The sequence below is a fragment of the Mauremys reevesii genome, linkage group 17 (assembly GCF_016161935.1).
Source record: "Mauremys reevesii isolate NIE-2019 linkage group 17, ASM1616193v1, whole genome shotgun sequence".
NCBI classification, from domain to species: Eukaryota; Metazoa; Chordata; order Testudines; family Geoemydidae; genus Mauremys; species Mauremys reevesii.
The window spans coordinates 14367083-14438139 of NC_052639.1; the positions used below are offsets into that span (position 1 = coordinate 14367083).

At 52.0% G+C, this 71057-nt stretch overlaps 5 non-coding genes across 5 annotated transcripts; 2 read left to right on the forward strand and 3 right to left on the reverse strand.

The window, feature by feature from the left end:
- Nucleotides 1-17886: 17886 nt before the first annotated feature.
- TRNAT-UGU lies at nucleotides 17887-17960 on the reverse strand. Its single transcript has one exon. It is a non-coding gene; the product is annotated as a tRNA-Thr (tRNA).
- A 1558-nt stretch (nucleotides 17961-19518) lies between these two features.
- Nucleotides 19519-19600, reverse strand: TRNAS-AGA. The gene has a single exon. It is a non-coding gene; the product is annotated as a tRNA-Ser (tRNA).
- Nucleotides 19601-22234: 2634 nt separating this feature from the next.
- On the forward strand, nucleotides 22235-22306 carry TRNAQ-CUG. The gene has a single exon. It is a non-coding gene; the product is annotated as a tRNA-Gln (tRNA).
- Nucleotides 22307-36298: 13992 nt separating this feature from the next.
- Nucleotides 36299-36371, forward strand: TRNAQ-CUG. Its single transcript has one exon. It is a non-coding gene; the product is annotated as a tRNA-Gln (tRNA).
- Nucleotides 36372-63566: 27195 nt separating this feature from the next.
- Nucleotides 63567-63639, reverse strand: TRNAV-AAC. The gene has a single exon. It is a non-coding gene; the product is annotated as a tRNA-Val (tRNA).
- Nucleotides 63640-71057: the final 7418 nt, after the last annotated feature.

Here is a 71057-nt window from a genome sequence, read left to right on the forward strand (position 1 = left end):
GGCCGATGTACATAGCAGAGGGGCATTGCTGGCATATGATGGCATATATTACATTGGTGGATGTGCAGGTGAATGAACCGGTGATGGTGTGGCTGATCTGGTTAGGTCCTGTGATGGTGTTGCTGGTGTAGATATGTGGGCAGAGTTGGCATCGAGGTTTGTTGCATGGGTTGGTTCCTGAGCTAGAGTTACTATGGTGTGGTGTGCAGTTGCTGGTGAGAATATGCTTCAGGTTGGCAGGTTGTCTGTGAGCGAGGACTGGCCTGCCACCCAAGGCCTGTGAAAGTGTGGGATCATTGTCCAGGATGGGTTGTAGATCCCTGATGATGCGTTGGAGGGGTTTGAGCTGGGGACTGTATGTGATTGCCAGTGGAGTCCTGTTGGTTTCTTTCTTGGGCTTGTCTTGCAGTAGGAGGCTTCTGGGTACACGTCTGGCTCTGCTGATCTGTTTCCTTATTTCCTCGTGTGGGTACTGTAGTCTTGAGAATGCTTGGTGGAGATTTTCACCACGATTTCAACAGCTTCCACCCCTCCATCAACCTCAGCCTGGACCAATCTACACGGGAGGTCCACTTCCTAGACACCACGGTGCAAATAAGTGATGGTCACATTAACACCACCCTATACCGAAAACCTACCGACCGCTATGCCTACCTTCATGCCTCCAGCTTCCATCCCGGACACACCACAAGATCCATTGTCTACAGCCAAGCACTGAGCTACAACCGTATCTGCTCTAACCCGCAGACAGAGACCAACACCTAGAAAATCTCCACCAAGCACCTGGCATTGGCCACTGTCGGTAGACAGATACTGGGATAGATGGACCTTTGGTCTGACCGGCACGGCCTTTCTTATGTTCTTATTTTCTTATTTGACCATGCACTGCGTGGCAAGGAAAAGACGGCATGGAAAGCCTTCCACTTAGTGGCAATACATTTTCTCGGAAACAACAAGGCAGACAACTACAGGTTGTTGGTGGAAAACCTCCACAAGGCTTACAAAAGCCTTGGTTGCAACATGTCACTAAAGAGACATTTTTTGCACTCTCATCTAGATTTTTTTTCCACCCAACTGCGGAGCAGTGAGCGACGAGCATGGCGAGCAATTTCACCAGGACATTGCAACAATGGAGAACCGCTATCAGGGCAAATGGAGCCCATCAATGCTGGCAGACTATTGCTGGACAGTGACAAGAGATGCTCCATTTAATGAATACAAGAGACAAGCCAAGAAGCGCCGAGTAGACACTGAATAGGACTAAACTATGTACAGAATAGCTTTTTGCCTTTTGTTTCCTAATACATTTAAGCTAGATAACCCTTTTGCTGATTTTTAAATTGTTACATAAACAGGAGAGGTGAAATATTATCATGTAAAGCAACCATAAACACACAAAAAGACCTAGGTTTAAAATTGATGATTAAAACTCTGCTATCTACACAATATACATAGACATAAAATGTAAAAAACTTAAATATCTTAGAAACAGAAGCCAATCAGTTGTTTTAATTGTCATATTTGAATTGAGCAAATCAAAATACATTCTAAATAGCACATTTGATCTCTGAAGCAGACGACTTCTGAAAAATTGTAGCCCAGTGTAAGCCAAGCAACCCCCTCCCTTGCTTTGTGCTGGGTGCCCAGCTGTGGGCTCATGTGTGTGTGTGTGTGTGTGTTGGAGGGGGGGGGGTGTTGTGAGCACACTCCAGTCAGGGAAGGGGTGGAGTTGGCCAAAGGGGAAGGTTGAATCTTTAGCAAAGAATTCCTTTCTCCTTTGTGTTAGCTAAGCGTTGCTGTTAAATGTCAGTAGACGAATGCAACATTTGAAACAATCTGACTCTAAACCCACTGCCATCTCTGTTGCTGTAGTTCTCACACCCTCTCCTCTTGTCATGTCACCACAAAGCATGGTGTCTTATTCCCATAGCGTCCTGTAGGTTAGACAGGACTTAAGTTTAGAAGGGGAAAACTGAAGCATAACTTCCCAAACCCCTCATTCCCAGCCCCAACCCAGAGCCCGCATCCCTAGCCGGAGCCCTCACACCCCTGCACCCCAACCCTTTACTCCAGCTCTCAGCCGCTCATCCCCCACCCCACCCCCCACCCAGCACCCCCAGACAGAGCCCTTTCACCCCACCCTCTGCCCTACCTCAGACCCCTCCACACTCCTAACACTTCAGCCTCACCCTGCCACACACCATCCATCTGCAGAATGAAGTTTGGAATGAGCACCAATAGACAGGTGAGGTGTCACACCTCACCTCCGTATTGGTGCACTCAGCAAAATTCATTCCGCACACGGACATAGCAAATTAGAGGAAACACTGCTCCTGACATTCAAACTCTCTCTCAGATCTTGAATTTCATACATTGACTCATCAGAAGAAAGTGCTCTCAAGTGAGCTACAGACCAACAGTGGTTCAGTGGAATTATTCAGCAAGTATTTTAGAAGACCTAGAACATTAGAGGAAATCATCACCTGCTAAGAGACAATTAATGGAGAGAAGCAGCAAGATTAATCCCGTACATTGGATTGGTTGTGACTTCTTTGCCTGATTTGAAAAAAGACCAAAAGGACCTGAGTCTCCTCGCTCACGATAGCCCCCTGCTCGGCCAATCACCACTGAGACTCTGAGGGGCGGGCGGCTGAGGTCTCACCAGATGTCCCAAAGGACGGCCCAGGTCACCATCACAGGGGATCACTCTCAGATCCAGCCCCACCTCTTGGTGAGGACCTCTGCAATGAGAGCAATACCCCTCCCCTGCCGCACTCCACACACATCCCTCTTCGGTAGAGGGAGGGAAGCTGGGAAAAGGGAAAAAAGAAGCAAGAGAAGAGGGGAATGGAGGGAGGAAAGAGGAAAAGAGAAACCAAAAAGGACAAACCCCAATGTCCCCAGGGATTCCAACCATCAAAACCTAGGGAGGAAATCAAATTCTGCCACCTGAAGCCAGTGCTGTCTGTGCCTAGAATGCTGCCTGCGCCAGGTGGATCAGACTGAACAGGTTCCAAACCTCTCTGAGCCTCTTACCTTCTCAAAGGGAAGTTTCTTTTCAGCACAATCCATGGTAGGAAAGGAGAAAACTCCACAGTCTTTCCTCCTCATGCTCACATCCATGAATCTGAATTCTCTCTCAGCCCTCGAGGAGAGACCTCGCGAAGGAGACTTGCGGCAGCAAAGCCGGGAGGTCTCAGAGACAGACCTGGCCCTGCACCTCTGTCCTGCCCGGCTGATGTCGGGGTCTCTCTCTCTCTCTGAGGTCACCCCCTCCCCACCACCTTTGCCCAATAGGCCGCGGTCCTGCAAAAGGCCTTTGTGATGTCACTGCCACACCCACCCCTCCCCTCAAAGCTGATGTCCTGCCCCTGGCCAGACTCGTTGGGTCTTTGAGTTGTTTCCCCTGGATCTGGGGTTGCCAACTTTCTGACCCAACAAAACTGAACACCCTCATCCCGCCCCTTCGCAGAGATCCCGGACCGCTCAATCCATCTCCCTCAGTCGCTCGCTCTCCCCCACGCTCACTCACTCGCTCCTTTTCATCGGGCTGAGGAGGGCTGGGGAGGGTCCCTTTTCAACTGGGTGTTGTTGGGACAGACCTGGGAAGGAGGCTGCCTGCCAAACACCTTTAAGAGGAGCCGTCCCTCCCTGTCAGAAAATCATCTCCCTCCTTCACTTCAGTGATGGCTTCAATTGTTCCTTATCCCGGCAGAGCCGGAGGATTGAAAGCAGCAACATCAAACCCCTGTGCAGCTAGCAGGAATGGACACACACACTCCCTTGTATCTCAACAGATATTTAGTTTTACTCTTGGTAAACTACAAGGCTAAAGGGACGGGCGGTGGCACCACATCTAAGGAATGAAACACAACACAATCATCATCCTTATGCCCATCGGTGCCTCTTTATTCTTCCTTTGTCTCTCTCTGACCACCGTCGCCCTCTGTCGGTTCACTGAGAGTGCCACACTCACTGCTTCCGACACACAAAGACTCACACACACATCTTGCATGCAAAACCTCACCAAGGAGTCAGATGCACCTGCTGGTTCCCTGCACCCCTGTTCTACAGAATCCAATCCCAGGGAAAGCTTGTCAGGCCCACAGCTGGTGGGGAGTCCTGGGCTGGAGGATTTAACCTACAGTGACGGCACTCGCAGGAAAGATGCTGAACGAGTGCAAGTTAAACATTGGGAGCTCCGCTTCCAGTCCCCTCACAGCTCAGTCCATCTCTCCAGGAAAGGGGCACATCTGAATTCCCAGCTGGCTCAGTCTATCTGCATAGTTCTTGTTTACACCCAGTCAGCTCTGAGGCCTGTTTCGCACCCTGGGTTTGAGGAGACCGTCAGAACCGACTCTCTGCAATAGCAAAAGCAGGAGGCCGTGTTATTGCTCCTGTCCCAGCACAGACAGACAACGAGGAAATGGTCTGTGTTGGAGGGTGGGGCTCCTGCCCTTGGCTAAAGACCAGCACCTTCCTTTTCCCTTTGTCACTCGTGAAGCTTTTCTTTCAGCAGCGAGCCCTAGAGCTCAGTTGCTGGAGCGCTGCGTTTGTCACTGACGCTCGGGGAGCTGCACCATCACTGGGCTCTTCTGCCAGCAAGTCCAACGAAAGGACTGATTTCCTCATGTAGCCTGCTCCGGGACCGTCAAAAGGATCTTGTCCCATTCTTCTTCATGGAAGGCCATCTTGTAGCCTGCAACAACATCCATGGTGTGATGGCAGCCCTCAACATCGTTCACAATCCACATGAGTGGAGACTGTTCGTTGATTCATCGAAGACGAGTCTTAAAGATGTTTTACTGCATAATGGCAATGTTTTGCCATCAATTCCACTTGGTCATGCAGTCCATATGAAGGAAACCTATGACAACATGAAACAACAACATGAAACCTCTCTGAGGCTCTTCTCTGCTCCACAGGGACGTCTGTCTTCTCACTCAATTAGCAGTGGGAAGGGAAAACCCCAAGGAGGCTCCTCCTCACGCTCACAGGCGTGACCCTGTATTCTCTCTCACTCCTCAAGGGGAGACCTTGAGAAGGAGACTCCCTGCAGCAAAGCCATTTCCCCCACCCTGCAGCCTCTTTACCTGCCCCTGCTCATAGACTCTCTGTGAGGTCACCGCTTCCCAACCTCCTTTGACCAATCAGCCCAGCTCCTGTAAAAGGCTAGTGTGATGTCACCGCCCTGGACAGCCCCTTTGCATCTTTGAGCTGCTCCTGCTGTGTCACACCCACACCCCCACTCACTCAGTGTTACTTCTGGACACGAAGCAGGCGACACATGAAAACATCAGAGGCTGCTCAATGGCCCATACTTAGTTTTGCAGAGATTTGTAGACGTTAAGGCAAGAAGAGACCTTTGGATCATAGAATCATAGGACTGGAAGGACCCCAAGAGGTCATCGAGTCCAGTCGCCTGCACTCAAGGCAAGACTAAGTATTATATAGATCATCTCTGACAGGGCTTTGTCTAACCTGCTCTTAAAAATCTCCAAGGATGGAGATTCAACAACCTCCTAGGCAATTTATTCCACTGCTTAACCACCCTGACTCTTAGCAAGTTTTTCCTAATGTCTAACCTAAACCTCCCTTGCTGTAATTTAAGCCTCTTGATTCTTGTCCTATCATGAGAGGTTAAGGAGAATAATTTTCTCCCGCCTCCTTGTAACAACCTTTTAGGTACTTGAAAACTGTAATGTCCCCTCTCAGTCTTCTCTTCTCCAGACTTAACAAATCCAATTCTTTCAATCTTCCCTCATAGGTCATGTTTTCTAGACTTTCATCATTCTTGTTGCTCTTCTCTGGACTTTCTCCAATTTCTCTGCATCTTTCCAAAAATGTGATGCCCAGAACTGTACACAAGAATCCAGTGGAGGCCTAATCAGCACAGACCTAGGCTGGGAGACCTACAGAAGGAGACTCTCTGCAGCAAAGCCCGGGGTCTCTGAGATGGCCCCAGCCCTGCAGCCTGTCCTACCTGGCTGTTGTCATGGACGCTCTGTGAGGTCACCGCCTCCCAACCTCCTTTCACCAATCAGCTGAGGTGCTGCACAAGGCCCTTGTGATGTCACCGCCTCACCCACCCCTGCCCTGCAGGGCTAATGTCCTGCCCTGGCCAGCCCCTTTGCATGTTTGAGCTGCTCTCCCTGTGACACCCCAACGCACTTAGGGTTAGTGCTGGGGATCAAGCAGGCAGCACATGGAAACCTCAGAGGCTCTCAATGTGCCACACTCAGTTTTGCTGAGATTTGGAGACTAAGGCCACAAGAGACACTTAGATCATCTCATCTGACCCCTCTGCACAGCCCAGGCCTCCTGTATGGCACTCTAGCAAGTTTTGGACCAAAGCAGACTCCACAAAGGCACCTCATCAAGGGATGGATGGAGAAAGCACCACTTCCCTTGGTGGTCTGGAGAAATTGATGCTGTCGGGGGCAGGGAATTCACCCCAAGGCCACGCTTGGGAGTCTGTATCATAACACGCATGCACAACAGCACTGCACAAAGTTTGTACACGTCACCTTAACTCTGATGGTTCCTAATGTTTAAAGGCCCCCAGGGGTGCAACTTGGAGCTGGGGTACCGCTGAGCCCTCTGTCTCCCCAGCCTGGGCTCCCTCTCACACAGCTGCTGGGAGAAGATGCAGCTCGCTCCCGGCCCTGCACTCACACAAACCTTTGCACAGGCAGGGACACACCCAGCTGCAGGGTATGCTGTCCTCCCTCTCAATGTTTAAATTTGGCGTGGAGAGTGCCTGGACATCTCCCAACCGTCTCCCCTGAATTCCTAGTTTAAAGCTCTTTTGATCAGATGAGCCAGCCTCCCTCCTAGAAGTCTATTTCCTTCCCTACTCAGGTGGAGTCCATCCCGTGAGAAGAGTTCTCTGTCCCCGAAAGCCTCCCAGTGCCCATACGTCCCAAAGCCCTCCTTATAGCACCACTTCCTGAGCCAACTATTTATCATCACAATCCTGTCACCCCTTTGTCGCCCTTCCGTAGGGACAGGTAAAATCCCACTGAAGATCACCTGAGCCTCAATTTCCTTGAGCGTCTTACCCAGCCTGGCATAGTCTCCCTTGATCCTCTCTAGCGAGAATCTAGCCGTGTCATTCGTTCCTACATGAAGGATGATCAATGGGTTCTTACCTGCTCCTTTTAGGATCCTTTTCAACTGCAGGTCCACATCCCGTATTTTAGCGCCCGGTAGACAGCACACCCTTCTGTTCTCCGGATCGGCCCTGGTCACAGGCCTGTCCAACCTTCTCGGTATGGCATCCCCAATCACGTAGACCTGCCTTTGCCTGGTGACAGTGCGGTCTGCTAACCTATCCCCCGTTCCCCCTGATTGCAAGCTCCTTCCATTCCTATCCTCCCTTGTAGTCCCCCTTAAGCCATCCTGCATCCTCCCGGGGCCCAAAGTCGGTGCTGTCACCATCGACTCCTCCCCTCTTTCTATCGGACTAGCCGCTATTCTCTTCTTCCTTGGTCTCCCACCGTCAGCTACCACCTGCTGTACCCCTTCCTCATTCTCCAAACCTTCAAACCTGTTCCTTAGCTCTATTTCTCCCTCACTGGCTCTCCTTTTCCTCGGCCTGCTTCTCACGATCACATGCTTCCACTGCCCATGTTCCCCATCCAGCATTCCCCCCTCACAGGCCTTAGCCCCTGCTTCCCCCTGTACCCCTGAGCATTCCCCTTCAGCCACAGCTTGCCTTTGCTCCATCAGCTGCTCAAGCCCCCTTCTAATCTCTACCAGGGTTTCTACCTGCATCTCTAGACCTACGATCTTTTCTTCCAGCAGCTCTATTAGGCGGCACTTCATGCATACATACCTCTGTTCCGGTGCCCCCACTAGGACCATGTACATTCCGCAGCTGCTGCATGCAATCATCCTCGTTGTATCCTCTGCTGCTTGGCTCATGGCTGCTGTTGTCTCTGCCTCTATCAGCCTTCTCACCTGGGGAACACAGCACCGCACCCCCTGCCCCTTCCGACTCCCCCTGTAAACTAACTCCCACTCAAACTCCCCTGTTAGCAGCCCTGTTCGCCGGCTCCTGTGCCGCTGCCTGGCTGGGCGGCCGCTTTTATAGGCCCCCTCCTCAGCCTAGCTCCGCCACCTACTCAGGGCTCGGCTGCCTGCTCAGCAGTCTGCCCCTACGGATAGATAAGTGGGGTTAAATCAGTTCTCAGCCTGAGTCCTTTGCTCTTAATCCTGAGGATATTGTCCCACCATGGGGCCATTTCCCGCCTCTCTTTCCTAGGGAAGAACAATTTTCCTTGCACAGACACAGGAACAGCAAGATCCTTCTCTGTCCCTTGTGCAAAGCAGGGGGCCAAATTCCATGGAAACAATGGACAAGCAGGGGGCCCTGGGCACATCCAGCCCTGGCCGTGAGATGTTCCCTCCCCTCTTTCTTTATGCCCCTGTTGTTATTTCATGGATTGTCTGGGATGGGGAAAAAGCTCAGTTCACTCCAGGAGGAGGGGGAAAGAACCCTGAAAGTCTCAGGACCCAACTCCTGCTACCAGGATCACTGAGGTGCTGGGAATCTGACTGTGTGAATTGTCAAGGTGGGGAATGAATAACAATTTACAACAAGATCCACCTCATTAATCACTGACACAGGCTAATCCTGCCGCAGATAGACGGGAAACTGGGAGTGATTCTTTGCTGTGCAGCCATGGAAACAGTGCACCGCAGTGAACGTACTGGGGAAAGCTGGACTTTACAGGCAGGTGGAAAGAGCAGATCCTAGAAACACCTGGAGCTTCCCACCACTGCTACCACCAGAGTCAGGCGGTGAGCGACTCACAGCACCCCTCCTCCCATTACCTTCCAGCAGGGGTGGCAGCACCCCACCCAAAGCAGGGGAGAGGGCTGAGTGTATCTCTGCACCCTGAGTCCAGGGCACCCACTCTCTCTGCCCCACACATCGAATCTGGCCCTGCTGAAATGTGACCCCCAAGAACCAGCAGCCTCCAGGACAGCAGATTTGGCCTCAGAGCCGGGAATGTGTCCCTCATGCTGCTCTTAGGCCACTGGATATTCTGGAAACAGGAGGGCTCTGAGTGTAACCTATAGCCCACATTATCCATCTGGGGATGTAGTTCAGTGGTAGAGCATATGCTTTGCATGTATGTGATCCTGGGTTCAATTCCCAGCATATCTAGGTTCCTTTCACCCTGCTGCTTTGCTCATGCCCAGAGAGGATGTGACCCTGCAGGAGTTTCAATCCTGCTCAGTGAGGGGCAAGTGCCAATTGCATGGAAGGTCTGGGTGGGCTTTCTGCTCCTAAGACTCCTCTGTACATTTAAGATTCCCACCAGTTGTGCTGCTTGGGACAAGAGTAGATGAAGAGGGAGAATCCTCCACCACTGGAGGGAAAGGTCCCATATGCACAGACTGAGAGGCAAAGACTAGACTTATTTTTTGTCTGGGCCCAATCTTTTCACCTGGTACAGCCCTTGTTCCAGCTCACGTGGTAGCTAGGGGATGTCTCATGACTGCAGCCATGTTTGTTCAGTTCCACCCCCTTATACAGCTTTGGCACAAGGCAGGAATTTTTTGTCTCTCTCCTGAGGAAGAGCCCCAGGTTTAAGGTGGATTCCTGTACCAGGTGACATGGTCACATGTCCTGTGAGACCCCCCGCAAGCCTTCATTCTTCCTGGCCTGACTCACAGATGGTGCAGGACAGAGCCATCTCCAGTCAGTTGTCCTGGTTAATGGGAGCATTCAAGAGTCCAAACCACTACTAATGGCCCACACTTTGCATCATTACAACAGGACCTCAGAGTTATAGTTCATATTTCTAGTTTCAGATCCAAGAATGATCAGTTCATACAAATAGGATGAACACACACAGTAGATTATAAGCTTTGTAATGATACCTTACAAGAGACCTTTTGCATGAAGCATAGTCCAGTCACTTTATATTCACACTCATTAGCATATTTTCATAAAATCACACGGAGTGCAACATCACAGCAGGAAAGGGTTTTACTGCGGCACCTGGAAGCAGTCAAGTTTCATGTTCTGGCTGTGGTATGAGTTCCTCCAGCTTTCTCGTAAGCACACATGTACCTTAGCGGGTGCTCTCGATACAGGAATGGCCCCGACACGGTAAAGTGATGGGGATTGCATTTTCCTTTTTTATTTCTGTATTTCCAATGACATTTCTGTTTGTGATTTCGTTTTGCTTCGTATATCTGTGTTTTCTCCTGGATTTGATAGCTAACTTAAAAAAGAATAAGGCCTCAGGGCGCCGGATGGAGGAGCAGGCTGGGGCTAGGACTGCTAAGAGAGCGAGAGTAGCAGGTTTTCTGTATTGTTTCCTGCCCACATTTTCATGACGAGTTTCTCTGCTGCATGAAATTTGCTTTTGTTAAATGTGAGCCTGGCTAGCTCAGTTGGTAAAGCATCAGACTTTTGATCTGAGGGTCCAGGGTTCAAGTCCCTGCTCAGGTGAAGAGGGAACAGTTTCCCCTCAAAATGAAAGACAGAATCTCTCCAGGATGTTATTTGACATCACTTCTTTTCACTAGGAAGGGCCACGTACTGCCTGGGACTGAAGGGGCAACTTCCTCACATGCCTATTGGCCTTTCAGTCTGGATTAAGAAAGGCCTCTGGGAGCTGCAGCAAACTGCTGCATGACAACTTGGTGAGTAAATGCAGGGCTGCCCCCACAGAGTCATCCTCGGCAGAGGTCTGGGGGTTCCCTATTGGTCCCATGGTGTACGGGCCAGCACTGGGGACTTTGAATCCTGCAATCTGAGTTGAAGTCTCGGTGGGATCTGAGGACAATTCCTTGTGCCCCCTGTGCCACAAACCCTGCTGGGTCTTCCAAGGCTCTATCTTGCTTTCTCAAATGCCATGAAAGCCTGTCTTTTGCCCACTAGCTGTTGTGACTTGAGCACAAGAGGGGACGTTTGATCCAGAAGCCTGGCCATGCCTGGAGTTCTGTAGATAGGGATGCAAGCGCCATTTCTGCTGAGTCCTGAAGCTGGGCTGCAGCCTGGCCTAGGAGGCAGCCCTATTGGTTGACCTACTGGCCCAAAGTCACTTGGGCAGTGTTGGTGTTCCCCAGGGATGCTGAAGGGCCTAAGGGAGGGAGGCTCAATACTCCCCCCTATCAGTCAGGGCGGAAGAGGAGGGCTGCAAGAGTGGGCAGGTTGATGGCTGGGCCTTCTAGCGTTCGGTTGGGGACATGGTGGGGAACGAACTGGGAGAAATGGTTGCTGGCCTGTGAGGAATGGTTTGGCCAGTGGCGTAAGTGGACCTTGTCATTACCTACAAGGTTGTCATGCTCAAGACCCATCTGTGGGGAATTAACTCAGACAGGTATTTCCCTCTGCTCCACGAGTGCTGCTGAGACCGAACACATAAGAACATAAGAAAGGCCGTACCGGGTCAGACCAAAGGTCCATCTAGCCCAGTATCTGTCTACCGACAGTGGCCAATGCCAGGTGCCCCAGAGGGAGTGAACCTAACAGGCAATGATCAAGTGATCTCTCTCCTGCCATCCATCTCCATCCTCTGACGAACAGAGGCTAGGGACACCATTCTTACCCATCCTGGCTAATAGCCATTTATGGACTTAGCCACCATGAATTTATCCAGTCCCCTTTTAAACATTGTTATAGTCCTAGCCTTCACAACCTCCTCAGGTAAGGAGTTCCACAAGTTGACTGTGCGCTGCGTGAAGAAGAACTTCCTTTTATTTGTTTTAAACCTGCTGCCTATTAATTTCATTTGGTGACCCCTAGTTCTTGTATTATGGGAATAAGTAAATAACGTTTCCTTATCCACTTTCTCAACATCACTCATGATTTTATATACCTTTATCGTGTCCCCCCTTAGTCTTCTCTTTTCCAAGCTGAAGAGTCCTAGCCTCTTTAATCTTTCCTCGTATGGGACCCTCTCTAAACCCCTAATCATTTTAGTTGCCCTTTTCTGAACCTTTTCTAGTGCTAGAATATCTTTTTGAGGTGAGAGACCACATCTGTACACAGTATTCGAGATGTGGGCGTACCATGGATTTATATAAGGGCAATACTATATTCTCCGTCTTGTTCTCTATCCCCTTTTTAATGATTCCTAACATCCTGTTTGCTTTTTTGACCGCCTCTGCACACTGCGTGGACATCTTCAGAGAACTATCCACGATAACTCCAAGATCTTTTTCCTGACTCGTTGTAGCTAACTTAGCCCCCATCATGTTGTATGTATAGTTGGGGTTATTTTTTCCAATGTGCATTACTTTACATTTATCCACATTAAATGGCCTTCCACTTCTTGTGCGGCAATAGGACATCCCTACCTAGTCAGGAGAAGTGCGGCTTTTCTGCCGTATTAGAAGAGGGGTTGGGCTTGGTGGGCTTTGAAGACTTTTATAGCTCTACTGTTTTGTTTTTCAATTTTCAGTGAGTGGCTGAGCTGGAGGGCAGGTCAGGCCTGAGGGGAATGATGGGGCAACCGCACAGAACGCAACTGACTCTTCCGATATGGCCGTATTTTTTTTATCCCACTGGGTGCAGCACCGGGTATGGGGATGGCCGATGGTGGGGGAAGGGGGAGCCCCCCCCTCTAGTGTTCTTCTACTCCCACCTTACACCCTACAGGATTTTCAGTGGGTGGCTAGGTGGAAGGTGCTTGCAGGATGGCTTCATCCGCAACAGTGGCTGCCCTCACAGCGGCGACGGCCACAGATTGGCTCAATCTGAACAGAGGTCAATGTACCACTAGGTGAGACAGGCCAATTTTAGGGAGCTTCCTCTGAAGGTGAGCAACTGTCCCCAGAACTTACTGACAGGAGCTTTAAAGTATTTGCAAGTGTGCATGACCAGCATGTGCAGAGCAAAGGCTGCCCAGGGGCACTGTGTCAGGCTCTGGCACCGCTTGAGACAATGGACCATCTTCAGCCACCAGGTAACCTAGGATCTGAGACAGGAATGGGGTAAGGAAGCAAGTCAAGCTGAGCAAGGCAGGCAAAAATTCATCTCGCCTTCATGGGTGCTTGCAATGATGCTCTTTTCGTGTGCCAGGGCTGACAAAAACTTCCCAGACAGAGAAGCAGCAGGCCCAAAAAAGTGCTATTCGGGTGCTGACTTAGCTCTTTATGCTATTATGTGCCAGCAATGCCCCTCTGCCAGGTACATTGGCCAAACCAGGCAGTCTCTACGTAAAATAATAAACGGACACAAATCAGACATCGAGAATTATAACATTCAAAAACCAGTCAGAGAACACTTCAACCTCCCTGGTCACTTGATTACAGACCTAAAAGTTGCAATATTACAACAAAAAACCTTCAACAACAGACTCCAATGAGAGACTGCTGATTTGGAATTAATTTGCAACGTGGACACCATTAAATTAGGCTTGAATAAAGACTGGGAGTGGATGGGTCATTACACAAAGTCAGACTATTTCCCCATGTTTATTTGTCCCCCTACTGTTACTCACACCTTCCTGTCAACTGTTGGAAATGGGCCATCCCGATTATCACTACAAAAGGTTTTTTTCTCCTGCTAATAATAGCTCACCTTAGCTGCTCACTCTCATTATAGTGTGTATGGCAACACCCATTTTTTCATGTTCTTTGTATATCTATATCTTCCTGCTGTATTTTCCACTGCAGGCATCCGAGGAAGTGGGTTTTAGCCCATGAAAGCTTATGCTCAAATAATTTGTTAGTCTCTAAGGCACCACAAGTGCTCCTTGTTCTTTTCGCAGATAAATGAATGGAGGTTAAGTCCATGAATGGCTATTAGCCAGGAGGGGTAAGGAATGGTGTCCCTAGCCTCTGTTTGTCAGAGGGTGGAGATGGATGGCAGGAGAGAGATCACTTGATCGTTACCTGTTAGGTTCAGTCCCTCTGGGGCACCTGGCATTGGCCACTGTTGGCAGATAGGATGCGGGGTTGGATGGACCTTTGGTCTGACCCAGTATGGCCATTCTTATGGTCTTATAAAGGGAGGGGCAGAGCCTTGTGGCAAAGTTTCTGTGGTGTAGGGGTTATCATGTTTTCCTAACACGCAAAAGGTGCCTGGTTTGAAACCAGGCAGAAACATGGTGGCTTATTCCCAGCTCCTACTGGCCTGTCCCTGCTGTTGTAGGAGCAGCAGTGATTTCTATGCTCAAAAGTTCTCTTATACTTCCCCTGCTCCCACTTTTGTCTCCTCTCCCTCTCTGAATGCCTGTGAAGTGGCTTTCTCCCTCCCGCTCCCTCCTGGAATGCTGGTGGGATGAATGGGCTGGTTGAAGAGCAGAAGAGCTCCCAGGTAGACAAGGTGTCTGGGACTCTAATTAGGCAGCACTCACGCACCCAGAGCATGGACACTGCCCAAGGTGGAGTGTGACCAACCAGATGCAGCCAAGTCATCTCTAGTCGCAGGCCATGAGGTGCAGGCCCTTAAAAGGGGAAGGGGCCCTGTGCTCAGGAGAGCACTCACAAGCTTGTAGCTCCAGTGAGGCCCTTTGCCCGGAGCGCCTGGCCAGTGGTTCTCTGCGTTGTATTTCATTGTGCCTCAGGGAGACTTACCTTCATCGCACCGTCCATAGCTGCGCTGTGGGACACTTACCTTGCAGAATCCTGACATCTCCAGCGCTGTGCCTGTCCTGGGAGCGTGAGTATGCGAGTGCGAGTGTGACTCCCCCCCGCCCTGCTTATTTTGAGCTTAACTGTCAGTATAATAAATGTGCTGCTTTCTGCCAAACTCTGGTGGGTCATTAGTCCTCCCTTTGCTTACTGGCTGGCCCAATTTTGGGTAACACCTGCGATAACCCCAACCCCTGCATGGCAGAGGGTGGTGAAATGAGCTGAGGAAAAAGCCTTGGCATCAGCAGGGGAAAGCTAGAGGATCTTGGCCAGTCACCTTTTGAAGCCTTGTGGCTTGGCTTCCTCTGCCCTTGGATGTTGGCCTATGGCAGCTGGCTCTTCTGCGTGACTTGGCCAATGGGCGCTGTGGAGTCGGTACTCGGGGCAGGGGCAATGAATGGAGACACTCCCCCCACCCCAGGGGATGCTGGGACATGCCGGCCATTTCTGGGAGTGGCACAGAGGGACGGAGGCAGAGTGGGCAGGGAGCCACCTCAGTGCTGCTGGCACATCTCTGCACACCCATGGGGGGAGGGGAGCAGAGGGCCTCCATGTGCTGCCTGAGGTAGGGGCAGTGCACAGAGCTGCCTCCCCTCCCGGGTCTATTACAGGAGTGGGTGGGTGGGGTCTTTTGGCCTGCGTGGTGCAGCAGGTCGGACTAGATGATCACACTGGTCCCTTCTGACCTTAAAGGCTCTGAGTCTAAAAGGGAGAGGGAAGTAAAGGAAATACTTTTTCAAGAAGTTAACCAAACATTGTAATGCCAGGATAACTCCAACAGCTCATTGTATAGTCCCACCCCTTTCTTCTTTCATTGTGTGTTGAGTGACCCGCAGCACATGGATTCTGTCATTCCATTGATAAAGTGATACAACATGATTGAAATTAAACCAGCTCCCAAAGGAGAGAATATCACATCCCTGTATTGGCTGGGAATTGAACCCAGGTCAACTGTTTAGAAGGCAGCTATGCTCACCACTATACCACCGGCAAAAGTGTTCCTTATGCTTGCCCAATGAGGCTAGACCAGCATTGAGGCATTTTTCTGCCTGTTAAAATGTACTGGATGCTCATCACTTAAAAAAAAAACACCTCCATCTTCACCTGGGTTTGAATCATCAGCCTTTCAATTAGCCACCAAAGTTGTTAATCTCAGGGTATGTCTACACTACGGGATTATTCCGATTTTACAGAAACTGTTTTTTGGAAACAGATTGTATAAAGTCGAGTGCACACGGTGACACAATAAACACATTAATTCGGCGGTTTGCGTCCATGTACCGAGGCTAGCGTCAATTTCCAGAGCGTTGCACTATGGGTAGCTATGCCATAGCTATCCCATAGTTCCTGCAGTCTCCCCCGCCCATTGGAATTCTTGGTTGAGATCCCAATGCCTGATGGGGCAAAAACAGTGTCACGGGTGATTCTGGGTAAATGTCGTCACTCAATCCTCCCTCCGTGAAAGCAACGGCAGACAATCATTTTGTGCCCTTTTCCCTGGATTGCCTGGGCAGACGCCATAGCACGGCAACCATGGAGCCCATTCAGTCTTTTTTCACTGTCACCATATGTCTACTGGATGGTGCTGACAGACGCTTAAAGAAGAGAATGACCTGGGAGTCATTCCCATTTTTGCCCAGGCACCCCCGGCTGATCGCACCGAGGCTAGCCAGGAGCACTCATGGGACAGCGATGACGGATACCAGTCCTACTGTACCGTCTGCCGTCCGCCAGGGAAGGGAAGAGGATGGTGCTGTGTAGCGCTGCAGCACCGTGTCTCACAGCAGCATCCAGTAGACATACGGTGACAGTGAAAAAGGTGAGAAACAATTTTTATCCTCGGCTTTCACGGGGCGGGAATGACACATACCGGAACCACCCACAACAATGTTTTTGACCTTTCAGGCTTTGGGAACTCAGCCAAGAATGTAAATGGTTTTCGGACAGTGCGGGAACTGTGGGATAGCTACAGTCATCAGTCGCCCCTCCCTCTGTGAGTATCCATTTCATTCTTTGGCTTTCTGGTACACTTGTCTCAGCTCCTTAAGTTTCAGCACTGTGTTGAGTCCCTACTGTAGCCTCTGTCCATCATAGCCTTGGAGATTTTTGCAAATGTTTTGGCATTTTGTCTTTTGGAACGGAGTTCTGATAGAACGGATTCATCTCCCCATGCAGAGATCAGCTTCAGTATCTCCCGCATGGTCCATGCTGGAGCTCTTTTTGGATTCTGGGACTGCATGGTCACCTGTGCTGATCAGCGCTCCACGCTGGGCAAACAGGAAATTAAATTCAAAAGTTCACGGGACTTTTCCTGTCTACTTGGCCAGTGTATCCGAGTTCAGATTGCTGTCCAGAGCGGTCACAATGGTGCACTGTGGGATAGCGCCTGGAGGCCAATACCGTCGAATTGCGGCCACACGAACCCTAATCCAACATGGCAATATCGATTTCAATGCTACACCCCTCGTCGGGGAGGAGTACAGATATCGGTATTAAGAGCCCTTTATATTGATATAAAGGGCTTCGTTGTGTGGACGGGTGCAGGGTTAATGTGATTTAATGCTGTTAAATTCGATATAAACTCGTAGTGTTGACCAGGCCAGAGAGAGCAGCAGGTTTCCCCTATTGTTTCCCGCTCTTGTTTTCTTGACTAGTTTCTCCTCTGCACCAACTTGCTCTTTTGCTTTGGGAGCCTGGTTAGCTCAGTTGGCAGAACATCAGACTTTTAATCTGAGGGTCCAGGGTTCAAGTCCCTGGTCAGGTGATAAACTACTCCCCAAGATCTTACACTGTCTTGCTGGAGTCCTCTTGGAGGTTACTTTTTCTCTGCAGGATTTTTCCTTTCCTCAGAAGGGCCTTTTTGTGTTGTTGGGTTTGAAGGGGCAACTTCCTGACAGCCCCTCTGTCCTTGCAGCCTGAAGGAATAAAGGCCTCTGGGCATAGAGCATGTTCCTCCCCTGCACACACACACACACACGAACACACAGAATATCCCTAAGGAATTAGAATCACCTGCTGCCTTCCCCTGTCCTGCTGGATCCCCAAATGAAGATGCTCTTCAGCCTAAACCCACGTCCCCTCTTTTCCCAGTGCCCCTCAGACCCAACCCTCAGTCCCTCCTATGCTCACTGCTCCTCACTCCCAACCAGAGCCTGCTCCTCTTCACCCTTCTCCTCAATCCCAGTTTAAACAGCCACACTGGGCTGGACCAAAGGCCCACCTAGCTCTGTGTTTTGTCCTCTGTCAGTAGCCAATACCAGGTGTCCTAAAAGTTAACCAACAAGGCACCACTGGGAGTTGAACCCAGGATCTGCTGTTTACAAGACAGGTGCTTTAGCCAGCTAAGCCATGGTGCCTGCCTGTGGCTAAAACACACTGTCTGCCCACACCTGACTCTCTGCCATCCCCACTGGGGCCTGACAAGCTTTGCTTGTGTTTGAATTCTGCAAAGCAGAGGAGCAGGTGACGTTTTCCTTGCAAGCTCTGTGTGTGTGTGTGAATCTTTGGCCAGGTCTGCACTGCAAAGTTATTTCAGCATCATTATATTGCTCAGGTGTGTGAAAAACACACAACGCTCCCTCGGTTGGCAGCTTTTGGCTGGTGCACACACTGCAATGCCACGTCTGGCGACAAAATTGCCCTGTTTTGGTGACAAAATAAAACCACCTTGACGAGAGGCCTAGAGCTTTGTGCAGCAAACTTAAAGTGACAAATTTTCAGTGTAAATGCTGCTGGTCATTATATCACTATAATGGCCTCCACCAGTATCCCATAATGCCCGCCGTGAACTCGCCTGCCCTGCATTCCTGCTACAGAGGCTGGGCCCCTCCCCTTTCAGAGCCCTCCCATTTTTAAAAGTCCTGGGGTGTTGTTCTCCCCCTGTTCAGGCACCCCTTGGGCCCTGCACTTCACACAGCTCTCCTGATTTCAGCTGTTAGTGAGGAGCATCACTTCTAGCGCAGACTGGGCATTTTCTTGCATGACAGACACTGTCCCAAATCAGGACTAAAATTTGGGACTAGATTCATAGACTTAAGTTCAGAAGGGACCATTATCTCACCCATCCACTCCTGTAACAAAACCTAACCTATGTCTGAGTTACTGAAGTCCTCAAATCGTGGCTTAAAGACCTCAAGGTGCAGGGAATCCTCCAGCAAGTGACCTGAGCCCCACGCTGCAGAGGAAGGCGAATGTCCGAGAACAATTCTAGGGGCAGGTGAATGCAGAGCAATGACACTGGAGGTGCCCAGACCTCCAATGGGGGCAGCGTGGAAATTAATAATGGGAAGATCATTTGCGAAATTAGTCGTCACTGACAAGCTTTGTCTCTGTTCCTGTTTCACACTGTGGTGTTAGTTAGAGGAATCAGTACAGATTTGTACTATATTAATTAAACACTTAATTTTATTTACCCAAGCCAAAAACTTAGTGTCACTTATTTTTTCTCTGTCCTATCAAGAATGAATTGAATTTCGTGACTTTCTGGAAAGTGCAGCGAGATGAAATGTGGGGAATTCAGTCTGTGTGTTTGTGAGCTGATGTTTTCCTCTCACAGGTCAGTGCCTGCATTGAAATACCAAGAGGGATCTAAGGGCTGGTGTACGCTGGGCACTGAACTGACAGAGTGACGTCTCTCAGGGTGTGAACCCCCCAACCCAACCCAACCCAACCCATAGAGTTAAGGTGACCTAAGCCCTGGTTAGATAGTGGTAAAGAAAAGGAAGAATTGTTCTGTCAATGCAGCTATTACAGGGATGGGAAAACCCCTCCAATCACTGTTTACTCCAAAGTGCTATAGCAATGCCACAGCAGCATTTTAGGTGTCCACAGAGTGAAAGTAGATCTGGCTCCAGTTTGCACTGTGGATGCTCAGGCACTAAGATTAGAGTGATAATAACAACAGCACAGTGCTTGTGTAGTTGGCAGGATTTGAACCTGTGCGGGGTGACGCCAATAGATTTCTAGTCCATCGCCTTAACCACTCGGCCACAACTACTTGACATACAATTATTCCACTACATGATGATTCTGTTCTCACTGAATTGTCACTTCAAATTGCTCAGACCAGCTTCCCAGCACGCTCATGACTGCGCATCAGTGTAAGTGTGCCCTTGGGTGAACAGTGAGAATTCCTGCCCATTTCCCTTCCAGCTGGAGCAGGATGAGAGTGTGTTTGTGTGAACGACATTGCTGTAGATTGTTGTTCATTCCCCACTCTGACAATTCAGACAGTCCCTTTCCTAGTCAAATCTCCAGCACATTGTTCCAGGGGCAGGATTTCTCTGGGGCACTGAAATATTTCAGGGGGCTGGTGCGTGAACTCAGCCTTGCATTCCACCCTTGATGTTACATGGACTAACAGCAGCAGCAGAAAGAAAGAGCTGAGCCAATAGCTTCCTGCCAGGGATGCAGGTGCCACAACCCCTCTGTCTGACCATTGCCATTGCAGGAGAGAAGGGTTCACTGGAATCGAATGCCCTGGTTCAGACCAGAGACACAGGAAGATTTCACTGTTCATGGATCTGTGCAAAGGAAATTGTGTCTCTGTGAAATTGAGGTGGGAAATGAAAAGTCCACGTGGTGGCCCAATGCTCTAGGGAATGTGGGTAAAGGACTCGGGCTGAGAAATGATTTAACAGGGGTTTGTTTCAATGTATTGCCCGGATTAAAATCGATGGCTAAAAGGCAGCCATGTTGTTAGCACTTGTACCGGTGTTGGGACATCCCAGTGGGTGTCAAGTCCATTGCCTTCACCAGGGGCAGTCAATTATTTTATCAAGGTACAAATTTCTTGGCCAAGGTATAGTCAAGGTCTAGACGCCAGAGAAAATAATGCACTGCTGATAAGAAGAAGTACATAAAAAGATTTTGCAGCCACCATGGGCATAACAATGATGTGCCATGTTTCACTCTCCTTTCCCTTTGGTGCCACCTCCTTTCCCTTTGGCCTTGTAGTTGACCAAGGGCAAAGCTAAACATCTCCTCAGATACCAGGGAGTGTTTATGTCCATTCCTGCGAGCTACACAGGGGTTTGATGTTGCTGCTTTCAATCCTCTGGCTCTGCCGGGATAAGGAACAATTCAAGCTGTCACTGAACTGAAGGAGGAAGATCAGTTTTTGACAGGAGAGGGACACCTCCTCTTCAAGGAGTTTGGCTGGCAGTCCTGGTCCCCAGGTCTCACCCGTGGGGCTCCAGCAGTTTTGGGACCGGGTCACTCCCTTGGCCCCACCTGCTGCCCCCAGGCGCTCCCCCCCAGGAGCCCCAGCAGTGCAGCGGAGCTGAGCAGCATCTGCCTGCTCACTCCAATGGCTGCCGGCCCCTCTGCATGGCAGGGCAGGGTGGGTCTGTGCCTCCGTGCTTCCCCACCCGAGCCCCTGCAGCCAATGGGATGCTGCGGGGTGATGCCTGGGGCAGCAGAACGTGGAGGCCCCCAGCCCACCCCACCTTGGACACCCCGGTAAGCACCGCACCCCTTACTCCCTCCCAGAGCCTGCACCACCCTCCCCTCCCCATACCCCTCCTCCTCCCCGCAAACTCCCTCCCAGAGCCTGCACCTCTCCACACACACCTGCCCCCAACTCCCTCTCCCTCCACACACACCCTCATGCCCACCCTAATCTCCCTCCCAGAGCCTGCACCCCCACCCCTCCTCCTGTTCCCCCTACTCCCTGCCCCAGCCCAGAGCCTGCACCCAGCACCCAAACTCCCAGAGCCCTACAAGGAATTTTTGTACTCAAGGCCAGGGCCGGCTCCAGGCTCTTTGGCTGCGGGTCCTTGAGTCCCTGTCGGAGGGAAGGACCTGCCACTGAATTGCCACCGCCGCTTCATTCATCCTTCGGTGGCAATTCGGCAGCGGGTCCCTGAGTCCCTCTCGGAGAGAAGGACCTACTGACGAACTGCCACCGAAGAAGTGGCAGTGGTAGAGCTGCCGCCGAAGCGCCGCTGATCGTGGTAGAGCTGCGCCCCTCCACTTTCTGCAGCTGAGGCAAGTGCCTCACTCGCCTCGCCCATGTTACGGCGCTGCAAACTCCCTCCCAGAGCCTGCCCCCCAGAACCCCTCCCGCACCCAAACTCCCTCCCAGAGCCTGCCCCCAGAACCCCTCCCCACCCAAACTCCCTCCCAGCACCAGCCCCCAGAACCCCTCCCCCACCCAAACTCCCTCCCAGCGCCTGCCCCCCAGAACCCCTCCCCCACCCAAACTCCCTCCCAGAGCCTTAGGCAGGTGAGGGGCAGAGTTTTGGGGGGCGGGTTCTGGGCGGTGTGAGTGACATTATTGGCCCACTGGGAGGACTGGCACTGGCCCTAAGGTAAATTGAGGTTGAGACCCATGTGTAAAGACCCATGTGTAAATTCACTGGAACTTTTCAAACTCTCCACAGCTTTGCCAATTTTCACCAGGAATTTTTCTCCATTAACAAATTCTCACTTGTTCCCTACCAGTTGGTGACCATTGCACCAGGGGCATGTCAGTCTCAGGGTCCTGATTTCCCATTGACCCTTCCCCCTTCTATTGGGACTGGAAACTAGCCAACCAAAAACCCCACTAAGTTTTAGTAAAGGGCCAACAGTCCCTTACACAAGCCAGCCCTGTGAGAGTCACCAATGTGCAGAGAAGGCAGTATGAGCTGGTCCCATGGTGTAACGGGCAGCACTCAGGACTCTGAATCCTGCAATCTGAGTTCAAATCTCAGTGGGACCTTGTGTTAGCTGGTGGTAAAGATCTGGTGCTCAAAGTGCTTTCCTGTCTCCAGCTATGTAAGAGTGAATCATTTCCCTCCTGCTGGGTGACTCCTCCCTACTGGAGTCAGGTCTTTGGTGGGGGTCTAGAAGTGGCTCTGGGGGTTGGGATTCTCACTGCTTGACCTGATGCCCACAAGTTTGGTGCTTGTGGCCACACTTTTCCTCTTGCCCACATGGCACTTGAAGAAAGCAGGGCCAGGCTTGGTAGGCAGGAGGGAGGAAGAGCAGGGCCGCCCAGAGGATTCCGGGGGCCTGGGGTCTTCGGCGGCGGGGGGCCCTTCCGTTCCGGGACCCGCTGCCAAAGTGCCCTGAAGACCTGCGGTGGGGGCCCCCCCGCTGCCGAATTACCGCCGAAGGGGGACCCGCCGCCGAAGCGCAGTCCGGTCTTCAGCGGAAATTCGGCGGCAGGGGAGGTCCCCGCCGCGGGTCTTCGGGGCACTTCGGCGGCGGGTCCCGGAAGGGAAGGGCCCCCCGCCGCCGAATTACCGCCGAAGACCGAGCTGAACTTCGGCGGCGGGTCCGGCTCCGTCTTCGGCGGTAATTCGCCAGCGGGGGGTCCTTCTGCCCCGGAGCGGAAGGACCCCCCCGCCGGCGAAGACCGGGAGCGAAGAAGCTCCTGCGCCCGGCCCCGCAAGAGTTTTCCAGGCCCCCCGGAGCGAGTGAGGGACCCCGCTCCAGGGGCCCCGAAAAACTCTCGTGGGGGCCCCTGTGGGGCTCAGGGCCTGGGGCAAATTGCCCCTCTTGCCCCCCCCTCTGGGCGGCCCTGAGGAAGAGTCCCAGGCTGGAGCCCAGCACACCTCTCCTCCTCTGGGCATCTAGAGCAGAGGCGGCTGGTGCTGACAGCTCTGAGGGAAGGCTTATAAGCCACAGAGCGACTGAGGTCAGGGCCAGAGGAGGGGAGGACCATGCCTATGCATGGACAGCAGATGGCCATGAAGACACCCGGCCAGCCTGCTTCCTGGCCTGGCAAACACCCACTGAAGTCGTGCTTAATCCACTTGCTGATCAGGGGGAAAACCTGTCAAAATCTGTGTGAGGAGAACCCGCTTGGGTCGGAAGGGAGCGAGGAAAAAGAGTGAAAAAAATAACCAGCAAGAGAGAGAGCAAGCGAAAAGAATGTGAAAGGCAGAGAAAGAAATAAACGGAGAGAAAAAATATTAGAAAAAGAAGGAAAGAAAGCAAGAGCGTGAAAGGTAGAGGGGAAAAAAGAAAGCAAGGACATACAAGCTAGAGAAGGAAAGGAATGAAAAAGAGCAAATGAACCACAAGTGCTAGCTGAAGCTGGAATGAGAGAGTCAGAGAAAGGACAGACTGACCCGTTAAGCAAGGTTGCACCCAGATTCTCCATGTTGGGGGAACAGGCCCCCCATTTCCATCCTGGCCCTGCTTGGCGGGACCATCCATAGGTGCCTATTGGCACCCCCATGCTCTGTGGAGGGGGCAAGCCCCAAAATACCCTCCCCTCGGGACACGGGCTCTCCCCAATCATGACTCCCTTCCTGCACGCTCCTGGGAATGGGGGGGGAAGGTGGGGGGAAGGCGTGTGCTGAGCAGCACCGTGGGTGTCTCTCTCTGGGGCGAAGGAAGAGGATATTTTTTGTACCAGAAGGAAAGAGCAGGGGGCGGGGGCGTTTGTGGAGCCGGGGCGCACACCAGAGAGAGGAACTGAACACAGCCCAGTGTGAGCCCAGTGCCAGTTGGAGCCCAGACGCCTGCATCTGGAGGACCATCTCCAGAACCTACCTTGATGGTGCTGTCCATCACTGCTCCCACGTGAAGCTTCCCACCTAGACCTCTCTGGACGAGGTGAGGTGGTGCATTGGCAAAGGGGGCTGTTTGAGCGGGGCTCTGTGTGTGTGTGTTTGTGTATATAATTTTGGGAAGTGAAGTCACAAACTGCTGGGCTGGTTTCCTGTTGGTGTGAGGTTTTTTTTGGTCATCTTCTTGTTTTAGGGCTAGAGCTGGGTGGCTTTCTGCGTTGCCGTTGACAAAGGCAGCGGTACAAGGGGCTCAGGGTGGAGAATCGGGGGGGGGGGAAGGGTTCACAGGGGGTCACAGGGATAAGAATCACATTTAGCCCTTGCATGGCAATGGTGGTGCACTCACGCACTGCCACGCCTTTTAGTATCACGACTACTTATCTGTACAACAGCAGCACCTACAGAGACCGGGGCAGAATCAAGGCCCCTGTTGTGCCGGGGGCTGCACAGACACAGAGACAGTCCCTGCCCCAGCTGAGATCAGGCCCCGTTGGGCCAGGCGCTGCCCAGACACAGCGAGAGACAGGCCATGCCCCAGAGAGTTTACAGGCTCCACACCCAAAAAGTGGGAGGAGAAACAGAGGCCCAGTGTCACACAGTAGCACTGAGAGTAGAACCCAGGAGTCCTGGCTCCTCCTGCTCTAACCACTAGACCCCACTCTGCTCCCAGAGTTGGAGACAGAACCCAGGAGTCCTGGCTCCCCAAAAGGGCAGGAGTGGAGTCTAGTGGTTAGAGGAAAGGAAGATGGGTGTCAGGACTCCTAGGGTCCAGTCCCAGCACTGGGGTTAGAGTAGAGTCTCGTACCTTAGCACAGGTGAGGCTGGGAGCCAGGACTCCTGGGTTCTTCCCGTCCCCAGCACCGTCTTGCACAGCAGGAGGGGGCTGGGCAGGAAGTGGTGATGGGGTGAAAACTACCAAGAAATGCAAATCCTGGAAGGAGCCTGTGCCAGGAACTGGGTGGTGCCATGGTTCCATCCCCATCTCTACCCCCCCCACCCCTTGTCTGGCAATGGATCGTGCCCCCTGTGCCCCCAATCCACCCCTGCAAGCCCTGGGGGGCAGGGAATAGCCATGGTGCTGGGCCCCCCATCCAATTGAAGTATTCAGTGTCACACTGACCCAAGGTGTGTGCATAGAATGGGGATTGTGCGTGTGTGTATTGATTGATTGATTGATTTCTGCATGGGGTTTTGTGTGTGGGGAGGGGGTGTTTGTGGCTGTGCAAGTCTGTGTGTTCATGTGGCTGGATTTGTGCATGTGTTTGCATCTGTTAGCAGTTGTGTTGATGTTGGCTGGATTTGTGCGGATGTTTGTGTATATTAGCAATTCTGTGCGTGTGTGTGTCTGGATTCATGCATGTGTTTGTGTATGTTTGCAATTGTGTGTGTGTGCATGCTCTGCTGCCCTCTGCCGGCGCAACAACCGTTTCTCTGTATGTCACAGCCCCCATACCATTCACCCTGGTGGTGATTTCCATCTTACAAGGGCTGGCTGGCCTGACCCTTCTCCCCTCTGCGGAGTGTGGTGGGGCTGCAGCTCACCCCCTGTGGGGCAGGAGTGCCAAGATGTGGGGCACCGGGCTCCGATGCACCTGGAGAGCAGCTCACATGAGGTGGGGCAGGGCACGTGGTGTCCGTTCTGTGTTGCCTGGTGCTGGGCCGTTGCACAATCCCCAGCCGCACAGTGCATCCCGAGAGGGGGCAGGGGGCCAAGCAGATGATCCAGCACGAGAGGGGTGAGGATGTGTGGTTGAGGGGAGGAAAAGCCTTGGGCTGCACTGGGGGAATGCAGAGCAGGGGTGACACCCCAAAAACCTGCAGCAAAGGGATGGACAGGTGGGGTGGGTGGATAGAAGAGGCAGCGAGACTAAAATCTAAAAGGGGAGTGTGAGGTCTGGTGGTCAGAGCGGGGGGGGGGGGTTTGGTGGTCAGAATTCCTGGGTTCTATCTCCAGCCCTGGGAGCAGAGTGGGGTCCAGTGGTTAGAGTGTGTGTCGGGGGTAGCCAGGACTCCTGGGTTCTCTCCCTGGCTCTGACTCTCTCTTGTGCAATCCCTCGGCAGTTACCCAAGTCACCAGCGTGTGTGAGTGGGGGGCTGGGGCCGAGTTGCGACATGGTGTCACGGAGTGTGGGGGAGTCAGGGTCCTGCACCCCCAGCTTCCTGCGATCACAGTGACTCTCAGCCAGCCAGTAAAGCAGAAGGTTTATTTAGACGACAGGAACACAGTCCAACACAGGTCTTGCAGGCACAGATAACAGGATCCCCCCTGTTAGGTCCATCTTGGGGCCCCAGGAGCCCTATAGCCCCCATTGGGGATCAGAGCCCTGTCTGTGCTTCCTTCTTTCCCAGCCAGCTCCAGTCTGCCCAACCCCCTCCAGCCCCTCCTCTCTGCTCAGCTTCTTTCCTGGGCCAGGAGGTCACCTGACCCCTTTGTCTCCAACACCTTCAATTGCACCTTTGCAGGGGAGGGGCCCAGGCCATCAGTTGCTAGGAGACAGAGTGTCAAGCATTCTTGCACTGGCCTTTGCTTTGCTAGATACTTAAGAACTGCACTGGGGACACTGAAGCTTCACAGACCCCAGTAAGACCAGTCCCACTTCCTCACACATGGCCCAGAGTCTCATACTGCCCCTTTGTTACCCAGCCCGGGGCAGGGTGGGGGATGGCCTGGGAGACCTGCTAAGAAAGGCGCTTCTGGTGGGTTTGTGTGTGGGTCACGCTGCCCCGGCTGGATAGACCCCTATGGTCAGAACCAGTCTCAGCCAGGGTCAGGCCCTGGAAGCCCAGCCCTCTGTCGCCACGGCTATGTCTATTGGTCTCCTGGAAAGGTCCATTCTCATTGGTAGCTGTCCAGTGGCAGTGAGTTCCACAGGCCTTGGCACATGCTGTATGGGGCAGGAGGTCCTTGTGTTGGGAGCAGTGGAGTGAACTGTGTGCGGTTGTGTCTCTGAGCACAATTGTGAATATTCCAGTGTGTGTGTGATTGTGAGCATGGCTGGGGGTGTGATTGTTTCTCTCTTTGGGGATGGAGCTAGCATGCCCTCTGGGTGTGTTGTGTGTGAGTGTTCTTGGGACTGTGTGAGTCCCTTTAGGCATCAATGTGTGTGTCACTTGCTGCAGGATACAAAATCCTGCAAAGCCAACACACACACACACAGCGGGCTCAGCCCCACCAGCAGGGACACACATGTCTCTCCTGGGCCAGCTTGGACAATTTCCCATCTCGACCCGGCACACTGCTGGTGCCCCCACATGGGGTGGGCAGCGACTGGGCGGGGGCAGATATGCTGGATACAGAAGGAAGCACTTTGAGAAAATCAGTCAAGGCCCTTAGCAGAGCTGAGACACAGACCCAGTGACCCCTGCACCACCCTGGGAGGGGAGTGGGTCGAGTGGTCAGAGCAGGGAGGGGCTGGGCACCAGGACCCTGGGTTCTATCCCTGGCTCTGGGAGTGGAGGGGGTCTAGAGCAGGAGGACTGGGAGACAGGACTCCTGGTTCCATAGGGGAGACTGTTTTTTCCTGGGCTCCCCTCCCTAGAGATCCCAGCCCCCTAGTGGAGAATGAGTGGGAACAGGGGAAGTTGCTCTCCCACTTCAGAAACATGATTCAACCCCCCCCCATGGGCTGTGACATCATGGACCCCCCCCCAGGCAGACAGTAGAAGCCCCACCCCATCAGAGAAGGTGGGGTCTAGTTGCACCCACAACAATCCCACTCATGGTTGCAAAGAAACCGCACAAACCACTGCTAGGACAGGATCTGCTGCTCCCACTGCTTTCTTTTTCACCATGAGCTGCTCCCCGCCAGGCACCACACTCCATTCACACACCTTTGGTCAATATGCAGCTCAGTGGCAAACACTGCCCCGAAGTGACTCCGGTGCAGGCACCCACAGCACGAACTCCCCACACCGGATTCTGTCCACACGGAGAGAATTCTCTCCACCGGTCTCCTTCCGTTCATCTCGCTGCTCTCCGTCCTGCCGCCAGACACTGCTCATCTGCATAGCCCCGCCCATGGACACCTGACACCTTCTGTCCTTTTAGTCTCCAGGGACTGAGTTGTCTGCAGGGAGTGAGCACGTCACAGCCGCCGGGCGGGGATTGTCCATGAGCCCCGCGCTGGGGGCGGGGCTTCAGGGAGAGACCCAGCCCCATAGACGGCCTGGGGCAGGGAGATATTGGGGGGAGGGATGGGGGGCGGGGGAAGGGAGAGACCCAACCCATAGACCTGTAGGGGCAGGAGATCTTGGGGTCAGGAGGGGAGAAGGGAGATTGGCAGAGACCCAGCCTGGGGTGCAGGAGGAAGGGGGTGGGGTGGAGGGAGACATGTCGGGTGGGGGTGGGGTGTGTGAAATGTTGGTCCAGGGAAACTGAGTCACTCCCAGGACATCGTGTGCAGGGGAGAGCACAGGGGCAGGGAGAGAGCCCCAGCCCCAGAGAGCCCCAGAGGGATATTGGGGGCAGGGGAGGAGATGGCAGAGGAGACACCCATCTCCATAGACCCCCAGAGGCAGGAAATGAGGGGAGAAGGGGGGAGGGAGGGATCCAGCCCTATAGACCTGTAGGGGCAGGGAGATATTGGGGGCAGGAGGGTTGGCAGAGACCCAGCCCGGGGTGCAGGGGCAATGGGGCGGTTTGGAAGGAACTGGGGAGGAGAAGAGACACATGGCAGGACAGGGAAACTGACTCACTCTGAATACATGCAGAGCAGGGCAGGGCGGAGGAAGATCAAGCTGGTCCCAGGGTAATTTCGGGGGGGTCTGATTCCCCACTCAGCCGGGGGGCTCCCCTCTGGGATGAGGAGCCCTGGGGTGGGGCGGGTACAGGGGCTCTGTGTGTGTGTGTGTGTGTGTCAGGCTGGGGGAGCTGCCTGGGCAGAGGGGCTGGAACCAGGGGCAGCTCCAGGCACCAGCACACCAAGCACGTGGTTGGGGCGGCAAGCTGCAGGGGGCGCTCTGCTGTTCGCTGCGAGGGCAGCAGGCACCCCAGCCCCTCCCCCACTCTACCCCCCTCGCCCCCCTCCTAGAGCTGGGGGAGAACCCAGGAGTCCTGGCTCCCAGCCCTGCCCCTCCCCCACTCTACCCCCACCCCCCTCCCAGAGCTGGGGGAGAACCCAGGAGTCCGGGCTCCCAGCCCTGCCCCTCCCCACTCAGCCCCCCTCCCGGAGCGGGGGGAGAACCCCGGAGTCCTGGCACCCAGCCCCGCCCCTCCCCCACTCTACCCCCCTTCCGGAGCTGGGGGAGAACCCAGGAGTCCTGGCTCCCAGCCCTGCCCCTCCCCCACTCTGCCCCCCTCCCAGAGCTGGGGGAGAACCCAGGAGTCCTGGCTCCCAGCCCTGCCCCTCCCCGAGCTGGGGGAGAACCCAGGAGTCCTGGCTCCCCCCCCTGCCCTCCCCACTCCACCCCCTCCCAGAGCTGGGGAGAACCCAGGAGTCCTGGCTCCCAGCCCTGCCCCTCCCCACTCTACCCCCTCCCAGAGCTGGGGAGAACCCAGGAGTCCTGGCTCCCAGCCCTGCCCCTCCCCACTCTACCCCTCCCAGAGCTGGGGAGAACCCAGGAGTCCTGGCTCCCAGCCCTGCCCCTCCCCACTCAGCCCCCTCCCAGAGCTGGGGAGAACCCAGGAGTCCGGGCGCCCAGCCCTGCCCCTCCCCCACTCTACCCCCCTCCCCGAGCTGGGGGAGAACCCAGGAGTCCTGGCTCCCAGCCCTGCCCCTCCCCCACTCTGCCCCCCTCCCAGAGCTGGGGGAGAACCCAGGAGTCCTGGCTCCCAGGCCTGCCCCTCCCCACTCTGCCCCCTCCCAGAGCTGGGGAGAACCCAGGAGTCCTGGCTCCCAGCCCTGCCCTCCCCACTCTACCCCCTCCCAGAGCTGGGGAGAACCCAGGAGTCCTGGCTCCCATATTTCCATATGGCTCCATCCAACAGCCCCGGGTGGGGAGACCGGAGGCCAAGGGAGACGCAGGCGGGGGCAGGGCCGGGCGAGACCCGGGACACGCGAGTTCGCGTCAGGAGCCGGAGGGGGCGGGGCTCTGGGGGCGGGGCTGAGGAGTTGTGAGGAGGTGTCAGGTTGACCCAGGGACCCGCCCTTCCCTGGGCTCGAGAGGACGGAGGTGCCCCGGGCAGGCTGGGAGTTGTAGTTCCTGGCTCGTCTCAGAGCGGAAGTGCGCCGGTTGCTCGGACAACGCGCCTCCCGGTGCACTCTGGGAAGCGTAGTTCTCTGTCTCTCTCACGCGCCTCTATTGCAGGAGGGGCCGTAACTCGTCCTTCGCCGCGCCCCGCTCCCTGATTGGCGGAGAGAGCGGGACAGAGACTCGGCGCGCGGGGAGGCCCGGTTCCTCGCCCGAGGCTCCCTTGGCGCTGCGGCCGTTGGGATCCGTGGGATCCGGGCGGGGGGGGGCTCGGGGCAGAGGCGGGAATTCGGTCCCCGGGGGCACTTCGGCGGCGGGTGCCGCTGCGGCGGTAACTCGCCAGCGGGGGGGGGGGGGTCCTTCCGCCCCGGAGCGGAGGAAGCTCCTGGGCCCGGCCCCGCAAGGGTTTTCCAGGCCCCCCGGGGAGAGTGAAGGACCCTGCTCCAGGGGCCCCAAAAACTCCAGTGGGGGCCCCTGTGGGGCCTGGGGCAAACTGCCCCTCCTGCCCCCCCCGGGCGGCCCTGCCCCACATACCCCCCAGTCACTCATCACACGCTGAGCTAGTTCTTCAGGGGCCCCACTGCCCATCCAGGAGCCCCGTGGGCCTGTGGCCGGGAAGTGGGGGAAGCTCCCCCTTGGGCTGGGCTGGGGGTGGGTGTGACTCTTTTCCTGCCTTGTGTGTGCTGGGCTCACCAAGGCTGTTTGCTCCCTCGGGGTGGGGGTGGTTTTGGCCACAGGTGACGTGGTTTGCAGCCCGGTGGATGCTGCGGGGTGTCTGGAATGGGGCGTGTGTTCCCATCGTGCCCCTTCCTCTGCCTGCAGAGCTGAGCACAGACAGGCCTGAGGGGCAGAGCAGGAGCTCTGGGAAGGAGAAGAGCAATATGAAGATGGAGTCTAAGACGAGGCCAGGTGACTTCTGTGGAGGGAGACGTGCTGGACAGCGCCAAGGATTGGGGAGACAACCAGGTGTGAGCCCAGGCTGCAGATTTCTAATTGTAGCTGTGATGGCAGAATGGGAGGAGGGTTGAAGCCGGAGCCCTGGGGTGTGGGAGTAGTGAGAAGAGGAGCCTCGCCACCGTTGCTTTTTCTTTTGTGTTGTGTTTCATACCAAGAGAAAATAAATCGCGGGGACGGAGTCCAGCCCTGAGGTGAGATGGAAAGTGAGCGAGAGCAGTGACTGCGTGAATCCTGTTGATGCCAGGCAAGACCTGCCCAGCTGGGATCAGAGTAGCTGTCTCTGTCGGTGAGATATGTATCTGGTTTGGGAAGGGCTCTGGTCACAGTCCTCCTGGCTCCAGGCAGGGACTTCCCGTTACCTGGGTGTGGGTTTCCAGACTAGCTGTGGCTTCAAGGGAGATGATGTTGCCATTTGCGAGGGCTGATCATCTCTGGCCAGGAGTGGTGTGTGCTCCCTAGCAGAAAGTTGGATCCATGAGGGTGACTCCCTGTTCTGAGTTTCTTTCTTCCTCTGAGGTTTCTCTATGTTGGCCAACTTACACTCAAACTCTCTCCCCTTTCATGGACACCTGTCATGTTCAGTTGCCTGCATCCTCTTCCTCTGCTCCCCCTCCCCCAGTCTCCTATGGGCTCAGCTGGATCCATCTGCCCCCGGGCAAGGTCTCTGCCATATTGGAAAGGATGTGTCCTGCCTGCCAGGATAAGGGGGTTGCTCTTCCAATCCTCTATCTTCGGGGAGACCTCATTGGTGTAACTGGGTCACAGCATGAGTGGCCAGTCATGTCTTTGGGGCTGTGGGGTCTGAGACTGAGAGGGGTGGGCTCGTGGTCATGGCTTTGGGCACAGGAGAAGTGGGGCTGGGATTAGAGATTCCCAGAACCCTCCTTATCACCCGCTAGCTCCATTACTGCATCACCCAAAAGCCTCACTCAGGGTCCACTATGCCTCCTTGTGCTGGGCACTGCAGGGACAATCAGAGGGACAGCAGGATGCATGAGGAAATAGATGAGTGTGTGAGGCAGATGGGTGAAGGGGGGTGTGTGGCATACATTGGGGACGGATGGGGGTTGAGAGTTGGACGGACAGCGGACAGATGGAGAGCTGCAGGGACGGATGGTGACGTCACAGGCTGGACTTGTGATGGGTTCAGCTCATGGCCGCTGGCCCTGTCATCTCCTGCCCCCATCTGCCCGTCTGACTCTGCCCCTGTCTCTCGCAGGCAGCACTCAGCAGAGTCTGGCCCTGTCGTTACACTGGTGCCTACATCCAGTGTACACCTGTGTGTTATGTGCTCCTGGAGAGCTCAGGCGGGACAAGCATGCGGCTCACGGCTGCTGAACCAGCTACTCCAAAACTGCCACAGATCTCCCTCCTTGGGCAGCAAGACCCTGGCTGGGGGGTTCCCTGTCCCTCCTCGCTGCCAACGCATCCTGCTCAGCACAGAGACCGAGGTCACCTGCCTCCGCCCAGCCTCTAGCTGGAGCTGCTCCAGCCCCGAATTGCTGGTATCCAGCCTGGCCGGAGTTGGTGCGATGTCCTAGCGGAGTCCGTTCTTTCTCCCCGGTAGATGACGAGGTTCCCACTGCAGTTAGTTGCTCTTTCTCTGCTTCCCATAGCCCTCCCCAGTGATAGTGACCCCTGCTGGCCAGGCACGAGAGTGTCCTGTAGGGGGCCTCCTTGTAGGAGCAGTGACTCCTGGTGGTGAGGGGCAGCAATGCCTGGCATGTATCCCCCCTAGCATTGCTGCAGCGCCCCCTGCTGGCCACTGAGGGCAGTTGCCTATGTGACCCCACCATTGCCATTGTGCCTGTGAGCGCTGGTGGGTAGGTGAGGCAGCGCCCTGTATGTATATGAGCCATTGGGGCAGTGCCCTCTGCATAGCCCACTCTCATCTCGGTGACTCGTGTTGTCCCAGTGGGGCAGTCCCCTGTGTATTTAGTCCCCCCAACCCCTGCCTTGGGCCAGTGACCACTGGTAGCCAGAGGAATCAGTGCCTGAGGTGTGTTTTTCACCTCCCCCAAGGTGGCAGGGTGCCTGGGTCGCCGTGTCAGGCAGTGCCCTCAGTATCTTCCAACCCCTTTGTGGCAGTGAGCCCTGCTCCTGGTGTGTGTCACTCCCACTAGGGATGTGCACTGGTGGCCAAGTATGGCAGTGCCCTGTGTGTAGCCCCCTCTCTCCCTGCCCCTGCCCCCCAGGGTGACCAGATAGAAAGTGTGAAGAATCGGGATGGGGTGGAGGGTAATAGGCACCTACATAAGAAAAAGCCCCAAATATTGGGACTGTCCCTATAAAATTGGGACATCTGGTCACCCTATCCCTTCTACCCCTGAGCCAGGTATGGCAGGCACTGATCCCTGGCATCTCTGTGGGGCAATACCCTCTGTATATCCCCAATTGGGGCAGTGACCCTGTTGGTCAGGTGGGGCAGTGCCCTGTGTGTTTGTCCCCTATTTAGGTAGTGACCCCTGGTGGCTAAGCTGAGGCAGTGGCCTTTGATTTCCTCTTCTCTCCCCAGCCCCTCTCTCTGGGGTAGGGCCCCAGTTGGGGCACTACCCGATGTGTATCTCTACTAATTGGAGCAGTGACCTCCTGTGGTGCCCTGGTGTGGCAGTGCCCTATTGATATCTCCTCCTCTCTCCCCACACCATTGTGGTAGTGGCCACTTCAGTCAGTGGCCTGTTTATCATCCCCCCTGCCCCAAACCACCACCATTGCAGCAGTGGCCCCTGGTGGCCATGTGCGGCAGTGCCCTGCATGTATCCCCCACAACCATTGCTGCAGTGACCCCAGGTGCCCAGTTTGAGTAGTAGCCTGTGTGTACCTCATCTCTTGGGGCAGTAACGTGTGGGGCCACGTAGGGCAGTGGCCTGTATGTACCATCTCCTCTGGAGCAGTGACCACTGGTGTCTTGGTGCTAAGATGCAGCCACCTCTGGGGTACATGGTGGGGCTGTTTACAGGACAGTGGGGACAGGCCCCCCCGTTCCAGGAAGCAGGGGAATGTCTGGTGTTCAGGGCAGAGCGTTCCACCTTCTATTGAACTGTGATGCTCTGAGCACCTTTCCCTGCATGAAGAAGACCCTGTGTGGCTCCAAAGCTGGTCCAGTAACAGGTATCACCTCACCTGCCTTGTCTCCCTGGTATTCTGGCCAGTGTCCAACTTCCCTTCGCTGTTGGTCCTCAAACCTCCTCCAAGCAACCCCCCCCCCAGTCTCTTAAGATGCCAAACCTCCCCTGGAGCCCAACCCGGGGGGGGAGGCACCCCACCTGAAAACCCTATGGCACCATGGGAGTGGTAGTATCCACTGCCTCCATCTCCCACCAGCCAGGACAGGCCCCACAGCACCATGGGAGTGGTCGTGTCTCCTGCTTCCATTTCCTGACAGCCGCTGACAGGCAGGGCCCAGACTTCCCGTTTCTGGTGCGAGTCCGAAGCAGATGCTGCCATGAGGCGATGCTGGGAAGGGTGGTGCTGGTGTCAGGAGAAAGCAGGAGGAGTAGGTGGGGTCTGTGCTACTGTCCCCTAATCCCTGCTCCCCTCTGGCACCCAACCCTGAAGCTCTGCACCCCTAACCCTGTGCCCTCCAGTTCCCCTAACCCCTGCCTCCTCCCGCACCCGTAATCCCTGCACTGTGCCCCCTTTTCCCTAACCCTGCACCCTCCTGTGCCCACTTGGGGAAACTGACCTGGATGCACAGAGTAGCTGGCATTGCTGCTCGCTCCCCGCCGCCCTGAACACTGCTCCTCCGCACATCGCTAGGGGCTGTGAGAGGGGGCACGGAGGAACATTGGGGGAGCAGTATCCGCTCATCACCGCTATCTCCCCTTCTCTTCCTCCTCCCCCATGCTCCTGTGCCGGGAGGGAGCAGGGAGAAATCTGGGCACCACCCCAAGCAGCACTCCCCTGCCAGCCGGGAGCAGTTTCTGACTTTACACCAGCAGCACACACCTCTCTGCTACCGTACAGCACCGCCCTTGACCATGGTACCCCTGGGCAATTCCCTGGTGGCACCCACCCCAAAGGCTGGCCCTGGCTATGGGCTTCAGAGGGAGTGAGCAGACCAGGCGGCCATGGAGAGGTCCAGCCCCTGTTCTCCTCTCCGAGCTGCTAGCAATCAGAGGCCAGGGGCATGCTTCCATGCTGATGACAGGTACTGCTCGATAACGATGCCACCAACCGAAGATTGATTTTCCTGTCTAGTGGTTCAGGTTCTGTAGTGTCTGCATCAGAGTGTTGCTCTTTGAGGACTTCTGACAACGTTTCACACCTCGTCCCTCTTGGATTTTGGAAGGCTCTTCAGATTCTTAAACTTTGGCTCGAGCGCTGTAGCTGTCTCTAGAAATCTCACGTTATACCTTCTTTGCGTTTTGTCAAATTTGCAGTGAAAGTGTTCTTAAAGTGAACAACATGTGCTGGGGCATCACCCAAGACTGCCATAAAATGAAATATATGGCAGAATGCGGATAGAACCATGGAGCAGGAGACATACAGTTCTTCATCAAGGTCTTCAGTCACAAATTAACACGTTATTTTTTAACGAGCATTATCAGCATGGAAGCATGTCCTCTGGAATGGTGGTTGAAGTATGAAGGCATATGGATGTTAGCATATCTGGCACGTTAATACCTTGCAACGCTGGCTACAAAAGTGCCATGAGAGAGCCTGTTCTCACTTTTAGGTGACGTATATAAGACACGGGCAGCATTATCTCCAGTAAATGTAAACAAACTTGTTTGTCTCAGCGATTGGCTGAACCCGAAGTAGGACTGACTGGACTCTAAAGTTTTACATTGTTTTCTTTTGAGTGCACTTATGCAACAAAAAAAAATCTACATATGCAAGTTGCACTTTAATGATAAAGAGATTGCACTATAGTACTTTATATTTTACAGTGTAAATATTTGTAATAAAACTATATATAGTCAGCACTGTACACTTTGTATTCTGTGTTGTAATTGTGTCAGCAACCTGCCCAGTTGCCTCGCTGCCAGGGGATGCAGACATTTCTGTAAGGCACATAAAGGGGCTATTTGGTGTTGAAGCAAATGCGAGGAATGTGCATTTATGAGAGGGAATTTCCATCTCTTCAGTAGCTGTCCATCAGGGCCCCAGTGGCCTAATGGATAAGGCATTGGCTTCTGAAGCCAGAGATTGTGGGTTCAAGTCCCATCTGGGGTGAAAATCTACTTTCTTCCTGTATATTGCAAGGAAACCTTGGCCTTTATATTAAACAAGGAAGCTGGGAGATGTTTGAGCACAAAGTCCTGGATCTTGGGAACAATCACCAAGGGATATTAGAAGGCTCAGTCTGGTGACCTAATGGATGCAACCACACCTCCCCATCCCAGGGTAGTCCCATCTGAGAACCAGGATCCATGGAGCAACATTTCCCTCTGCCCTGACAGGTGGGCTGTGCAGATGATGGTGGAGGGCAGCAGGAGAGGAGGTTGCACTAGTGCTGCCTGGGCTGTATCTGCACCAAAGATAAATGGAGGGGGTCATGCAGCCTGTGCCTGAAACTCCACAAGTGCTATGTTCACTCCCAGAACAAGTCAAATGCTGCACCAAGGATGGTGAATTCCCATGTGAGCACACAGTGCCCCTGTCCACCACACATGCTGCACACACATCAACTGCACCAAAAGAGACACAAACTGCACACTGAGGAGACAGCTGGTTTGTTTCCAGGTTGCTTTTATTTCCAAAGGTACTGAAGTGTGGGGTCTCTTCTTTTTCCGTGGGCAGAAACGCAATGGAGGAGAATCTCACATCCCTTAGCTGCCAGGTGACAGTGGCAGGAAGAAAATGCACTGCAATGAAATTTAAAAAACATAAATAATTTAACAATGAGAAGTAATTAAATAAAAATAATCCAATGGACGCACATGCCGGTGGCTTGTTCCCAGCCCAGAGAGTGAGAAGCAGGGAGTGTGTGAAAGGCGGGTGGTTAAGTCTGAGGGAGCATATTCATAGTTTGTATAAGTTAAATTATAGCAGACCGCTACAAAATACTCCATTTGGTAACATCAGTACAGAATATAGAAATCTACAAGCAATACAGCCATACACAGTTAAGACAGGGTGTCCACTTAATACCAGAGTTCCCACAGCCAAATAGCTGGAAGTCCCTTCACAGTCACTGCTAAACAAAACAACCTTGTGCAGAGCCAAGAGCAGCCCTGCTGTGCCATTAGGAAGGCCTGCAGGAGACGCAGCAAATCCATCTAGATTCTGTGCTTCTGCTTAGTAGTTACCAAGTGTGATCAATGAAAGGGTAGGTGGGTAGCTCCCTTTTTTGGACACCCAGCCAGTAGCTATAAAATTCCTCTGAGGCCTTGTCTACACTATGACTTTAGGTCGAATTTAGCAGCGTTACCGCCATTTAACCCTAGACCTATGCACACGACAAAGCCCTTTTTTTCAACTTAAAGGGCTCTTTAAATCGATTTCTTTACTCCACCTCCGACGAGGGGATTAGCACTGAAATCAGCCTTGCTGGGTCAAATTTAGGGTAGTGTGGACGCAATTCGATGGTATTGGCCTCCAGGAGCTATCCCAGAGTGCTCCATTGTGACCACTCTGGACAGCGTTTTCAACTCAGATGCACTGTCCAGGTAGACAGGAAAAGGGTCGCAAACTTTTAATTTCATTTCCTGTTTGGCCAGTGTGGCGTGCTGATCAGCACAGTTGACCATGCAGAGCTCATGCAGAGCTCATCAGCATGATGTGCACATTGCCAGGGCACATTGCCCGGCCTGTACTCTGTGAGAAGTCTATGACCATGTCTATGTCCTCATCACTCTTGTCACCGCACTGCTGTCACCTCCTTGCCTGTTTTCGCTTTTGCAGATTCTGGTTCTGCACTGAGAAAAGGCGTGAAACAATTGTCTGCCATTGCTCTGATGGAGGGAGGGGCGACTGATGGCATGGCTTACAGGAAATTAAAATCAACAAAGGGGTGGCTTTGCATCAAGGAGAAACACAAACAACTTTGTCACACAGAATGGCCCTCTCAAGGATTGAACTCAAAACCCTGGGTTTAGCAGGCTGTTGATTTCACAAAACAAAACAGGTCAATTTCTTGTTTTGATTCATCTAGTTTTTACATCTTAGGCTGGTAGCAAACAGTACAGTACAACTGCTAGCCATTGTCATCTCCTGGTTGCTTGGCAGAAGATGGGAATGACCTGGCTGAGTCACTCCCATGTCTGTCCATGCGCCCCAACTGACCTCAGTGAGATCAGCTAAAAGCAAGAACTATTAACACAGAATTCTGTTCAAAGCCAGAGAAGTCTTTCAGCCTCCTTCCTCTTGCCGGTTTCTCTCCTTCCTTCTGTTCAAAGACAGTTCCCTGTACACTCCTAGTTTGCACAAACCCACCCACTGACCTGTGACTAACAATCTCTCGCTGCTAACTCTTCCAGGAAAACAGGCCAAAGAAAGTGTCTGCAAGCGCTGCACCGCAGCCCCAATACTCTTTTCAGTTCCTTCCCACAGAACTTTCACTCCAGACCAGTCCAGTGCCTTGCTGTTGCTTGTCTAACCACTGCCAGAGGCAGTGGTTTCCCCAGGAATTGAAATTAGGGGGGGTGTTCGAATTTACAGGGGGGGTGTCAGGACCAATGAGATATATAAAAGAGATATGAATAAAGTAAATGTTTCGTTAGGACGTTAGGATTATGCAAATTTAACATAAGAATAATGCAAGTTACACCAAAACACATAACAGGTCTAGATTTCTAAAAAAATATAATTTTTTTTAAAAAGGATTTAATTTAAATTGACTTTTGAAAAGTAAGCCATCATGGTGAAAGAGGAAAGTCCTCTCATGGATCAGTAACTGGTTAAAAGATGGGAAACAAAGGGTAGGTATAAATTATCAGTTTTCAGAATGGAGAGAGAGAAATAGTGGTATCCCTGAGGGGTCGGTACTGGGACCAGTGCTGTTCAACATATTCATAAATGATCTGGAAAAATGGGTAAACAGTGAGGTGGCAACATTTGCAGATGATACAAAACTATTCAAGATAGGTAAGTCCCAGGCAGACTGAGAAGAATTACAAAGGGATCTCATAAAACTGGGTGACTGGGCAACAAAAATGGCAGATGAAATTTAATGTTGATAAATGCAAAGTAATGTACATTGGAAAACAATCTCAACTATACATACAAAATGAAGGAGTCTGAATTAGCTGTTAACACTCAAGAAAGATCTTGCAGTCATTGTGGATAGTTCTCTGAAAACATCCTCTCAGTGTGCAGCGGCAGTCAGTGATTCCCAACATTCTGTTTGCTTTTTAAAAAAGAACAGGAGCACTTGTGGCACCTTAGAGACTAAGGCTATGGTTACACTTGCACTTCAAAGCGCTGCCGCTTTGAAGCGCTAAGTGTAGTCAAAGCGCCAGTGCTGGGAGAGAGCTCTGCCAGCGCTGTCCATACTCCACCTCCCTGTGGGGAATAACGTACAGCGCTGGGAGCCGCGCTCCCAGCGCTGGGGCTTTGACCACACTGGCGCCTTGCAGCGCCGCAATTTGCAGTGCTGGAGAGGGTGTGTTTTCACACCCTGCTGCAGCGCTGCAAATTTGCAAGTGTAGCCATGCTCTAACAAATTTATTTGAGCATAAGCTTTCGCGGGCTACAGTCCACTTCATCGGATGTAGCCCACGAAAGCTTATGTTCTTTTTGCAGTACAGACTAACACGGCTGCTACTCTGAAACCTTCGCTTTTTTAAGAAAGGGAGGCAGTGACCATGAGATGGTCGAGTTCAGGATCCTGACACAAGGAAGAAAGGAGAGCAGTAGAACAGAGACCCTGGACTTCAGAAAAGCAGACTTCAACTCCTCAGGGAACTGATGGGCAAGGTCCCCTGGGAGAATAACATGACGGGGAAAGGAGTCGAGGAAAGCTGGCTGTATTTTAAAGAAACCTTATTGAGGTTGCAGGAACAAACCATCCCGATGTGTAGGAAGAAAAGTAAATATGGCAGGCGACCAGCTTGGCTTAACAGTGAAATCCTTGCTCGTCTTAAACACAAAAACAGCTTACAAGAAGTGGAAGATTGGACAAATAACCAGGGAGGAGTATAAAAGTATTGCTCAGGCATGCAGGAGTGAAATTAGGAAGGCCAAATCACACTTGGAGTTGCAGCTAGCCGGAGATGTTAGGAGTAACAAGAAGGGATTCTTTAGGTATGTTAGCAACAAGAAGAAAGTCAAGGAAAGTGTGGGCCCCTTGCTGAATGAAGGAGGGAACCTAGTGACAGAGGATGTGGAGAAAGCTAGTGTACTCAATGCTTTTTTTGCCTCTGTCCTCACAGACAAGGTCAGCTCCCAGACAGCTGCACTCTGCAGCACGGTATGGGGAGGAGGTGACCAGCTCTCTGTGGAGAAAGAAGTAGTTCGGGACTATTTAGAAAAGCTGGACGAGCACAAGTCCATGGGGCCGGATGCACTGCATCCGAGGGTGATAAAGGAGTTGGCCGATGAGATTGCAGAGCCATTGGCCATTATCTTTGAAAAATCATGACGATTGGGGGAGGTCCCGGATGACTGGAAAAGAGCTAATGTAGTGCCCATCTTTAAAAAAGGGAAGAAGGAAGATCCAGGTAACTACAGGCCAGTCAGTCTCACCTCAGTCCCTGGAAAAATCATGGAACAGGTCCTCAAGGAATCAAATCTGAACCACTTAAAGGAGGGGAAAGTGATCAGGAACAGTCAGCATGGATTCACCAAGGGCAAGTCATGCCTGACTAACCTAATTGCCTTCTATGATGAGATAACCGGCTCTGTGGATGAGGGGAAAGCAGTGGATGTGCTATTTCTGGACTTTAGCAAAGCTTTTGATACAGTCCCCCACAATGACTGGGAATTTTCAGCTTAGAAAAGAGACGACTAAGGGGAGATATGCTAAAAGTCTATAAAATCTTGACTGATGTGAAGAAAGTGAATAAAGTAAATGTTTTGTTAGGATAATGGAAATTTAACATAAGGAAAATGCAAGTTACACCAAAACACATAACAGATCTAGATTTCTAAAAATATATAATTTAAAAAAAGTATTTAATTTAAATTGACTTTTGAAAAGTAAGCCATCATGGGGTAAGAGGAAGATCCTCTCATGGATCAGTAACTGGTTAAAAGATGGGAAACAAAGGGTAGGAATAAATTATCAGTTTTCAGAATGGAGAGAGATACAAGGGGTATCCTTGAGGGCTCAGTACTGGGACCCTCAAGGGGTCCTATTCAACATATTCATCTGGAAAAATGGGTAAACAGTGAGGTGGCAAAATTTACAGATGATACAAAACTATTCAAGATAGTTAAGTCCCAGGCAGACTGCGAAGAGCTACAAAGGGATCCCATGAAACTGGGTGGCTGGGCAACAAAATGGCAAATTAAATTCAATGTTGATAAATGCAAAGTAATGCACATTGGAAAGCAATCTCAGCTATACATACAAAATGATGGCATCTGAATTAGCTGTTAACACTCAAGGAAGAGATCTTGGAGTCATTGTGGATAGTTCTCTGAAAACATCCACTCCACGTGCAGCAACAGTCACAAAAGCAAACAATGTTGGGAATCATTATGAAAGGGATAGATAATAAGACAGAAAATATCATATTGCCTCTATATAAATCTATGGTACGTGCTCACCCTGAATAGTGTGTGCAGATCTGGTCACCCATCCTAAAAATATATATATTGGAATTGGAAAAGGTACAGAGATGGGCAACTAAAATGATGAGGGGTATGAAACAGGAGGAGAGATTTAAATGATTGGGAATTTTCAGCTTAGAAAAGAGATGACTAAGAGGGATATGATAGAGGTCAATAAAATCTTGACTGGTGCGAAGAAAGTGAATAAGGAAATGTTATTTAATCCTTCACATAAAACAAGAACTAGCAGTCACCCAATGAAATTAATAGGCAGCAGATTTAAAAAAACAAAAGGAAGTACTTCTTCACACAATATAAAGTCAACCCAGGGAACTCTTTGCCAGGGGATGATGTGAAGACCAAAACTATAACAGGATTAAAAAAAGAACTAGATAAATTCCTGGAGAATAGGTCCATCAGTGGCTATTAGCCAGGATGAGAGGATGCAACACCATGCTCTGAGTGTCCCTAGCCTGTTTGCCAGAAGCTGGGAATGGGCAACAGGGGATGGATCACTTGATGATTCCCTGTTCTGTTCATTCCCTCTGAAGCACCTGGCCTTGACCACTGTTGTAAGACAGGGCACTGGGCTATATGGACCATGGGTCTGACCCAGTATGACCATTCTTATGTAAAAATTAATTATAATAAAAATGTTTAGTACAGAAACTCCCCAACATAATGACCTCCCAAGATAGCAACAATGTGAGATAACAACCTTGGCAAATACTGCATTTTAAAAATCTTGGCCTACTGGGAAACATATTTATATAAGTTTCCATTCCCAGTCACAAATCTAGCATTCTGGAGCAAAGTGACTAAAATATAGTCCAACAAACAAATGTTTATTTAACGTGCCCCTCACTTTTCCCTCCACTGCACTCCGCTCACTGGTGTTGTCCTTGGTCAGTGGAGACTCAGAGTTCAGAGGTGCTTTCACGTGAGTACACCTTCCAGGTGGGGGACAAAAAGGCAAAGTTTGCTCTGGCAACGGCTGTTCATTGTGCCACTGTTCACTCCACCACTCTGTTGCCAATGGCCCTGCACAGTCACCTTCTGCTGTCACCTACCACTGTGACCTCTGCGATTTGGTCTCTTGAGGTTCCACCAGCTCTCAGTGATTTCAACATTAACAAGTCACCGGGACCAGATGGCATTCACCCAAGAGTTCTGAAAGAACTCAAATGTGAAGTTGCGGAACTATTAACTAAGGTTTGTAACCTGTCCTTTAAATCGGCTTCGGTACCCGATGACTGGAAGTTAGCTAATGTAACGCCAATATTTAAAAAGGGCTCTAGGGGTGATCCCGGCAATTACAGACCGGTAAGTCTAACGTCGGTACCGGGCAAATTAGTTGAAACAATAGTAAAGAATAAAATTGTCACACACATAGAAAAACATAAACTCTTGAGCAATAGTCAACATGGTTTCTGTAAAGGGAAATCGTGTTACTAATCTATTAGAGTTCTTTGAAGGGGTCAACAAACATGTGGACAAGGGGGATCCGGTGGACATAGTGTACTTGGATTTCCTGAAAGCCTTTGACAAGGTCCCTCACCAAAGGCTCTTACGTAAATTAAGCTGTCATGGGATAAAAGGGAAGGTCCTTTCATGGATTGAGAACTGGTTAAAAGACAGGGAACAAAGGGTAGGAATTAATGGTAAATTCTCAGAATGGAGAGGGGTAACTAGTGGTGTTCCCCAAGGGTCAGTCCTAGGACCAATCCTATTCAATTTATTCATAAATGATCTGGAGAAAGGGGTAAACAGTGAGGTGGCAAAGTTTACAGATGATACTAAACTACTCAAGATAGTTAAGACCAAAGCAGATTGTGAAGAACTTCAAAAAGCTCTCACAAAACTAAGTGATTGGGCAACAAAATGGCAAATGAAATTTAATGTGGATAAATGTAAAGTAATGCACATTGGGAAAAATAACCCCAAATATACATACAATATGATGGGGGCTAATTTAGCTACAACGCGTCAGGAAAAAGATCTTGGAGTCATTGTGGATAGTTCTCTGAAGATGTCCACGTAGTGTGCAGAGGCGATCAAAAAAGCAAACAGGATGTTAGGAATCGTTAAAAAGGGGATAGAGAACAAGACGGAGAATATAGTATTGCCCTTATATAAATCCATGGTACGCCCACATCTCGAATACTCTGTACAGATGTGGTCTCCTCACCTCAAAAAAGATATTCTAGCACTAGAAAAGGTTCAGAAAAGGGCAACTAATATGATTAGGGGTTTGGAGAGGGCCCCATATGAGGAAAGATTAAAGAGGCTAGGACTCTTCAGTTTGGAAAAGAGGAGACTAAGGGGGGATATGACAGAGGTATATAAAGTCATGAGTGACATTGAGAAAGTGGATAAGGAAAAGTTATTTACTTATTCCCATAATACAAGAACTAGAGGTCACCAAATGAAATTAATAGGCAGCAGGTTTAAAACAAATAAAAGGAAGTTCTTCTTCATGCAGCGCACAGTCAACTTGTGGAACTCCTTACCTGAGGAGGTTGTGAAGGCTAGGACTATAACAATGTTTAAAAGGGAACTGGATAAATTCATGGTGGCTAAGTCCATAAATGGCTATTAGCGAGGATGGGTAAGAATGGTGTCCCTAGCTTCTGTTTGTCAGAGGATGGAGATGGATGGCAGGAGGAAGATCACTTGATCAATGCCTGTTAGGTTCACTCCCTCTTGGGCACCTGGCATTGGCCACTGTCGGTAGACAGATACTGGGCTAGATGGACCTTTGGTCTGACCCGGTACGGCCTTTCTTATGTTCTTATGTTTTCCACTGCCCAGGAGACCCAGCCAGGAAGTGATGTGCTGGAGATATGTTGGGAAAAGGAACTGTCTGAATTGCCAAGGCAGGAAGCCAACAATCTACAGCAACATCATTAACCACAAACTCACTCTAAGCATGCTCCAGCCAGAAGGGAAATGGGCAGGGATTCTTGCTGTTCAGCCATGGCCACACATACAGAGATGCACAGCAGTGAGGGTGCTGGGCAAGCTGGTCTGAGCGAACAATTGGAAATGATCCTTCCGTTAGAACAGAACCAGAGTGTAGAAAGGCCCCTGTGTTAAGTGGTTGAGGCTGAGGCCTTTGGAAGCTGGCCTACGATACCATAGGGATCTTTCTGTGGAGGTTTGATTCTTGCCAGCTAGGGGAAGCTGGTGTGTGGTGTCTTTGTGGCTGCACTTTCAGTGATGCAGGTTTCTCTATCCCATTGTTCCTGGGTCATACTACTAGATTGCCAGCTGCTTTTCAGCTGCAGTGTGGAGACTGTTTGTGTGTGTGGAGAGACAGTGTGTGTGTGTGTGTTGGGGAAGAGTGAGTGTGTTGAGGTAGGTAGGAGCGGATCATTATTATCCCTACTTGAAAGAGGGAGACGCTCAGGCTGAGAAAGGAGAATTGACTTGTCTTAGGTCACAAAGCCAGTCAATGGCTGAACTGGGAATAGGACCCCCAGAGCCCTGATTTTCAAATTAACCGTCGGATCTTGAATTTCATACATTGAATGACCTCAATAAAGTGCTCTTTGATGAGCTCGAGTCCAACAAGTGTGCACAGTAATTATTCAGCCAGTATTTGAGGAGAACTGAAATGTTAGAGAGAATCATGAACTGCTCAGAGACCACTAATGCAGAGAAGCAGCAAAATTTGTCAAACATATAACTGGTTATGACTTATTTACTTGGTCTTAAAAGAGAACAACAAGGACCTGAGTCTCCTCCCTGTCAATAACCCCCTGTTCAGGCAATCAGGGTAGAGACTGAGGAGGGGAGGCTGAGGGGTCTCACCAGAGAGCTAAAAGGATGGCCCAGGTCACTGGCAGGGATCACTGCCCCAGCACTACTGCAGCTCCACAGTTTTGGGTGGACCTCCCACAGTGAGAGCTGCCGAGCACTCTCCCGCAACACACACACACACACACACACAGACACACACACACACACACACACCTCCTGGTATTGGGAGGGGAACAGGAGAAAGGACAAAAGAAGCAAGAGAGGAAGAGAAAGGGGGGGGGGGGAATGGAGGAAAAGTTGAAACAAAAAGGACAAACCCTAATGTCCCCAGTGATTCTAAGGGACAAGATCCCAGGTGTGGAATAAAATTCTGCCTCCTTAAGATCATGTTTTCCATGAATTCAACTGTCACCAGAATGATCAGACCGAACAGTTTCAAACCTCGAGGAGGCTCTAACCCTCTAAACAGGGACATCTGTTTTCTAGTAAAATCACTAAAAGGAAGGAGAAAACTCAAAAGAGGTTCCTCCTGGCGCTCACGTCCGTGAACCCGAATACTCTCTCAGTCCTCAAAGAGAGACCTGGAGAAGGAGACTTGCTGAAGCAAAGCCACAGGGTCTCTGAGGTTTCCCTGGCCCCTCGCCCCTGTCCTGCCTGGCTGATGTCAGCATCTCTCTGTGAGGTCACCACCTCCCCACCACCTTGGACCAATAGGCTGAGGTCCTGCAAAAGGCCTTTGTGATGTCACTGCCACACCCCTCCCTTGCTGTGCTAATGTCCTGCCCCTGGCCAGGCACTTTGCAGGTTTGAGCTACTCCCTGTGGATCACCCACTCAAGGAGCGTTCGTTCTAGGCAGCAAGCCGGCTAGACAGGAAAACATCAGACGCTGCTCCCAATGCTACACTTAGTTTTTCAGAAATTAGTTGACTTTATGGCCAGAAGAGACCATTAGAGCATCTAATCTGACCCCTGCATATCACAGGCCTCCTGTATGACACAAGAGCTACTTTTGGGGCAAACACATTCCATAAAGGCATCTAGTCTTCATGAAATGACATCAGGAGATGGAGAATCCACCACTTTCCTTGGTAACTTGTTCCTGTGGTGAATCATCCTCGCTGTTGAATATTTGTGCCTTAGTTGTAATATGAATTTGTCTCTTTTCACCTTCCAGCCATTGGGTCTTCTTAGGCCTTTCTCTGCTCGATTCAAGAGCCCTTTAATACCCAATCTTTTCTCTCCATTAAGGCACTTCAACACTTCAATGAAGTCACCTTTCAATCTTCTTTTGAGAAGCTAAACAGGTTGAGCTCTTTCAATAGCTCACTAGAAGGCATTTTTCTCCAGCCCTCAGAACCGTGTCACCTCCTGTGACATTACTGACATAATCTGTAACTGTATAGATCACTGTTGCGACCACTGTTCTATATTCGCAGCCAATATTGTAGAAAGGTTGTTGTGTAAGAGGTCTATGGAGAGGTTCTGATTGGCTGATTATAATGATGCTATCTCTAGATGTGTATCATTTTTGTAGTTGATGTTATGAATATTGGCTCTATGCTGCCCGTATTTCAAACTTGTGCTCTGCTTCCAGGGAACACCCCAGCCAGACAAGTTGGTGTCAGTTCTGCCTAGCCTGCTTGATGGCCCATTACGGACCATCAGCTCTACAGTCGACCCACTGAGAGAAGGCAGATACACCTTGTGACTCAGCAAGCTATGGAAGGACCTGCCTATGGACAGAACTCTAAGGTTTTTCTATGCCATGTGCTTAGGGAAGATGTATTTTCCATGCCCTGGTTCCTCGCTGACCCAGAGAGAACAAAGGAACATGAAAACAAAAACCTTCCCCCACAGATTTGAAAGTATTTTCTTCCCTTATTGGTCCTTTTGGTCATGTGCCAACCAGGTTATCTGAGCTTTTTAACCCTTTACAGGGTATTTAATGCTACCTGTAGCTATACGTTTATGACACCCTGTAAATAGCAATCTGCAGAATGATTCTGAGAAAGGGCAGGGTGAAGGGAAGTGGCTTCAGCAGATTTACTGAGCATGCTCAATGCACCCTAAGTAGCAAATTCCTACACACAGCAGTTTCTCACACTACACCTGAGGCAGCATGAGGCAGGGGCTCCATTGCTGTCCAGATCCCACCCAAGAGCAGATCCCCAGGGGCTGCGAGACCCTCAGCTTCTGGGACCTGTGTGTGGAGTCTCTTCTGCCCACCCAGGGCTGCCCCTGGGGTCCTTCTGGCCCCTGGTGCCTGCAGCCCCTGGCCAGGGGCAGCAGAGCCTGGGACTGGGTCCAGCTGGAGAAAGTCCCCACCTCGGATGGGCACAGAAAGTGCTTCAGTGAACGTCTGTCCCTGGAGCAGCCCCTCTGGCACCGCAGCAGCAGCCCGGAGCTCAGCCCCGGCTCCCAGCGCACACTGGAGGCAGCAGCCAGCACCAGCAGTGTCTGGTACCTTACAAAGCCCAGCCACCAGGAGCTGCCCCACGGCTCTTTTCCTTGTTTTTCCTGCTTCCTTCCTACCAGCCCCCCACTGCTCCAGCCCCTTCCTGGCTCCTTCAAGCCCAACCCAGGCTGCAGCTGCCGCACTCACCGGGCCAGGGACTGTCTGAGGTGGGAACTAGCCCCATCTCTGCTCCTCCTCCTGCCCCTGTGTGTCCCAGAGCCGCTGCAGGGACTGACCCGCACCCAGGCTCTCGCTCCTATTAGCGCTCACAGGGGCCAATCCAGCTATGGGAGAGTGAGCGCCCCTGGGAGCAGGGAAGTGACCACATCTCCCTGCCAGAGGGTGGAGGAGGAGGAGGAAGAAAGGGAAAGAGGAGAGACTGAAAGGGGATAAGGAGAAATAAGTGGGGAAAGCAGCACGTCACTAAGGCTAAATGACTATAGACACCACTCAGCTAAGGGTTAAACAACACAGTGATAAAGTTCAGGTCAAATCAGGAAATCAATGAGTTAACAAGGATATTGCGCTGGAATCAAGTCGTCAATTTAGTCCAACCATCAGATTAATACAGTAGAAAAACCAACCCCTATAAATCCTAAAAGAGCAACCCAAGAAGGCAGGTGCACATTTAGTGATGCCAAAACCCCAATCAGAGATTTTGACCCAGGCAGTGCAACCCAGATTTACCCAGCTGAATATTTCAATGCTGAAACCAAATCATTGCTGACATTTAGCCCACAACCTCAAAGCTAATTACAGTTTTCTCCTTAGATTTCACTATTCTGTAGCTAATACTTCTCCTCGCCCTCTCGGCCCAGAACACATACAGACCTTAGAGAGACATTAGTAAAAAGTTCAAACAGCTCTCGCTGAACAATACGTATCTGACCGCTCAAGTCCTTCCACTGCTTGCGCAGGTGAGGAGCATTCGTTCAGTGATTCTATAGGGCAGGGTTTTAAGGCTATTAAGATTTGGGAACTATTCTTCCTAACATCTTCCCGTTGTAGATTTCAGAGGTGTTCACACACTGACACCCACTGAGCGACATCGTTACACTCCAATCTAATAGAAAGGCTGGGAGGTCTCCAAGTTCATAACAAGAAAGACAAAAATAGAAAAGGGAACAAAGAGTTTCTAAGATAATAAGGGGTTGGATCTCTGCACCTCTCGGGCTTTGGATTCACCCAGAGTAGGAACTGTAGCTGCAGTTTAGGAACCAGGTAATGGCATAGATTTCCTCTCTCTCAGGAGCAGGAGTGACCTATGTCTCATTCTCTCTGTCTCCCATCAGGTGATGGGACCGTGAGTGAGAATGAGGAGGGGAAACCCCAGCAGGAAGATGCTGAGGAATTAGAACCACCTGTGCTCTATTTTCACACTTTCTAACCTTTCAAAGAAGCAGGAGGCAGAGAGGTGAAGGAATCAGCTGTTTTTCTCTCTGTGCTTCATCTAACTTTGGATCCAAATGGTAAAAGACAGTTGTTCCCAATTTAATAATGGCGTCCTTCAGGAGGGTGACCAATGTCACTTAACTAGGGAGCCGGGTTCTAAAAATAGTTTACCTGGGCCACAGGTCACCATAGCTTCCATCTCAGGGGTGAAAATCAACCACTAGTACCTGCAATTTCTACCTGAGCTCTTGTCAAATCTTTGACCTTCCTTGGAGTAATTTGACACTTCTCTGGCGTAGAATTCTTCACCAACCACACAACAGATCAGTAGCGACAGTGAGGCACAACTCCCCCAACTATGCCCTTTTATTTCTTTAATCTGGTGGCACAGATTTAAATTAGGGACTAAATTCAGGTGCGGCTTAGAGTCCCTGTAAGACACCAAATGTCAGGTCTCTATTAAACATAGGTATCTTTTTGCAGCTATATCACATTCAACACGGATTTCATTTTCTACACATTTGCAGCATCTCCCATGGGTGAGCTGAACAGAAGTGTCACTTCCATTTTTCCCATCTCTACCTAGCTAGGGATTGCATTTCCCAAACAATAGGCAACATGCAGCTGATTAGGAAGGAGATATCTTCAGGAGCGACCACCTGCAGCGCCTGGGCCACAACGGCTTTGGGAGCCCAATGCATGGGTACTTTTCTTATGTACAATTCATTTACTAGGGTATAAATCTTCCTAGCCCCTTAGAAAAAATACTGACCTAACCAATTGAACAACAGGGGGGATTGGGATGGTGATGGGGAATAAGGGAATCCCTCTGACTTACACTGTCTTCTTCTGTTGTTACAGAGGGTGAAATGATGTTTTCCCCTATCCCTGCCCTGTTCCTGCTCTTTGTTATAGTTCAATATATTTTAAGTGAGGAAAATGGTAGGAAAAATATCTGCTCTTCAGCACAATGTGAAGCAACATCAGAGCAACTGAGAATGAAACAATTTGTTCCCCAAAGGAGAACTCGATGACTAACAATTGCTGTGTACTGGGGGAACAGTATAACCGTGATGCTCAGGGTTTGTTTAGACTAGGGAAAGTGATGGAGTTTAGGTCAGGTCAAGGGGGAAGCTAATGCCAACCCCTGCACCTGGGCTGCATCTGCTCTACAACTGTAATTGTCTTTTTACCCCAAGATCACTAACTCGAGCAGCCAATGCCATGTGCAGCCCTAGTGGATGTCAGGCACAGGTAGTTTTTGCCTCAGTGTAGCTTGTTGGGAATCAAACCTCTCTCCCACCTGGAGCTGATGGAGTTTGGCTGTTCTCAGTGGGAGCAGATGACAGAACAAGGAGCAATGGTCTCAAGTTGCAGTGGGAGCCATCTAGCTTGGATATTAGGAAACTAATTTTGCTAAGGTGGTGATGAAGCACTGGAATGGGTTACTTAGGGAGGTGGTGGAATCTCCATCCTGAGAGATTTTTAAGGCCTGGCTTGACAAAGCCCTGGCTGGGATGATTTAGTTGGGGTTGGTGCTGCTTTGAGCAGGGGAATGGACTAGATACCTCCTGAGGTCCCTTCCAACCCTGATATTCTATGGTTCTATGACATACACTCCTACGGCTCAATAGAAAAGATCACAGGACTGACCCCAAAGACGGGTGAGCTGGAAAAGGCAGAAGCAGGCAACTCATCTGGGGGAGCTGAGCTACTACGGTGAAGATGGTGCACAGATCACTATGTGGGAATTAGCAAATGTGATTTAAAAAACAAAAACAAAATCTTTGCTCAGCAAGGCATTTATTACAGTTCTCTCTTACGTGGATTTTCTGATGCCTGATAAGGTGTGAGCTCCAACTGACGCTTTTCCCGCACTCAGAGCACGTGTAGGGTTTCTGTCCTGTGTGGATTCTCCTATGTGTGATAAGGTGTGAGCTCCAATTGAAGCGTTTCCCACACTCAGAGCACATGTAGGGCATCTCCTGTGTGTGGATTCTCTGATGTGAGATGAGGGCTGAACTATCAGTGAAGTGTTTCCCGCACTCAAAGCATGTGTAGGGCATCTCTCCTGTGGGGATTCTAAGATGTGTGATAAGGGGTGACTGCCGACTAAAGCTTTTCCCGCACTCGGAGCACATGTAGGGTCTCTCTCCTCTGTGCATTCTCTGATGAGTGACAAGGTTTGAGCTCCCATTGAAGCTTTTCCCACAATCATGGCATGTGTAGCGTGTCTGTTCCAAGTTGATTCTCTCGTGTGGAATAAGGTCTGAGAGGCTACTTAAGTTTTCTTCTGACCTCTGCTGAGTCTCACAGGCTGTTTCTTTTTCTGGGAGTGCACAACTCCCGGAAACGTTCCCTTTGGGTCTTCTGATAACGTTCCATGTGTTTCTACTTGCTCAGCATCTTCCTGCTGGGGTTTCTGGTCCTTATTTTCACTCACCATCCCATCACCTGATGGGAGACTGAGCGAATCCAGATATAGGTCACTCCTGCACCGGAGAGAAAGGAAATCTCAGAGAGAGGAATGGTAAAAGGGATGAACAAACCAAAATATGTGTGGGAGAGATCAAACCTATCAGGTGCTGATTTTCACCAGAACACTCTGGGAAAGCTACATTGGGCAGGGACCTGCTGCCACTTGTCAGAGCATAGGTGGGAAGCCATGAGTCACATCTGCCTAATGATTCCACACCTGCAGGGAACAATCCTGAATTTGGAGAGCTCATAGGGTCTTTGTAGGGCATCCCAAATGTTTCCTGAAATCACAGACAGTTTTTGAGCTGATTTAACCAATTCCTTACCCGTGCAGGCAGCTCTCGGGAGGACTTCTTTCTCAGAGCCCTGGAGATCTGGGATCCACAGCTTTTCCTCTCGTTCCAGCTGCGAGATCACATCAGGTGTGGAATCTGGAAGCCCTACTCCAGGCAAAGAAAACAAGGGAGGTGAGTGGAATTTGTGGGATACTTCTCACAAGGAATAGTCCATGGTTTTACCCCCAGCTCATTTTTAAGCAGTAACATCCCAAGGCCAGCTTCCTTGGCTCAAAGTGGCAGGAGAGTTGTTAATCATATTCATTACCTTAGTGCCTAAGGACCAACTAACAGTGAGTCCCCATTGTGCTCGGCCAAGTACAAACAGAGAATAGTAGATGGCCCATGCCCTGAAGAATTTACAATCTGAATAGACAAGACAGACAGAATGGGGGAAAGGGTAGAACCCACTGTTAGAATAGAGATATTCAGGTCTGTCTGTAAAGCCTAGACTTTAAGAACTTAGGTGTATTTTTATCACTTAGCTAGTTACAGGGGTATAAAAACAAAGAATCAAAATCACTGTCTGCCTGTGTATGGGCCGTCTCTCACTAGGATAGTCTGAGGTCTTGTTCTTAGGCTAAGGCCTTTGGCTAAGCAGCAAGGGCAGCCATAAGGGTCTTGGGAAGCGAAGGGTCACATCCTCACATCACAAACCAGTCACACTGAAATAAGGTGCTATTGGGCTGTTAGGAAGTCGATCCTGTCCTGATAGTGCCCATCACCACCATATAAAGAAACAGATCTTAAGATGGTTAAAGAAAACTTAGTTTGACAGCATCCTGTCTGGCAAGAAATCACTTATCAATGGTTGCGGTTGTGAAACTCTTTTCTGTATTGCTTTTTCTTTATGTCCCACAATTTTCTATTGTTAATCTGGCTGGTTCTCTAATTGCTTCTCTCTGCTGTATAATGAGTTTTGCTAGGCGTAAGTTAATTAGGGTAGTGGGATATAATTGGTTAGAGAATTATGTTACAATCTGTTAGAATTGGTTCATTAAATTTCAGTACAATGATTGGTTAAGGTATAGCTGAGAATATTACTCTATAAACAGGAGGGGGAAGGGAAATTGGAATCATGTTTGTTAACGGGGGGAACGTGGAACAGGAACACAGGCAAGGCTCTGTGGCATCAGAGCTGGGAAGGAAACACTGGGGAACAGACTCTATGGGCGTACAGAGATAAGCCCGACTGGTGTGAAGGACTTCGGAATATAGGTAATAATAATAGGAGATATACCAATCTCCTAGAACTGGAAGGGACCTTGAAAGGTCCTTGAGTCCAGCCCCCTGCCTTCACTAGCAGGACCAATTTTTGCCCCAGATCCCTAAGTGGCCTCCTTAAGGATTGAACTCACAACCCTGGGTTTAGCAGGCCAATGCTCAAACCACTGAGCTATCCCTCCCCCCCTTATCAGTGTAATATGCTTGCTTAGAAACTAACCCCAATAAACGTGGCATTGTCTGCGCTTCAGACTTCTGGTCTTTTGCTGCTTGCTGTCTGCGTGACAAGAACCAGGGAAGCGGGAGGCCTCTAACATAACTGACATGACCTGATAACTAAGAGGTAAGCTTTTAAGGAAGATTTTAATACACTTTGGAAATGATCAGGGATTCCCATGAGCACTGATGAGGGGACCATGCAAAATATGCATTTAGATCCTTGTCTTGTTTTATATCCTTTCCCGTTAGGCACACTGGCACTGTCATGGATCCATGGGATCTGTGCAATGCCTGGGCTTTTAAACAGTGCTTGGGAAGCCTCTGGCTTCAACACTCTTACTTCAACCTGTGAGCTCTGCCAGCAGGTCCAGCTGAACGACACTCCTCTTCAGAGACTGTTCCTCAGTCAATGCACAGAGCAAGTTTTGCTGTGGCACTGGGCAGACTGTTAAAACATAGCAGGATTCATTAATGAACCGAAACACAGCACTGGAAAGTCCTTAGATTAGCACAGGGAAGCGAAGACGACAATACAGTCCATATTGGCCAATGCCCTTGAGCCAAGCTGCTGTAGAAAACGCTTTGGTTTCCTTTAACTGCACCTGTCCATTTGTCTTTGCTCCAGTAGAGCTCCCAGTGTGACTTCTATGAGCCCAGTTATTCCTGCTCCCAAAAATGTAACGAGTCCATGTATGCTTCACTCAGCCAAGCGGAGATCTGTTGCGTCGCAGGAGAGCATGGACAGAGTCTGACAACCCATGTGATCATAAGCAGAGAGTACTTTATTCATTTCCAGCATGCTCTTATATACAATTATATCAAGCAATCAAGCAGTTGCTAATTGGTTAATAAGATACACACAAGCACAGCTGAAACTTCCTTGGATAATTGCCATTCCATGCAACCTTTTGATTTATTATTCTGTTTACTGCCTACTGGTGGATGAGAGCTAATCAAGGTCAGCTTCTCATCACAGCTCACAGCAAACTAGCCCGTCCTTGAATCCCACACTTCCCCCCTTTCCTCAAAATAAAAAAAAAGGAAGGCATAGCAAAACATTCCCAGTTCATAGCATCACATTACTTCAATCTATTACAAAGCAAAACTAAAAAACAAATCTGAACACCAGCTGCCTAACTAAACCGTAACAATATCTTCCGCAGTGCCCTGCTCTCACCTATTACATCCCTCCTCCAGGTAATGCAAGTGGCCCAAGGGACCAGGAGGGTTCCACCAAGGTGCAAACACCCACAAAACAGGTTTCCAAATAAGGGCTTCCACTGCAGCAACATGGGGCAGCAGGCAGAAGGCCGTTGTATTTATGGCACTCTGCGCCAAAATCAGCCAAGGCCGGACCCACTTCGCCGGAATCCACCTGGGACCTTGAAAACAATCTCAGCTAGGCCACCTGGCATTCCCCTACTTTCTCATAACAACTTTATCTCATCCCTCTATTCTTGTAACCACGCTGCTGTAATTTTCCACCAAGGCAGCATAGGGAAGATGCAACCGAACATCTCCCCCCTATTCTTAAACACACAGGCAGTTCTTGAGGACATATGTCGCTCTGTAGAGGGGCCCCATTTACAACTGCCCCTGGGCATTCTGATACTAGGTTAGATGGCTCATCTCCTACATCATTCTGCATGGGGGCCTCAGCTGCAACCGCTTCAGTGTGCTCTGATTCCAAGGTAAACACAGTATCTTCTACCTCTGTCTTCACAGGTGTCTCAGTTACCCCACTCTGCATTGCATCCATAGGGAAGGGGTCTCCAACCGGCAACACAGAAGGCATTCCGGGCGTTGGGCGGCAGAGCTCAGAAAGGGCCGCCTGCACTTCTGCCTCGGCCGCGAGAGTTTCTACTATCTCCTTCGCCTTATGCCATACTGGACTCAGGGAGAAGGCCTCCTTATCGCCCTGAGCCACCGACTTCCAAAGCTCAGAGCCTAGTCGCTCCCAAACAGTTTTATCAAATATTGTACTTGATTGAACAGAAAGTCCCCTTCTCCATCCCCACCGCAGCAGACGGGATAACGTATCAGAGGGGAGCTTCTCTCCCTGCCGCTCCGCGATGCGTATCAGATATCCATGCACCGTCCTTTCTTCCGCTGATACAGCGGTTCCCATGGTAGCTGCTCACCTCTGGGCTGGGGTGTGCCTCCCTTTTCAGACGCCCTGCGGCTTGCCGCTCGACACTGAGCTCAGGTGCGCCCCTCTTTTCGGGCGTCCTGCGGCTCCTAGCCGCTCAACACTGAACTCAGGTGCGCCCTTCCTTTCGGACGCCCTGCGGCCGCCGCTCGACACTGAGCTCAGGTGCGCCCTTCCTTTCGGACGCCCTGCGGCCGCCGCACGACACTGAGCTCCGGTGCGCCTTCTTTCGGACGCCCTGCGCCGCCGCCGACACTGAGCTCAGGTGCGCACACTGAGCTCAGGTGCGCCTTCTTTTCAGACGCCCTGCGGCCGCCGCTCGACACTGAGCTCAGGTGCGCCCTTCCTTTCGGACGCCCTGCGCCGCCGCCGACACTGAGCTCAGGTGCGCCCTTCCTTTCGGACGCCCTGCGGCTCCTAGCCGCTCAACACTGAGACTCAGGTGCGCCTCCTTTTCTTCTTTTCAGTTCAGGCCACCAACACTATCCTCATTCAATCACGTCGGGGTCACCATTTGTTGCGTCGCAGGAGAGCATGGACAGAGTCTGACAACCCATGTGATCATAAGCAGAGAGTACTTTATTCATTTCCAGCATGCTCTTATATACAATTATATCAAGCAATCAAGCAGTTGCTAATTGGTTAATAAAATACACACAAGCACAGCTGAAACTTCCTTGGATAATTGCCATTCCATGCAACCTTTTGATTTATTATTCTGTTTACTGCCTACTGGCGGATGAGAGCTAATCAAGGTCAGCTTCTCATCACAGCTCACAGCAAACTAGCCCGTCCTTGAATCCCACAGAGATCCTCCCATGGACAGGTGATAATCATTCCCTTGTCTCTGTTGGGTATTCCATTGATGTAGGTTGGTCCCAGCCTGTCCTTAATGACCCATTCATATCACTCCATAACAGCTACGTGACAAAACACCTCATGTCTCCTGCTTTTTAGAATCATGGCAATACCAACCACAGAGGGAAACTATGATGTGTATTGGCATCATACAAGTATCACCAAAATTCCCACCTCTCTCTCACACACACTGCTCACAGCCCTTGGAGAGAAAGCAACGCACAGGAGCTGGACGTTAGTCCAGTGAACACAGTGGAGGACAAGCTGCAATCCTCAAACCCTGGTGAAAAAGGAGAGGCAAGCGCGTGCCCGGGATGGCAAGCCGTGGGGGCCGCCCGGATGGTCTCTGTGAGGGGGGCAGTCAGGCAGCCTTCGGCGACTTGCCTGCGGGAGGGCTGCCGGTCCAGCGGATTCAGCAGCGGGTACGTTATGTGGATTGATCCCTGCCTATGATTTCAGTTATAACTGCCTCTATGAAATCAAGTGTCTGTGTGTTTCACCAGATTTCATCTTCTCCATTAACTTTGCGTAGCCATGTACAAGGGGGAGCTGTACCCCCAACACGTCATCTTATCGGTGTAAAAACTGTACAGGCTACGTCACCACCCTGTGACATCCTCAACAAAGTGCCCATTTGTGCCTGGGTAGGGGCCCTGCTCTGGGAGGAGGATGCAGCCAGGACTCAGGGTCGGTGGCCGGGGTCTCTGTGCTCAGAGATGGGGAGGTTATGTGGGGAGGGGGGTAATGAGCGGGAGAGGGAGGTCAAGAGTTAAAATAATAATATTTGGGGAAAACATGTATATAAGTGAAACAGAACAGAAATAAAACTGGAGTGTGGGTTCTAAAGCAACAAGGCTTGGGTAGGGATTCGAGGTTAAAGCTCTGGGATCCCCCAGCGCTCTAGATCCCCAAACCTCTCCTCCTCCCACTGACCCACCCAGCCCACTTCCTGGGTGCCCTTCCTCCACACTCCTCCCCTTCTTCCCATTACTCTCAGCCGGCATCACCTCCCGGCACCTTGGGAGCTTCTTGTGTTCCCTCCTCGTCTCTCACAACCTCCTCCGTCCCTGCTGCTTCTTAGCTCTAACCCTGCACATGCCCTCCCCATGTCCTGGCACCCCAGAATTAGCTACTCCTCCCTCCCATGGCTCTCTTATCCCTTCACCCATGGGGTCATGAATGGCAACATTATACACTCTTCTGTCAAACCAGGAGCTCATCTGACTGTCACACAAGCCACGCATCGGTCACACACCTCTTTACTCAATTTAGAATTCTACAGGAGGTATATTTTCCTCTTAAAATGAGGAAAAGGCATGAAAGCGACAGTTATTAATGTAGCCAATAAGGACACATTAAATGCAATTTCAAAATGACTGATGACAAATGTCTAAAAATTATTCTAGTGGGTGGGAGATGAGGCAAAAAAGTGGGGGCAAGGAAACTTGTCAAAACTTGTATGAATAAAGGTATAAAGTTATTACTGCTCAGGTTCTTTAGAGACCCCACAGCTTGTAATGACCAAGGTAACAGAACTCCTTACCCAGGGAGGTCACGTTCTCATAGTTCTCCTGCATGACATCCCAGTAGAGGGCTCTCTGAGTGGGGTCCAGCAGAGCCCCCTCTCCCCTGGTGAAATGCACAGCCACCTCCTCGAAGGTCACCGGCCCCTGAAAGAGCAAGAGTCCAACACTCAGGACCTGCTGCCCCACTCACAGCCCCACACTCATGGGGGAGAGGAGCCAATCAAATGGGAGCTCTGGGTGGCTCACAGTCAGAGTCCCACCTCCACACCACTCAGAGCAGCCAGGAAACACCAGGGGGAGGGGACGAAGCGAGAGCCCCTTGTCTCTCCCAGCAGATCCATCCCCCCCCTCCTAGCCACAGACGGGCACCGGAGATGGAGGCCCTGGCAGGTGCAGGGAGAGCTCGCTGGCAGGAGCCCAGCGCTGTTCCCATTGTGAAGAGCTGGAGGGGCCAGACTCAGTGGGGGGCAGACGACATGACGGTCCAGGGGGGCCTTGCTGAGGGGGTTCCTCCAGCAGGGGTGTCCTGTCCCTCCTCCCCCCACTTCTCTTCAGCTGTCTGCCCCTGCAGCTCTTCCTGCAGCCCTGCCCCCACTTGGAGCTGCCCCGGCCAAGCTGCTCCCAGGAGCCTCCTGTGCTGTGCAGGGGGGAGGGGGGGTTGCTGATGTCGGGGAGGCCCCACCCTCCTGCCTCTGTGCCCAGTCTCTGCTGAGCTCCCCCAGCCAGCACCTACTAACCCCCACCCACGCTGAGGGGAGTGACACAGGACAGCAAATTCCCACCTATCCAAGGACAAATTGGTGCAGATAAACAGGCTGGGTTCACATCCCAAAGCTGAGGAGAATTTAAGAATTACAGAGAAAATAGGGCAAAATAAGAGACTAGAGAGTCAATAATTTTAGGGAAAACGAGGGAATCTCCTTGGATTTTCTAGCCATATGTGGGGAGGGGAGATAATTCTTCTCAGGTTATGAGACGGAAAGAAATGGCACAAACAGGGAAAGGATGCAAGTGGCTCCCCCCCCGTGGCCATAGGCGTGTGCAGCACATTTCATTAGGGTGTGCACCCAGGGAGCCCCCCCTAGCCCCACCCCATCCACTGCCTCCCACTTCCTGCCCCCCTCAGAACCCCCAACCCCCCCTGCTCCTTGTCCCCTGACTGCCCCTCCTGAACCCCACTGTAACTGCCTCCCTAGGACCCTACCTGTCGTCCTGACCCTTATCCACACCCCCACCCCCAGACAGACCCCCGGGCCTCCCACGCCCCATCCAACTGCTACTCGCCCCTTACAGGACCCCCAGAACTCCCGACCCATCCAACTCCCTCTGCTGCCTGCCTGCCCTGACCCCGCTCCACCCCCACCCCAGAACCCTCAACCCATCCAACCCCCCTGCTCCTTGTTCCCTGACCGCCCCCTCCACAGGCCTCCCCAACCGCTAATCACCCCCCCCCAACTATCCAACCCCCCTCCCCACCTCCTGGCAGCTCTGTCTAGTGGCTGCTCCCACCCACACACTCAAAGTGGCAGAGGAGGTTCCCTCTCCTTCAGGGGGAAGGTTGCCTAGTGGTTAGGCCACAGGACTCAGGCTCAGGTGTTCTGGGTTTGAGTCTCTGCTCTGCCACAGACTCCTGTTTAGCCTTGGGAAAGTCACTTCACCTCGTTGTGCCCTAGATCCCATCTGCCCAATGGGGCCAACACTGACCTGCCTCCTGGGCTAAATCCATCCATGGCTGGGTGATGGGGGGGAATGGAGATACCAACATGGGGAAATTTGGGCTGAATTTCTGCACAGCCGGAGAGCGGAGCCAGCTCCACAGGGGGGATGGGAGCGAGAGGGGCTCAGGCCAGCTCCACACAGAGGGGGGTCAGGGCTTGGGCCCTGCAACTTTGCCACTAAGGTGGCTGGGGCTCCCGAGCCGGGGACGTCCGCCCCACCGCGTCTGCCAGGGTCCGGGGTTCTCCTCCCTGCCCCAGGGTGGCTCCTCTCCCACTCCATCCCCCGCCCAGGGCAGCTCCTGCTGGGGTCTGGGCTTCTCCTCCCCACCCTCCCCTGCCCCAGCCCAACTGGGCTCCCGGGCACCCGCTGCTGTTGTGGCCGGAGCCGAGCCTGGCGGGCAGGGAGCAGCGATTCACACGGGGCCCTGGCAGAGACACCAGCCCGAGCGGGGCGGGGCAGCCCCAGGAGCGGGCGGGGGTCTGCTGCTGCTGGGCCCCACCGACCCCTGGGGCTGTTTCGGGGTCTCACTCACTCCCAGGAGCGGGGAGCAGCAGAGTGGAGCCTGCCCAGCAAACAGCTGATCGCAGCTGCGCCCAGGCCGCCCCTGGGAAAAGCTCAGCGGAGGAGGCTCCACAAGCTGCCGGCAGCGGGTCATTCCCAGGGGCCGAGCACCCGCCTGCCGCCGCCGCAGCCACCCCCCTCCCCCCGGAGCCCCCACGGGGAGCAGCCTCCCAGCCGGGGCTCAGGGCATTGGGGTGCCGGGCCCCCCTGCGCACGCCTGGGCCAGGACACTCACACACACTCTGCCCCGGGCTCCCCTGGTGCCCAGAGACCGAGCAACCCCGCCTGCCCCCGCCCTTCCCCGCCTGCAGCTCCGGCCTCTCCTCCCGCCCCCAGCCGCACCCCGGGGAGCACACCCCAGGCTCTGTCCCCACCTGGAGCCCAGCGGGGCCGGGGGCTCCTGCGCTGCTGCAGCTGAGAACAGCGGCTCCGCTCCGGCCCGGGCGGCTCCCGCGCTGCTGGGAGCACGTGGCGTGCAGGTAGCCGCTGCTGAGCCGCTGCGCCGGCGCCTCTCTGTGACAGAGCCCCGCCCCCAGGAGCTGCCCCGCCCCGGACTGTGTCAGAGCCCTGCCCCAGGAGCTGCCCCGCTGCCTGCAGCTGTGCCCGCCGCCCCAGGAGCTGCCCCGCCCCGGGCTGTGCAGAGCCCCGCCCCAGGAGCTGCCCCGCCCCGGGCTGTGCCACCGCCCCAGGAGCGCCCGCCCCGGGCTGTGCCAGAGCCCCAGGAGCTGCCCTGCCCCGGGCTGTGCCAGAGCCCCGCCCCAGGAGCTGCCCCGCCCCGGACTGTGCCAGAGCCCCGCCCCAGGAGCTGCCCCGCCCCGGGCTGTGCCAGAGCCCCGCCCCAGGAGCTGCCCCGCCCCGGGCTGTGCCAGAGCCCGCCCCAGGAGCTGCCCTGCCCCGGACTGTGCCAGAGCCCCGCCCCTAGGAGCTGCCCCGCCCCTGGGCTGTGCCAGAGCCCCGCCCCCAGGAGCAGCCCCCCCCCAGGCTGTGCCAGAGCCCGCCCCAGGAGCTGCCCCGCCCCGGGCTGTGCCAGAGCCCCCAGGAGCTGCCCCGCCCCGGACTGTGCCAGAGCCCCGCCCCTAGGAGCTGCCCCGCCCCCGGTCTGTGCCAGAGCCCCGCCTCCAGGAGCTGCCCCGCCCCCGGGCTGTGCCAGAGCCCCGCCCCCAGGAGCTGCCCCGCCCCCGGGCTGTGCCAGAGCCCCGCCCCCAGGAGCTGCCCCCCCCTGGGATTTGTTCTCCTGTTTCCTTCTTCCCAGCACCTGCCGCTCCCTTCCTGTGTCTGCAAACACCCCCCCGGGAGGGCTGCAGCGCTCGCTGGGTCTGTCTCCAGTGGCTGAAGTTGCCTCCATCTCTAATCACCTGGGGTGGAGGGAACGAAGGGAGGAGATGGGCCCAGGGTGTGAAAGCAGAATTAGGGGGCAGGGAAAGAAGGACTGTTTGGAAAGGTGGAAAGGAAAGGCTCCTGGGTGATCCAGATGGAGTCAGAAGCAGTTGGGCAGCAGAGGCTCAGATAAATGGAGGGGAACCCCCGGGGTGTCCCAGTGTTGGCCAGGGTGTGTACAGCACCTAGCACAATATGGGGTCCCGATCTCATTCATGGTCTGTGCAGCACCTGGGAGCCCTGATGTCTCTTTCCTCATCACAGGCACTGGGAATGGAGTGAGGGAAACCTCAGCACCTGAAGGGTTAATGCAGCCCTGTGTGCAACCCCTGCTAGGGTGACCAGACAGCAAATGTGAAAAATCGGGACAGGGAGTGGGGGTAATAGGAGCCTATATAAAAAGGCCCAAAAATTGGGACATCCGGTCACGCTAGTCCCTGCTGCACTCACGAGGGGTTGGCTTAGAGAGTTGTAGTAATAACAGCAGCAAAGAGTCCTGTGGCACCTTATAGACTAACAGACGTATTGGAGCAGGAGCTTTCGTGGGTGAATCCCCACTTTGTCAAATGTACCAATAGTCCCATATGGTCTAGTGGTCAGGATTCCTGGTTTTCATCCATGGGACCTGGGTTCAACTTCTGGTGTGGGAACAGTGCAGAGCTTTTGCCCAGAGTGGAGACAGGAAATGAAAGAAACAGGAAGGGATCCTGCCAGCAGGGGAGTTAGACAGCGTGGGGAGGGGATCCCAGAAGTGGGGGTGGGGGGCAGAGGTCTGAGCGGAGACCAGGGAAGGATCCCAGCAGTGTGGGAAGTTGAGAGCACAGGCCTGGCATGGGGACCTGGAAGAGTGAATGTGTCCTCTAAACCCATCAACTGCAGACTAGGCAGGACTGGAAGAATTACATATTTGTTGGTAATTGTCAATTTCTGTGTAAACGCACAACCCAATGGCAAAATATTTCCATCCATAATTATCAAAATTGGCAGATGGGCAAAGTAAGAAACATGCTGCTTGAGAACTTACCCTGTTGTAGGAGCAGCAGTGATCTGTGTGCTCCATATAACCTGTATGCCCAAAAGGTCTGTTACACTCCCCCCACCCCCCGCCCCATCTCCTCTCCCTCTCTGAATGCCTGTGAAGTGGCGTTCCCCTCCCCTCCTCCTGCAATGCTTGTGGGATGAATGAGCTGGTTGAACAGCTGGTTGAAGATCAGAAGAGCTCCTAGATAGACAAGGTGTCTGGGACTCTCATTAGGCAGCATTGTGAAAGCACAGCTGAGCACAGGGCCCCTTCCCCTTTTAAAGACCTGAACCTCATGGCCTGCGACTAGAGATGACTTGGCTGCATCCGGTGGGTCACACTCCACCTCAGCCAGTGTCCATGCAGGGTCCATGCTCTGGGTGTGTGAGTGCTGCCTAATGAGAGTCCAGACATCTTGGTACCTGGAAGCTCTTCTGATCTTCAGCCAGCCCCTTCATCCCACAAGCATTGCAGGAGGGAGGGGGAGGGGGAAAGCCACTTCACAGGCATTCAGAGAGGGAGAGGAGACAAAAGCGAGGGGGAGGGGAAGTATAAGAGACCTTTTGAGCATAGAAATCACTGCTGTTCCTACAACAGCAGGGACAGGCCACTAGGAGCTGAGAAAAGGAAGCAAGCCTGTTTCTGCCTAGCTTTGAACCAGGGACCTTTTGCGTGTTAGGCAAACGTGATAACCACTACACTACAGAAACTCTGTCACAGGGCTGTGCCCTTCCCTTCATAAGAACATAAGAATGGCCATACTGGGTCAGACCAAAGGTCCATCCAACCCCATATCCTATCTGCCAACAATAACCAATGCCAGGTGCCCAAGAGGGAGTGAACCTAACCGGAAATGATCAAGTGATCTCTCTCCTGCCATCCATCTCCACTCTCTGACAAACAGAGGCTAGGGACACCATTCCTTACCCATCCTGGCTAATATCCATTGATGGACTTAACCTCCATTAATTTATCTGCAAAAAGAACAAAGAGAACATGTGGCACCTTAGAGACTAACAAATGTATTTGAGCATAAGCTTTTGTGGGCTAAAACTCACTTCATCGGATGCATGCAGTTAAAAATTCAGTAGGAAGAGATATATACACACAGAGAACGTGAAAAAAATGGGTGTTGCCATACACACTATAACGAGAGTGATCAGTTAACGTGAGCTGTTATCAGCGGGAGAAAAAAACCTGATTTTGGGAGGGGAACAGGAGAAAGGACAAAGGAAGCAAGAGACGAAGAGAAAAGAGGGATCAGACAGTGGATGGAGCAAGAGGTGAATCAAAAAGGACAAACCCTTATGTCCCCAGTGATTCTAAGAGACAAAATCCCAGGTGCAAAATAAAATTCTGCCTCCTTAAGCTCGTGTTTTCCATGCCTAGAATTCAACTGTCACCAGATGGATCAGACTGAACAGGTTTCACACCTCCAGGAGGCTCTTACCTTCTAAACGGCTGTTTTCTAGTAAAATCACTAAAAAGGAAGGAAGAAACTCGAAAGAGGTTCCTCCTGGCGCTCACGTCCGTGAACCCGAATACTCTCTCAGTCCTCAAAGAGAGACCTGGAGAAGGAGACTTGCTGGAGCAAAGCCACAGGGTCTCTGAGGTTTCCCTGGCCCCTCGCCCCTGTCCTGCCTGGCTGATGTCAGCATCTCTCTGTGAGGTCACCACCTCCCCACCACCTTTGGCAAATAGTCTGAGGTCCTGCAAAAGGCCTTTGTGATGTCACTGCCACACCCCTCCCTTGCTGGGCTAATGTCCTGCCCCTGGCCAGGCACTTTGAAGGTTTGAGCTACTCCCTGTGGATCACCCCACTAAGGAGCATTCGTTCTAGGCAGCAAGCCGGCTAGACAGGGAAACATCCGACGCTGCTCCCAATGCTACACTCAGTTTTTCAGAAATTAGTCGACTTTATGGCCAGAAGAGACCATTAGAGCATCTAATCTGACCCCCTGCATATCACAGGCCTCCTGTATGACACAATAGCTACTTTGGGGGCAAATACATTATAGAAAGGCATCTTGTCTTCATGAAATGACATCAGGAGATGGAGAATCCACCACTTTCCTTGGTAGCTTGTTCCTGTGGTGAATCATCCTCGCTGTTGAATATTTGTGCCTTTGTTGTAATATGAATTTGTCTCTTTTCACCTTCCAGCCATTGGGTCTTGTTAGGCCTTTCTCTGCTCGATTCAAGAGCCCTTTAATAGCCAATCTTTTCTCTCCATTAAGGCACTTCAACACTTCAATGAAGTCACCTTTCAATCTTCTTTTGAGAAGCTAAACAGGTTGAGCTCTTTCAATAGCTCACTAGAAGGCAGTTTTCTCCAGCCCTCAGAACCTTTGGTGGCTCTTTGCTGCCCCAGCTCCAATTTCACAACCACAGAGACCCCTGTGCCTTTGCGTCAGCAAGTCTCCCTCTCCAGGTCTCTCTTTGAGGACTGAGAGTATTGGGTTCACGGACGTGAGCGCCAGGAGGAACCTCTTTCGAGTTTTCTCCTTCCCTTTTAGTGATTTTACTAGAAAACAGCCGACCCTGTTTAGAAGGTAAGAGCCTCCTTGAGGTTTGAAACCTGTTCAGTCTGATCCATCTGGTGAGAGTTGAATTCTAGGCATGGAAAACACGAGCTTAAGGAGGCAGAATTTTATTCTGAATTTTATTTGATCCCCACCAATGACCTGGGCCATCCTTTGGGCTCTCTGGTGAGAACCCTCAGCCTCCCCTCCTCAGTCTCTACCCTGATTGGCTGAGCAGGGGGTTATTGACAGGGAGGAGACTCAGGTCCTTGTTCTCTTTCAAGACCAAGGAAATAAGTCAGAACCAGTTCTATGTTTGACAAATTTTGCTGCTTCTCTGCATTAATGGTCTCTGAGCAGTTCATGATTCTCTCTAACATGATTCTCCTCAAATACTGGCTGAATAATTCCTGTGCACTGTTGTTGGTCTGGAGCTCATCTGAGAGCATTTTATTCAGGTCATTCAATGTCTGAAATTCAAGATCCGATTGTTAGTTTGAAAATCAGGGCTCTTGGGTCCTATTCCCAACTCTGCCACTGACTGGCTGTGTGACCTCAGACAAGTCAGTTCTCCTTTCTCAGCCTTAGCTTCTCCCTCTTTCAAGTAGGGATAATAATGATCTGCTCCTACCTACCTCACAGTGCGTGGAGGCAGGGCCAGCTCTAGGTTTTTTGCCGTCCCAAGCAAAAAAAATTTTTGGCTGCCCCCACCCAAGCCCTGGGCTCCCCACTGCACCTCCCTGCCACCCCAGCCCTGGGCTCTGCCCCCCACATACCCTATGCTGCCCCAGCTCTTGGCTCCGCCCTTTCCCCCCTACTGCTCTCCCACCGACACCCCCAACCACCACCCCAGCCCTGGGCTCTGCCCCTCCACCTGCACCCCCTGCCACCCCAGGAGGTGTGTGTGTGTGTGGGGAAATTCCAGATCTTTCCACCTTATTCCAAATTCCTACTAAGGGGCCACTTTGGGGGAATGTGCTCAGTGGGGGAGCAGCAGCCCCCTGCTCCTCCTAGCTACGCTCCTGCTTGTGGGGCCCCTGCAAGACCCAGGGCCTGGGGCAAATTGCCCCACTTGACCCCGCCTCTGGGCGGCCCTGCTAGCAGCTCTTCTGGGAGCGCAGGGAGGAATGACTCCCCCTTCTCTAGCTTCTCCCCGTGGGGCTCTGGGGAGCAGGGAGGGTTGTGTGATAAATTCCATCCAACTCCTGCTTTGATCCAAGCCGAGGGGCGTCTCAGCCTCCACGATCCCCTTGGCAGGGCCAAACAAGGGATGTTTTCCACTGCCCAGGAGACCCAGCCAGGGACTCAAGGCAGCCCAGACTTTCCCTTTCTCCCTTCTGGGAAATCAAGTTCAAGTTCTACAAGGAGCTAAAGAAGCCTCAACCCCGCATCTGAATTAATGTCAGTTTCTCACTGCCTGTCAGAAACAAATGTCATTTCAATCCCAGGTGAGTCCACGTCAGTCATTCCTCAGCCCGATTCCTTCACCCTCCTGCCTTAGCTTAGGGCATTGCGCTACCCTGTGGGCATTTCATGTCCCTCCTCAGTTTCACACAGAGACACAATTTCCTTTGCATGGATCCATGAACAGCAAAACCTCCCTGTGTCTCTTGTCTGAGCCAGGGCATTCGATTCCATTGAAACCTTCTCTCCTGCAATGGCAAAGGTCAGACAGAGGGGACGTGGCCACCTTCAGCCCTGGCAGTGAGATATTCACTCTCCTCTTTCTTCATGCTGATGTTGTTATTCCATAAAACATGAACCATGGAATAAAAAGCTGAGTTGGAAAAGAGAAGACTAAGGTTGGCAAAGAGAAGACTAAGGGGGGACATGATAGAGGTATATAAAATCATGAGTGATGTTGAGAAAGTGGATAAGGAAAAGTTATTTACTTATTCCCATAATACAAGAACTAGGGGTCACCAAATGAAATTAATAGGCAGCAGGTTTAAAACAAATAAAAGGAAGTTCTTCTTCACGCAGCGCACAGTCAATTGTGGAACTCCTTACCTGAGGAGGTTGTGAAGGCTAGGACTATAACAATGTTTAAAAGGGGACTGGATAAATTCATGGTGGCTAAGTCCATAGATGGCTATTAGCAGGATGGGTAAGAATGGTGTCCCTAGCCTCTGTTCGTCAGAGGATGGAGATGGATGGCAGGAGAGAGATCACTTGATCATTGCCTGTTAGGTTCACTCCCTCTGGGGCACCTGGCATTGGCCACTGTCGGTAGACAGATACTGGGCTAGATGGACCTTTGGTCTGACCCGGTACGGCCTTTCTTATGTTCTTATGTTCTTATGAGTTTACTCCAGGGTGAGGAAAGAAAGGAGCCACCAACTCCCCAAAAAATCTCAGTGCCCCAGAGAAAAGCTGCCCCTGTTATTGGAACTAATGATGTGCTGGAGCTATGTTGGGAAAAGGGACTGTCTGAATTGCCAAGGCAGGAATTGAACAATCTATAGCAACATCATTAACCACAGACACACTCTAGCCATGCTCCAGCCAGTGGGGAAATGAGCAGGAATTCATAATGTCAACTATAAAAATGATACACATCTAGAAATAGCAGAATTATAATCAGCCAATCAGAACCTCTCCATAGACCCCTTACGCTACAACCTTTCTACAATATTGGCTACAAATAGGACAGCGGTCGCAACGGTAATCTATACGGTTACAGATTATGTCAATAATGTCACAGGAGGTGACACGGCATCAGTGAGACTGATACTGGAATAGCCTCCAGTTTTGGTGTCCTCCTTTGAAAAAGATGTGAAATTGGAACTGGGGCAGCAAAGAGCCACCAAATGTTCTGAGGGCTGGAGAAAAATGCCTTCTAGTGAGCTATTGAAAGAGCTCAACCTGTTTAGCTTATCAAAAGAAGATTGAAAGGTGACTTCATTAAAGTGTTGAAGTGCCTTAATGGAGAGAAAAGATTGGGTATTAAAGGGCTCTTGAATCGAGCAGAGAAAGGCCTAACAAGACCCAATGGCTGGAAGGTGAAAAGAGACAAATTCATATTATAACTAAGGCACAAATATTTAACAGTCAGGATAATTCACCACAGGAACAAGCTACCAAGGAAAGTGGTGGATTCTCCATCTCCTGATGTCATTTCATGAAGACAAGATGCCTTTCTAGAATGTGTTTTCCCCCAAAAATAGATCTTGTGTCCTACAGGAAGCCTGTGATATGCAGGGGGTCAGATTAGATGCTCTAATGGTCTCTTCTGGCCATAAAGTCGACTAATTTCTGAAAAACTGAGTGTAGCATTGGGAGCAGCGTCTGATGTTTTCCTGTCTAGCTGGCTTGCTGCCTAGAACAAACGCTCCTTGAGTGGGGTGATCCACAGGGAGTAGCTCAAACCTGCAAAGTGCCTGGCCAGGGGCAGGACATTAGCCCAGCAAGGGAGGGGGTGTGGCACTGACATCACAAAGGCCTTTTGCAGGACCTGAGCCTATTGGTGGGGAGGTGGTGACCTCACAGAGAGATGCTGACATCAGCCAGGCAGGACAGGGGCGAGGGGCCAGGGAAACCTCAGAGACCCCTGTGGCTTTGCTGCAGCAAGTCTCCTTCTCCAGGTCTCCTTCTCCTTCTCCAGGTCTCTCTTTGAGGACTGAGAGAGTATTCAGGTTCACGGACGTGAGCGCCAGGAGGAACCTCTTTTGAGTTTTCTCCTTCCCTTTTAGTGATTTTACTAGAAAACTGCCATCCCTGTTTAGAAGGAAAGAGCCTCCTCGAGGTCTGAAACCTGTTCAGTCTGATCCATCTGGTGACAGGTCACTTCCCTTCTCTATAGCTCAGGCTCCTCCCCATCTGTCCAATGGGAACAGGGACAGTTCTTGAACTCTGGGCAGTCGTGAGCCTGAGTGAGAGAAGGGGCGTTAAAGCCCTCTGTGAAGGAGAAAGGAGAGTTTCACGGTGTTTAGCACCAAGGAATTCTAAAGTTTGCTAAAATGTCTAGTCTGTGGAAACAAGAAATGGTCGGGGCCAAACTTTTTAACCACTGCCTTTTCTAAATCCCGTTCAGGGTGAGAGTCCCTGTCTTTTCGGTACCTGGGGTTCTTTGCCAGCAGGAGAGAAGAGGTTCCTGCCTCCATTTTTGTGGCCTTAACAAACCAAGTATTGTGCCCCAGTTCTCGTCTGAGAGCCCTGAAAAAGAACATCTTCCCATCCATGAACAAGACAGGATCTATCTTTCAAAGGGAACAAAGAGACCCTTGGCCTTACAGACTAGCCAGCCTCACTTCCATAGCTGGAGAGATACTGGAACACTCAGTTTGTCAGCAGCACCTACAGGATAATTTGGTTCTTAGCACGAGGGATCATGGATTTGTCAAGAACAAATCATTCCAAACCAATCCTCTTTCCTTCTTTGGCAAGGTTCCAGGCCTAGTGGAGGTGGGTAAACAGTATGAATGATGATTTGGAAAGTGGAGTGGAGAGTATCGTTCTAAAATGTGCAACTGACACCAAGCACTTTGGAGCACAGGACTGGAATTCAAAACGCCCTTAACAAATTGGAGACTTGGTCTTCTTGAGCCAAACCCCATGGCTGGGCCTCTCTCTACACTCCTCCTCCTGGGCAGTGCGCTCTGACCTTGAATGGTCAGATGCTGCTTAGCGCTGTCAGAGCAGCTTTGGCTGGGGGATTCTCCCAGCACTTTCCAATAGCGGGAAGGTACAAAATCCCCATTTGCCTGCTGGGGACGGAGCCCTAGAGCAGGGAGCAACTTGCCCAGAGTCCCCCAGGAAAAGGAAACCAACCAGCAGTGGAACCAATAGGAAACCCAGCAATGGAACTCTGGAGTCCTGGGGGTGTGCTAGGGTGACCAGCTGTCCCAATTTTATAGGGACAGTCCCAATTTTGGGGTCTTTTTCTTACCTAGGATCCTATTACCCCCCACCCTCTGTCCTGATTTTTCACACTTGCTGTCTGGTCACCCTTGGGTGTGAACATGTGTGGGTCCCAGCTGCTCCCTGCCCCCCTCATTGAAGCAGGTGTGCAGGGTTACTGCCCTGGGAACTGCATGGCACCAGTGGCCATGGGGCTGGCTGGAGGCAGGGCAGAGGCTGATTGGAGGTAGGGTCTGGTTGCAGGCAGGGCAAGGGGTGCGGGGCTGGCTGGAGACAGGGGTGTGTGGGGCAGGCTGTCTGGCTTCAGGCAGGTGTGTGTGGCAGGAGTTGGCTGGAGACAGGGCAGGGTGTCCACGGCTGGGGGTGTGTGGGGGCTGGCTGGCTTTGGGCAGGGCCACAGGGGGTGCGGCAGGAGTTAGCTGGAGACAGGGCAGGGGTTGTGGCAGGGGCTGGCTGTGGGCAGGGGGTGTGAGGCTGGCTGCAGGCAGGGCAGGGGGTGTGGGGCTGGCTGCGGGCAGGGCAGGGGGTGTGGGGCTGGCTGCAGGCAAGGCAGGGAGGATGCAGCTGGTGGGGGCAGGGCAGAGGGTGCAGGGCTGGCTGCAGACAGGGGCTGGCTGCAGGCAGGGCATGGGGTGCAGGGCTCACTGAAAATGTCCTGTCGGTATTTTAAGGTGAAGATAACACCATGGTTACCAGTTGACTGGCACATCCTGGGTTAAAGAAAGGAAGGGACCTGGAGTTAATAG